Source organism: Sciurus vulgaris, assembly GCF_902686455.1.
Source record: "Sciurus vulgaris genome assembly, chromosome: 9".
NCBI lineage: Eukaryota > Metazoa > Chordata > Mammalia > Rodentia > Sciuridae > Sciurus > Sciurus vulgaris.
In genome coordinates this window covers 27,963,913-28,036,001 of record NC_136469.1, presented here as the reverse complement: position 1 = coordinate 28,036,001, position 72,089 = coordinate 27,963,913, and positions in this window count along the sequence as shown.

The following is a 72,089-nucleotide window of genomic DNA, read 5'->3' as shown; positions in this document are numbered from 1 at the left end:
TAAGTAAAAAGAATTTAAAGAAAAACCAAAGGCTAATAAAATAGAAAAAAAGAGGTCACAATAAACAAACAAGGAGGCAAGATTGAAAACATTGAACACGACTCACTTCTATTCTATACAATCTGTGCCACATTCACCTGTGAATTGCCAGTGAAGAAGCTAAGTCATGGTGCATAAAAATTCTTTCTTTTGAACAAAAATTTCTCTCTTTCTGTTGTACTAGTGGAGCTTGTTTTCTTCCCTGGGTCACTTGGTATGTGTAAGTGGTGGTTGGGGGATATAATTTGGAAGAAATTCTGTTCTGTGCAATTCTGTGCTTCACGATGATCAGTGGCCCCCTGCATTTCATATCTAAAATGGAGGGAGAACCTAATCAAATAAAAGGCCATACGGAGTGGAAAGCGTTCTCATAAAAGTTCTAATGGGGCTGCTTGTTCATCATCCATTACTACGAGTGTTAGAATTGCATGGTGAGCAAACTTCAAATCAATATTAATATTTTTCACTCATGTCTCTTGCAGATCCCTAGCAACCTGTTATAGACTCCTAGGCTTCTGTGGAACCTATATTAAGAAATTGATAAGTGATGAAAAATAAAGCAAGATAAGAGGAATTGATCATGCTGGGGCTTAGTAGGAGTTGCTGCTGCCATCTAGATAAAAAAATAAATCATGAAGCACAGGTAGCAAATAAAGAATAACAAGTACATCTTGCTTCTTTTCATAAAGATGACATTACATTTAGAGGCACAGATACATCTTTCTTTGCACCTGAGGATTGTATTGAACTCCTTGTTTGAATGGTATATTTGAGTATACACATACTTATGCCCATTCTTTCCTGAAATTCCACTAAAATGTCAATAAAAGCATGAAGATTGTCAAAAAGAGTGGAAGGGGATATGACACCAGGTGAGAATTGACAATGAAACTTTGGAAGATGGAATCCCGTAGTTGATTTAGTGGAGCACAGGAAGCTGAAATCCAATGGCGTGCAGAGAGAAGCCCCCAAGAAGAAATGTGACTAACGCTACAAAAGTCCAGAAATGGAGGCATCAGATATTGCTGAAGAAGGGTGAAGATAGGGCTGAAATAAAAGGAGCAGTTAAAAAAATGTACGAAGACTTGTGTTTTATGTGGCTACTGATAAATGACCAACCACCCCAAAATGTACTGTTTTACAACAACAAGCATTTTTTAGTTTAGGGGTGTGCTGGTCATTGGTGGGTTGGCCATGGGACAGTCATCTGCCAGGTTGCGTATATGACTGCATGACTGCTGGTTGAGCCTGGCCTTCCTCACATCTCTGGGGCCCTGGCTGGTGTAAGCCGATTGACTCACCTGGGGTCTATGTGGTCTCTCATTCTCCATCAGATTTAATTATTTGGCAGAAGGAGGGCCCCAAGAGAATTGGTAGAAGTTTGAAAAATTCTTTGATCCCGTGACTCTAACTGGTACACTATCATTTTTGTCCCACATTTTTTAATTGGTGCATTACACCTGTACATTATGGTGGGATTTGTTGTTACATATTCATACATACACACAACAGAACAATATGATTTGGGCAACATCATGCCCAATATTTCCCTTTTTCCTTCCCTCCTCCCACCCCCTGGTCCCATTCCTCTACTCATCTACCTTCAGTTTTCATGAGACTCCCCAATTTTCTTTTCCTTTTTCCTCTCTAGCTACTGCATATGACAAAAAGCATAGAACCATTGACCTTCTGAGACTGGCTTAACATAATGTTAACATAATGTTCTTAACATTAACATAATGTTCTTAAGTTCCATCCATTTTCTTGAAAATGACATAATTTCATTCTTCTTTATTACTCAGTAAAACTCCATTTACACTATCTTTTTTTTTTTAAACAACCTCTATTGGCCAAAGCAAAGAACCAGAGGAGATTCAAGGGCTGGGGAAACAATTGCATATCAATTCAATATCAAACAATTCTGTAAGAATTTACAAAATCATATTGCAAAGGGCATGGATACAGAGACAAGAGAAGTATTGCAGCCATTTTTGCTCTCTCTTGCTGTTACACGATGCATGGTGATGTTTTGGTCAACAGGGGACCTCATGGTTGGTGGTGGTCATAAGATTGAAGCAGCTGAAAAATTCCTCTTGCTTCGTGCTGTCACAGTTGTGAGGTCAAGTCACAGTGCAACGTATTATTCATAGTTTGTGGTGATGTTGGTGTAAATGAACCTACTGTGCTGCTGGTCCTGTAAAGCATAATACATATGATTTTGTATAATATATGACATTTGATGTAACTTATGTGCTTACTATATATATATTTTTTTATCATTTAGAGTATATTCTTTCTTCCAATAAAAAATGGTTTCTGTAAAATGGTGTGCTGAGTTCTGCCAGCTGCAGCCTCATCTACCTTGTGTTTATTGAGTCTCTTGATCGTATCAAGGGCCCACGTTGAGTGATTGACTCAGATCATTCTAGTTTGTGTAAAGTTGTAAAGTACAACCTATGACATTCACACAATGATGAAATTGCCCGACAGTGCATTTCTTAAAAGGTATCCCCATCATTAACCTTGTACGACTGTTCTCAGGTTATCTTCCCTACACTCCTGCCTTCACTAGAACTAGACACCGTTGGCATTTTTTAGAAGTATTCAAAGACGAACAATAACTATTGGAAATTAAGTATATCATAAACAATTCAAACTTTTTTGTTGTTGTTGTACTGATGATGATAGATACTAAGGCCACCCTCATGCTATATTCCCAGCCCCTAACATTCAAACTTTTAATAAAAAAATTGAAAAATAAATTTGAGGACATCATTCATTGTGTGTTTCCTGTTAGTGCTTAGCACACATCAAAGGACCTAAACAACACACATGTGAAAAATATTTCATATTTATTTATTTATTTCTATGTGGGGCTGAGGATCAAACCCAGTGCCTCACATATGTTAGGCAAGTGCTCTAACTCTGAAACACAACCCCAGACCCAACAACACACTTTTTTATGTTAGTTTCTGTGAGGTGCGAGTTCATGCCTACCCTTGTGAGGTTCTTGCTTTAAGGTCACCCAAGGCTGAGTCCAGGTGGGGTTGTGCTCTCATCACAGGCTGGACTTGGGGAAGATCTGACATATAAGGTTACCTTTAAGGTGCTGGCAGAATTCATTTCCTTGTGGTAGTAAGACTGTGGGCTCTTCCATTCATTGCTTGCTGGAAGTTGGAGGCTGCCTTTGTGCCCTTGAGGTCCCTAGAGACCACAAGTTCTTCCTGTGTAACATGGGCTTCTTCATATGGCTGCTCACTTCATCAAGTAGCAAGGATCCTTTTTTATTCCAGAATGCTAGACATACATAGTCTTACCTAACATAATACAGCCCAGGAGCAACATGCCCTCATGCAATGTACCCTAATTAAGGAAGAGAGTTAGATATTTATTTCTCATTGAAGTAGTCAATAGAGAGAACATGTTATTTAAAGAAAAGGAGTTTTTATTAGTCAGAGTTCTCCAAAGAAAAGAAGCAATAGAAGGTGTGTGTGTGTGTGTGTATGCAGTTTACACATGTGTTAATTATTTATCATAAATAATTAGTTCACACAATTATAGAGGTTGAGAATCCCAGGATCTGCATTCAGTAAGTTGGAGAACTGGGAGAGCTCATGAGATGTAAATTCTAGTCCGAGAGCAGACAGGGTGGAAAGCCAAGAAAATCTGAAGTCAATTTGAGCCTGAACGCAGGAAAAACCAATGTCCCAGCTCCAACAGTGAGGCAGGATCGGTTCCCTTGAATTTATTTTTTGTTCTCTTCAGGTCTTCAGTTGTTTTTTTGAGACCCACTCACAGTAGGGCAGGCAATCTGCTTTTATTCAGTATGCCAATTTACATGTTAATTTCATCCAGAAACAGCTACATGGATCATACCCAGAATAATGTTTGACCAAATATCTGGGCACCCTATGGCCCAGTCAAGTTGACACATACAATTAACCATCTTAGGAACTAGAGTTAATATGATTTGAAAGTAGTTGCCTCTGTAGAGCGAGACTCCAGTAAGGAAGAATGGCACAGAATATTGCTATATTTTGTTAAAAAGCTTGGAGCACTACTTGATTTTTTAAAAATAGTTTTATTGAGCTTTATTGAAATAAAAATAGTTTATTCATAACTATATAAATCACCCATTTAAGTGTACAATTGAATGATGTTTAGCAGAATCACAGAGTTGTGCAAATATCACCTCAATCTAATTTCATAACATTTTTTTTGCCTTACAAAGAAAATTTGCAGTCAGTTTTGATTTTTTTTTTTTTTTTTTTTTTTTTTTTTTTTTTGCCATGCTGAAGATTGAACCTAGGGCTTTGAACATGCTAGACAAGTACTCTACCACTGAGCTACGTGTCTTATTTATTTTTTTAAAAATGTACTTTATGGAAAGGAGACCAGTAGAGCAGAGGAAGGACACCAGGGAAAGTGGGGAGGAGTAGAAAAGGAGAAGTCCTGGGAATAAAATGGACCAAATTTCATTGTTATGTTACCGTAAAAATTTACCATTTGATGTGGTTTGACTGTGTCCCTTCTAAAATTTATGTTGAAATTTAATCACCACTGTGATAGTAATTAAGAGGTTTTTAGGAGGGGATTAAGTCATTAGGGTAGAGCCCCCATAGATAGGATTAGGGCCCTTATAAAATGGCTTCAGAGAGTGGGTTTGCTCTCTTCAGCTCCTCTGCCATGTGAGGACACAGCGTTTGTCCTCAGGAGGAAGCAGTGTTCAAGGTGCCGTCTTGGAAGCAGACGAAGCCTTAGCAGACACTGAAACTGATGGTGCTATGATCTTAGATTTTGCAGCCTCCAGAAATGCCTCCAGAAACGAAGGAATACATTTCTGTTCTGAAAAATTACCCAGTCTCAGATATTTTTCTATAGTAGCACTCATGGACTAAGATGTCATCTAAACCACTTTTAAGTGTACAGTTCAGTAGTATTATGTATATTAATGTTGTTATATAATCAATCTCCCCAAATTTTTTATCTTGCAACACTGAAACTTTGATCCATTAAATAATTTTCTATTTCCCCCTTCTTCAGTCCCTGACAATCGGTATTCTACTTTCTGTTTCTATGAATCAATTTATCTGCCTCACAGAAGGGGAATCATACAGTGTTTGTCTAGACTATTTTTCCCAATATAATGTTCTTAAGATTCTTCCATGTTGTAACATGTATCAACATTTCTTTTTAAAGTCTGAATGATATTTCGTGGTATACACACACACACACACACACACACACACACACACACACACACATATATATACCACATTTTGCTTGTGCGTTCTTCTGTTCATGAATATTTGAGTTGCTTCCACTTCTCAGACATGATAAATAATGCTACAAACATGGGTGTACAATTATCTCTTTGAGTGCCAGCTTTCAACTCTTCTGGATATATGCCCAGAGAATGAGTTGCTGTATCATGTGGTAATTCTATGTTTAATTTTTAAAGAACTGCCACACTATTTTTCAAAGTGTTGTACGATTTTATATTCCTGCCAACAGTGCACAGGGTTCTAATTGCTCCACATTTTTGCTAATGCTTGCTATATTCTGTGTGCGAGCTTTTATAGTAGTTATTCTGATGGTGTGAAGTTATCTCTCTTTATGGTTTTGATTTGCATTTCCCTAATACATTGAACATATTTTCCTATGCCTCCTGGGCACTTGTATATCTTCTTAGTAGAATTACCTGTTCTAGTTCTTTAGCTACTTTTTAATCAGGTTATTTGTTGTTGTCGTTGTTGTTATAGAGTTGTAGGATTTTTTTTTTTTTTGTATATTCTGGATATTATTCTATTACCAGATACATAAATTGCAAATATTTTCTCTGTGTAGGATATCTTCTCACTGTATTGATTGTGTCTTTTAATGCACAGAAGTTTTAAATTTTGATATTTTTCCTTTTCTTTTCTCTGCTTTTGGTGTCATATTCAAGAAATCATTGCCAAATCTAATGTCATGAAGTTTCCCCCTATGTTTTCTTCTAGGAGTTCTATGGTTTTAGTTCTTACATTAGGATTTAAGTAGATTTTGAGGTTATTTTGTGTGTGGTGTAAAGTAAGGCTACAACTTCATTCATTTGCATGTACTGTTTGAATTTTTTAAAGTACATATATGTATCATTTTGATAAGGCATTTTTTTTCAGTGCTGGGGATTGAACACAAGTCCTCATGCATGCTTACCTGCCCTCTACCATTGAGCTGTATCCTCAGCCCCTCAACGTGTTCTCTTTAGTGACACAAATGTGCCACACTTTGAAACTGCAGGTTACTTTATATGGCTTCCTGTTGCATAGTCCTTAGCATGCATGTGGAGCTGATGGTGCAAGGTAGCCAATATCTGATGCCTTTATATTAAATAATTTACTTATAAAAAGTTAAGCACCTAAAATGTTCCCATTTTGGAGGAGAAGATTACTAGTGGAACAATGACAAAACTTTCCCTTCACTTTTACTCTAAAATGTTCTAGATTGTTTTATAATTTTATCACTGTAAAAACAAAGGACATATAAATGAAAGTTGTTCATAAAATGTACGTTAAGTTGTATGAAAAAAGAATCATATGCTATTTATAATTAGTAAAATTTAATAAGTTATTTTACAAATTATTAATACTTTCCCCCTTTATAATTACAATTCTCAAATAAGAGGGTAGGGTAAGGAAATGAGGAAGAAGAGGACAAGAAAGAAGGGAGAGGGATGAAGTGTCTGTCACCTAGAAATCACTATTTCCTAAACTTCGAAGTACCAAGTTCTTTTTCCTAAGTGATTTTCCAGAGAGGATATCTTAAATATTATTTAAAATTTGTCTGCAAATGGAACCCTGATTTTTCTGACTGTAATTGCCCCTTAAAAATCAATGAAATGTATGTTTTAGGCCAAAGAAAAAGAAAATTGGTATTGTTTCCACTATGTTGGTGGCAGAACTCAGGAGACTGAAAATAAATCTTTTCTTTTTAATGCAAAATTTTATTGCAAAGGTTTATGCCTGAAATCTAGACAATTATACTCCAAGATTTCCACTAATGAATACCACATGTTAGATTCAATAACTTCAGCTGCAGGGTGGAGAATACTGTGTTAAAGCTATTCAGATAATAAATAGCTATCTAGGTCCATTTCAACTGGAACAAGTCAGCTGTATTGAACGTGAGTGAAACATTAATTCTTTATAAGAACACATGCAACTGGCAGACACTTTGACATGTAATATGCATTAGTGCACTCTTCTGCCCCTATGGAATCGTCCTGTCTTTTGCTTGAGTCTGCGCTTACAAGCATGCCCATCCTGAGCCTTCTGGATCTGTCTTTGGGGTATCGCTTACATGTACTTACAAAACATGCATTTTTAAACACACACATGAGTGAGACTGGTTCTAGTTTTCCAAAAGCGTTAGTCTGTCATTATCTCTGTTTGCTCTGCAGAGATCACATGGCTTCCTTCCTCTCCCGGGGACTACGCCTGGGTTCTCCTCTTTCCGTGGGACTTTGACAACTATCGTCTGCTCTTTCATTTCTAAGATTTTACAAAAAAAGAGAAAGGGGGATATTACATGCTAGTGTTGGATGCAAGGACACCTGGGGCTTGTTTTGGATCTAGAATTAAAAAAAGAAATTCAAGCAAGGAGGAGAGAGGCAGATCTTGCTGAGAGGACTGCCATGCTGTGGAGGTACTTCTCATGGGACAGAGTCTTGCTTTGGAAAGCCGCACTTGGAAAGCAGCAATGGGAAGGGCAGAGTGTAATAAATCAGCCAGACTCATTTTCCTTTCTGGTTGTTTTTGTTTGCTTCCCTTCAGATCTTGAATGGAAGCCAAATTTTCCTATAACTGGTATGAATCCCTTAAGCAGAAACAGCAAGTGGGCTGGACTGGGGCAGAGCGGTCCAACTGTGGTTCTCTTCAAGTTCCGCCTGAGACACTTCACTTCCTCTAACCGTAGTGACAGGGGATTCCAGACTTTCATAATGTAGTGACCCCCGCCCCAATGAGGCATCTCAGTGGTACCTTTTAATAACATTGTTACAAATGAACTTCACTTTCAAATCTTGACACCCCCCCCCCCCGCAAACACACACACACACACACACACACACACACACACACACACACACACACAGAGAAAGGAAGAAAGAAGAGTCTCTGTCACTTCCAAGGAGCTCCTGGGGCTGCCTGCCCTGCCCAGGAGGAGCCAGGGAGGACCTGGAGGGGTCATCTCGCCACCCGCTTCACCCCTTCTCTCCAGAACAACACTGGGGTTGACCTGTTTTATTTGTTTATATTTCTGCATGACATTTTGGGGAACAATAAATCCAAGTCTACCACCTTTCCAACTGTTCTAAAATCTCTGTGCTACACCATGCTTAACAATAATTCAAGTAGTTTCCATGTGAAGCACACAGTTGCCTTTCTCAGAAGGAGTCTCTGCTTTGACATCTCTCATTTGTTAGGGACCCTGGGGTCATGTAAAATTCTGTTTAAGCATACATTCAAATTTCAAGTGCCAACTTATCCACTGAGCCACATCTCCAGCTCTGTTTTGTATTTTACTTTGAGACAAGGTCTCACTGAGTTGCTTAGGGCCTCGCCAAATTGGTGAGGCTGGCTTTGAACTTGTGATCCTCCTGCCTCAGCCTCCCCAGTCACTGGGATGAAGTTTTAATGTACTTGAAGTTTACACAACTTGAGGAGCCCTCTGTCAAAAAACAAACAAAAATAGATTTAAAGTTAATATTTACTTAGTATCAGGAAAGGTGTCATAACAAACAATCACAATAATTGTCTATCACATTTTTTCATCTGTTGAAGTTGATAAATATCTTTTTTAATAAGGACAGGTTTAGAAAATTCCTCTTTCTTATTGCTTCCCAATAAATTATTGGATATGGATATAAAAAATAAATTAATTTCAAGTGCTAAGAACTTGCTTGGGATCTAAGACAACTTAGTTTTTTTTTTATTTATCCGAGGAGACGAGATCTCTCTCTGTTGCTGAGGCTGGCCTTGAACTCCTGAGCTCAAGCCATCCTCCTCCCTCAGCCTCTTGAATACCCAGGAATATGAGACTAGCCACTGAGTCTACTTTATAGATTCTGCATCTAATCTTAGTTCTTTTACAAAAAATTTTATGACAAGTTGAGAAAATCTTTGTTTTAAGTCAGGGTTGGTAGTTTTTTTTTTCTAAAAAAGCCACCTGTGATCTCTGTTAAATATCCTTTTTCATATATATATATATTTTTATATATATATATATAGTAATACTATATATATAGTAATATTTTCTAGTTGTCAGTGGACCTTTATTTAATTTATTTATTTATATGTGGTGCCAAGAATCGAACTCAGTGCCTTACACATGCCAAGCAAGTGCTCTACAATGGAACCACAATCCCAGCCCCTATATTTTTTAACAACCTTTATAATATAAAAACTGTTCTTAACTGAAGGGTGGGTTTTAAGAACAATCTAGGAGGCTGGATTTGGCCCATGGTCATGGCTTGTCAACCTTTGTTTTAGGTAATGTTATTCTAACTTTAAGATCAAGCATCATTGCTCAGAAAGGGGAAGTGATTGATCCAGGTCACACAGCCCACAATGAAGCACACCTTAGTTTGTTCAGTTCCAAGTCCATTTATTTTCCACTATAATGTATATTTCTTAGACAATTTCCTTCCATATTCTTCAGAAGAGTTGAGGCAATCATTTGGTTTTTATTTTTCATTATCATTTTCCTTGAAACTCTTACTCCAGGAAACACATCCCAGAGAATGGCCCTATTTCTCAGAAATGTGTTGAAGACTTAAAGTGAAGCAGAAATAAAACCTATGTGAGGTGCCAAAATTCTTTCAGTTGTCAGCCAACAAAGATGATTTTAACAATCATTTTGCACCTGAGAATATGGTCACTTTTAAGTAAATTGCATCCAATCAAAACATATTTTTGTTTAGCGATTTTAAAAAATTTAACAATGTAGGGGCTGCAGATATAGCTCAGTTGGTAGAGTGCTTGCCTTGCCAGCACAAAGCCCTGGGTTCAATCCCCAGCACCACACAAAAAAAGTTTTGTTTCCCTCACTTGGAAGGAGGGGATGGAATGAGGAATAGAGGATCTTTCCTGAACCTTCTCGTTCTCTTCTCTGCAAGAGGGAGACAGTTTGCTCAAGCCGAGCCCGCCTGATTGTGTGTCACTGGGCAAGTTATGTGGGCTAATTATCTGTCTTCTCCTAAATAAACTGGCACAACTCAGGTGTAGACCCAATACTCTGCAGATTAAATGAGATAATGTACAAATAGCACTTGGCAGTGTGTAGAAACGTCACTTATCACTTTTGTTGACCCCTCCACACTTTCAACAGGTGCACAAGTTCCAGATAAAACTTTTGCTAGCGTTGTCTATTTTACTTCCAAATGTAGCATCATCCCTTTATTATTATTGCTTTTACTGGTTTTGAATTTTCTTTTCTCCCATATTCTAAGGTTTCACCACTAGAATGACCCCCTCTTTGCCAACTCCCAGATTCTTGCAGAGGAGAAGGAAATTCAAACCAGAGTACATCAAATAATTAAATTACCTAAGAACTTGCTAGCCAGCAGAGAATGGCAAAAATGGATAAAGGAAATGGGAAGACTGTTCTAGAAATAATGTATGTGATAGATTGAAGCAAGGTGAAATTATGACTGGAGCTACCGGGCTGTTCTTGTTTTGTTTTGTTTTGTTTTGTTGGTACTGGGGACTGAACCCAGGGGTGTTCAATCACTGAGCCACATCCCAGCCCTTTTTATATATTTTTTAGAGACAGGGTCTCACTGAGTCAATTAGGACCTCACAATTGCTAAGGCTGGCTTTGAACTTGCAATCCTCCTGCCTTGGCCTTCCAAACCACTGGGATTATGGGCATGTGCTTAAGGGACTGTTTTAACAATTTAGATTTGAAAGCAGGGTTTCCCAAATTTGTCAGGCCATAAGCCTCCCCTGGGTGCTTATTGACCCTATGGATTCTGAGGATGTCATGTAGATTTACTGAATAGAACTAGAGGGGAAGAGCCTCAAATCTCTAATTTGAACAAGTCTCCCTGGCAATGCTTATGGCTTTGTTCAAACCAATGGTAATGGACTCAGAGACATAAGAATGAAAACTACTCCCATACATTTTAGAAGTAAAATTTGCCACTACAAGGGCCTTCGGGTGAAGCAAATTCCAGGAGGCCATTCTGAGTGTCTGGAAACTTCCGGATCCCGTAAGAGGATCTTTGTGCCTCTGTGGTCTGGGTGTATGTGATCGCTCTTTCTCTGTCTATTTGTAATGCTGTGACTGTTGGTCTCCACTGTACCTTAGAACCACCTAGGAAACTTAAAAATACTGAGTCCTGGACTCTATTCCAGGTCAATTAAATTAGAACCTTTTCAGTTAGACCCCCCCTCCCCCCTTTTTTCTTTAAGTTCTCCAGTCTTTCAGATGTGTGTCCAGGGTTGAGAATAAGCATTTCAGTCATTTTTATTTTCAAAATGCATTTTATTAAGATATTTTTACATGCCATCTATTCTAATTGCTTTTAGGGGTTAGAAATCTATGCTGCTGGTTCTCATTGGCTTGGAGGATGGGCATAACTGAGAATAACGGGGGTTTATTTATCCCTCTCTCTACTGTGATTAGACATTAAGTCTTAAGATAGTTGTTTTTAAAACTATTTAGTTGTTTTAGAAACTGTTTAGAACCCTTTTTCAGAATCACTGGAAGCCATATATATGCACATCTGTCCCTCTGGATCCTCAGAAGGCCACTGAGGTGCAGTGGGAGGATGCCAGGCATCACAGAAGGAAGCCTTCATACCCCAGCAGAATCCTCTGAAGAGTCACAGACCATAGGAAATGGCACTCTCTATATTTTGCCTTCCAAGACCATCTGGCCAGGCTTCTGGAATAGTTCTGAGTTTAATGAATTATGGGCCATGGCTGTTGCTCTCTGTTCTGTTTTCCACTTTGGGCTCCAAGAATCCCTGTGAGGTATTCAGGGTTTTGTTAAGTGACGATTAAAGATGTCATAACAATTAAACCATGAGGGCTTTTATAAAATCCAAACCCTGAAAAACTAGGCCCCAAAATGGTTATGTCATTTTAAAATGATATAACTTTTGAAATATCCAGTTGGCCAGAGACTGTACTTTTTCCTCCTGATACAGTGATTTTTTTTAAAAACTTTAATCTTATACATTTGGACTGACTTATTGATTTTCTAGGACACTGGGCACTTTGTAGCAAAGAGTATAATTGTTCTCAAGGGTTAGGTGGCACCTGTAATCATGTCTTTCGGAAGGCTGGGAATATTAACACCAAATCCACATTAACTGAAGAAACCAGAGCCCCTGGGTAAGTAAAAACAATGTCAAAGAGGTTAATACCACCTCACCCAGCAGATTCACACACAAGTCTGTCTGCTTAATGGACCAGGGCTAGCAACCGTCACATTGAGAGAAAACAGAAACGACGTGTATGTTTCAGCTTGGATGTTTTGATCATAAAACCTACAGCTGAAGCAACTTTCTATTAACTGTCATTGACAGTGTAGCTTCTCCCTGTCCTTCCCACCAAAATGGGCTCTGTCACCAGGAGGCGATAGTTTTCTGTCAATAATTTTCTTTTACAATAACTGTGTGTTAGCTGCCATTTGTAGCTTCTTTTACATCCTCCATGCCCTGTGTTGTCTTTTATTATCTGGGGTGACAAGGCTATTGAGTTGGTTTATGTCGATTTAGAAAAACTAGAACATGTGTTCCTCTGATATTAAGTACAACCACCCAACCAAAACAGAAATATGTAAACCAGGAAATTAGAGGTTTCACAGGTGTTGGATCAGGCAATTGAATGACCCCTTATAAACCCAATTCAAATTATATCTGACTTCATATTTAACTCTCTCTTACCTTCTATATCTTAAACATTTGAAATGGAAATTCAAAAGGCATGTTATTTCCTAATATTAGTTTTTGTAATAATCAGTCCCAACATGACAACATACTCTGTGTCCCTATCTTTGCTCTTTGCTTTACATTCAGTAATAATACTGATAATGATAATAGTTAAGCTTATGTGCTAAGACCTATTTAAAATACTTTACAGATGGAGTTCATAGCCCCTATAATAGTGATAGTATTTTCCATATCTGAAAATAATTTATATTCATTTTTTCCTTAAAATTGTATTCTTTTTCAACCTGCAACGCCAAGAATAGGCTAAACCATGAGGCTTATTGCTGCAGGGAAATAAAAGGGAATGTCATATACAACAAAGTGGTAGCGATACATTCCTTGACTATTTTAGGGGTGTGTGTGTGTGTGTGTTGAAAGGGAATTTTTTTGGACAGAGAGATATGATTTCTAAATTCCAATGTCCCAACTTTTACATGTTGTTATGGTTTAGATGTGGTATCCCTCCAAAACTAATGTGTAAGATAAATCAAGAAGGTTTGGAGGAGAAATGATTGGGTTATACCTTAACCTAACCAGTGGATTAATCCCTGATGGGGAGGCAGGTGGGGTGTGGCTGGAGGAGGTCATTGAGGGCATGACTGTGGGGTACATATTTTGTATCTGGTGAGTGGAGTCTCTCTCTCTGCTTCTGATCATCATGTGAACTGCTTCCCTCTGAGACACTCTTCTACCATGATGTTCTACCTCACCTCCAGCCCTGAGGAACGGAGCCTGCTGTTTGTGGACTGAGACCTCAGAAACTGTGAACCTCCACATAAACTTCTCTTCCCCTAATATTGTTCTGGTCAGATCTTTTAGTCACAGCAGCAAAAATGCTGACTAAAACACATGTGAAGAAAGTTATACCAAGGTGGAAGAAAGTGATACCAAAGTCATGATTAGCCCTGAGGGCTGAGCAGGGAGGTTTAATGACCCCCAGAAGAACTGGAGAGGATATGATACCAAGAAGTCCAAGGCAGAAAGGAAGAGGAAGAATCAAGCGTGTTCTTTTATATGCAGTGGCTGGACAATAGGAGAGAGGAGGGAGGGAGGAAGGCAGGAGAGGGTGGCAGGGGGAGTCAGGTATCCAAAATGTGTCAGTGCTTCCCTCTTGGAGCCCCAGAATGATCATGGTGTATGTGAATACTACAGAAGCTGAAGCCAAATGCTGAGAGTTTGCTTCCTCCTTCACTACTTGGAATCCCAAGTACAGCCACATCCTTGTCAAATTTGGGAATAACTCGGTTAGGCAGAGGAAGAGCCTGGGTCTCCTTCCTTGGAGACTCCTTAACCTCTTAAGCCCTAAGGCTGCAGGTGGACCACTGGATGGGAATCAAAGCCTGACCTCTAAGGGATATTCAGCTGAGGAAAAAGATGGGGCTAGTGTTGCTGAACCAGGCAACACAGGGCCCTGAGGAATGGAGAGAGAATGACGTCAGCCATGGGTGTCGGCTGAGTTTGACCAGGTGCATAAAGCACATCTAAACCTCCAGGACTGTAAGGACTGGGGATACCACATGATCTCCAGGAAGGGCCACATTTAGTTTTCTCCAGCTCAAGATGCTACCATGGGGAGGAGAAGGGATGGGAAGGAAATTCCAGAAGACTGAGCTTTCACCTGAAAAGAATTGTTGTAAACTAGAAGCAGACTTTGTAACGAGAAGTAACTGGGTATTCTTTCTCAGCAAGTCTGAAGTTTTCCTTTACCCATAAAGGGGCTAGGAGTCCGTTGTCAAGATTACTTAGACAATAGAAAAGTAAGGTGCTTGGTTCCTTTTGCCTATCTCAGGGCTGCGTGACTAAATAGTGACTCACTATGGCTCTATAATGCCATTGAACAAATGGAAAGAAGCAACCCTAGAAATTTGTTCTGAAGACAAATAAAGGTTGCTATAACTCACTGTTGATGACTTAGAAAGTCAAGAGAGCTGGGGACTTCATAAGATTCTTTTTTTTTTTTTTTTTGTCAGTCCTGGGCATTAAACCCAGGGCCTGCATACCAGGCAAGTGAACTACCACTAAGCTGCTTCCAGAAAGAAACTCTATTTTTGCATCACTCAATTTGCATATTCATTTGCGGGGCTGTTGCTGATGTGGAATGTATTACCCAGCTCTTTCCTTTTCCTCCTCTGAATTTCTCTCCAAGTGTTCTTCATCTTTGTCCCTTGCCCAGAGAGCATATGTCATTATGCATGGGAATCAGGTTTTTCAGTGCAGTGACCACATTGTGGGGCCTCAAAGGAAAAAGTTCCTTTTGAACACACTTAATAAATGACTCTCTGAGTCAGGACATCAGGAAAGATCCCACATATGTAGCAGCAGATGATAAATTCTGGTAATTTACATCCATAGGTCACTCTAAGGACATTTCTGATTTATGACTTTGAACTGAGAAAAGTCTAACTCAATTCAAAATCTTTTAAGGGAGAAGCTAAAGAAGTGGCGCTCATGTCTGCCATCTAGTGTAGAGCAGAGGTAAATACAGCCGGGTATTCGGGACTGAAAGCAATTACTTTTTCACCTTGTAAATACTGTCCAGTCTTCCTGTTGCCTTTGGTCAATATTTTTAAATTCACAGAAAAACAATTATCTGTACTTCAGGTTTCACAATATAAGAATTGCCCATATATATTTTATTTGGCATTCGGGCTTTAAAAAACTTCATATGTAGTAACAGGCAATTGAAAACAGGAGGGAATGGAGTTTATAAAACAAGGAACAGGAAAAAATAAGAACGATTCCTCATGCTGATTTTTTTTCATATTTACAATTAAATTCCCTCTTTTGATTGGAACAATGTGGTAGTAAAGGAAGAAGTGAAATAAAAGCAGAAATGTCTTTAAGGATTTGGCGTCAGGTTTGGGTTTACAGTGCAATGAAATTCAGGGTCAAATAGGATGACCTCTTTTCAGGCTCTCTAGGGATGAACAGCTTTCCCAGCATGCAGGATTTTGAGTGGTAAATGGAGAAAATCCTGGGCAAAGCTAGATGGGTTAGCCACCCTGGGTCAGCCTCTCAAATGAGGTACACTTAAAAACTAAAATGTGTACCAAGGAAGCCATGTGAAAGTGACCAATAGGGCAAATGAGCAGAGGGAAGATGCGGACATTTTCTTTTATTTTCACTTTGTGCTCACTCTCAGCAGATCTGTCCTTTTGTAAAAGCATAAGAGAACACTGGGAAATTCAAGTCCAACTTTCTATCCAGGGACCGCTGGCATTGACTCCATATCCTTGTGCTGGGTAAAGCTAAGACCTAGCTGAATCTAGTTCATACACTAGTCAATCCTGATATTTGTTCGACTCCCTTAAGTGGAAATATACTATTATTTACACAAGTTCTTCAAGAATATTAATATTATTGTGTTAGTCAGTTTTCTCTTACTGTAACAGAATACCTGAGGTAATCAAAAAGAGAAAGGTCTATTTGGGCTCACTGGTTTGGAGATTCCAGCCCATGATCTGGTGGACCCAGGTGGGGTCCTTTGGTGGGGGTGTCAGATGACAATGGTGGGGAGCATGTTGCAGAGCAGACTCTTCACCTCAGGCCAGGAAGCAAAAGAGAGGCAGAAGAAGGGGTCAGGGTCCCATAATCTCCTTCAAAGGCACACCCCCATGACCTAAGGATCTACCACTGGGCACCAACTTCCAGTGGTACCACCTGGGGGCCAAGCCGCTAGGAACCTCTGAATACATCCAAACTATAGCAGTAAGTTTGAGAATAAGGCCATTGAGATTTTGGAAGAATTTAGCCATTTTGCAGGCCAAGCAAACCTGTGCTAGGGGAGTGGTTTATCAGCCTGTGATCCACGTTAGGAAAAAGAAGACAAAACAGACGCCTTGGCCCCGTTCTTAGTAACCCATCTTGCTGCTGCTTTTAAGCTCAGTGTCTTCAGTTAGAGCAAAATGATAAGCTCACATGTTCATGAAGTGTGTTTCTTTGTGCATGGTGTCTTTTTCTTCAGCTGATACTCCACCTAATTAAGCAGTGTGATAGAAATAATGAGCTAGGCATGGTGGTGCATGCCTACAATTCCAGTGACTTGGGAGGCTGAGGCAGGAGGCAAGTTCAAAGGCAGACTCAGCAACTTAGGGAGACCCTGTTTCAAAATAAAAACATAAAAATATGGACTGATGGATTTGGGAGGTGGCTCAGTGGCTGAGTGCCTCTGGGTTCAATTCCCCAGTAGCCCCCTTTCCAAATTATAGTAACTCATCTGTTTGTGCTACTGGTTTTGTTTCCATCATGTAATAAAACTAGCTTTGTCCCAAATAGATATAAAATGAAAAGTAAAAGCCCCATTCAGATCAGTTCTATCTCAGTTGAGATAATCCCTGCAACAATTTCTTGCATAAATGATATAAAAACAGACCTTTTAAAAAACCTACTGTGCAAACTATTCTACAACTTGTTTTCCTTTAAAGTCCTGAACATCTTTCTAAATATACTGTCCTCAACACGACAATGGATCCCGCCACCTGAGTGTTCGCTAGCTTTTTCCTTCACTCTTCTACTGACAGACTTTAAGATTGTTCCCAACATTTTATACTTACAAATAAAACCACAATGAATAGCATTGAACACAGGTCATTTAACATACGTGTAAGCGCATTTGTAAGGGAAATCACTGGAAATGAAATTTCTAGGTCAAAACATATATGTTTGTAAATTCAATAACTTTTGCCAAATACTTTTTACAGAGATTGTATAAATTGATTTCACCAGCAATGTCTGAAAAGATCCGTTTTCCTACGCTTCTGTCCACACAGTTTCATTCAACTTTTTGATCTTTGTAAATCTGATAGGTAAAAAATAGTACCCTAGTGTAACTTATCAAATTTATTGCACTTCATACAAATTTTAAAATTCCCTTCTTTAAGCAATGTTTTTAGAAAAATGAAGACAAGCCTCTGTTGAGGAGAAAATATATGCAATCTGTGTATCCGACAAAGGATCCCACAATTCTCCTCCAAGATAAATGAAAACACATGTCTCCCAAAAGACTTGTCCGCAAATGCTCAGAGCAGGGACCCCCTCTCCCCCCCAACCCATCCCGTGTTGGGGATTGAACCCAGGGCTTCATGCAAGCCACCAAGCTACACCCCTGGCTAGCAGCCTTCCTTTTTATGGCCATCTGACAATTTTGAAAGACTGAAGACAATACTGAGTTTTCCAATCTATGAACATGGTGTCCATTTATTTAGGTCTTCTTTAAATGCTCAACAGTGTTTTGTAGTTTCATTGTAGAGGCCTTGCACGTATTCCAGAGATTCAACCCAAAGTATGTCGTAGTTCTGATTTTAGAATTTAATATCCTAAGACTATTTTAAGTGGTATTTTTGGTAATTGTCTAGTATATAGAAATGTAATTTATGTTTATATATTTATTTGTAACCTGTGATATTGCTAAAATCACTTTAAGTCCTGTGTATGCTAGCTGCAAATGGGCAGTTTTACTTCTTCCTTTCCAACCAGTGGACCTTTTATTTATCTATTTTTCTTGATTTATTGGAATAGATAGTACCTCCAGGACAATGCTGAATCCAAGGGATGCAAGTGGATATCCTTACCTTGATCCTGATCTTGCGGAGAAAGACTTGTCTTCACCATTAAGTTTGATGTCAGCTACTGGTTTTCATAGGTCTTCTTTATCAGGTTGTGGAATTTCCCATTTATTGCCAATTTGGGAAGTTGTAAAGAAATAATAAATGGGTGTTTCAAGAAATAATAAATGGGAGTTATATTTGGTCAGATGTTTTTTCTCCATCCAATATGATCATCATGTAGTGATTCTTATTTATTCTATGAATATAGTGAATTCCATTGATACATTTTTGAAGATTAAACCAATCTTCTAGCCCTAAGATAAACTCTTTCTTGGTCATGACCTGCTATCTTTTTATATGCCACTGGATTTGATTTTTAATATTTTGCTAAGGATTTTAACTGTGTTTATGAGGAATATTGGTCCATATATTTCTTACTTACAAAACCTTTGGTTTTGGATCAGAGCAATAATGTCCTTATAAAATGTGTTTGAAAAAGTTTCCTCATTTTTTATTTTCTGGAAAAGTTTGGATAGGAATAGTATTATTTCTTCCTGTAATTATTTGATAGGATTAATCAGTGATATAATCCAGAGCTAGAGATTTCTTTGTAGAAAGATTTTAATTTATGAAATCTATTTTAGTAGATACAGTGTTATTTAGACCCTCCCCCCCTATTTTTTATTATAGGAACTTTGACAATTTGTGTCTTTTAAGGAATATTTATCTCATGTGAGTGGTTGAATTTGTTGGCATAATTTTTTTTTGCCTTCTTCTTTAATTATTTGATTAATGTTTATAGAATACTTCATTTCTGATATTGATTGTGTTTTCTCACTTTTTGATCAGTTTAGCTAGAAGTTTACTAATTTTTATTGATTTGTCCTAAATAACTGGCTTCTTTTTTATTTTATTGATTTTTTCTTTTGTTTTTCTCTTCTATTTCAGTGACCTCTACTTTTATTATGATTGCCTTCATTCTACTTTTGTGGGCTTAATTTATTCTGCTTTTTCTGGAGTCCAAAAGTGGAATCAGATTTCAGGCTTTTCTATTTTATTTCAAATGTATGCTGTAGGTTTCCCTTTAAAAAATTACTTTAGCTGCATACCACAAATTTTAATATGTTGTGTTTTCATTTGTATTCAGTTAAAAACATTTTCTAATTTCCTCTTCTGCCCATTAGTGATTTACAAGAGTGTTGTTTTATTTCCAAATATTTGAGGATTTTTTTCCAAATACCTTTTTGTTTTTGATTTCTAATTTAATTTAGTTGTGGTCAGAGAATGTAGTCTGTATAATTTCCTTTGAAATTTATTGAGTCTTGTTTTATGGTCCAACATGTAGTCTACATTGTGAATGGTCTATGTGCACTTTAAAACAGTCTGTTTTGTGGGTGTTGGATGTAGTTTATAAATATCACTTAGGTAGAGCTGATTGATGGTGTTGTTCAAGTCTACATGTTTACCAATCTTCTGTTGTTCGAGAAATTACAAGGGAGTGTGCTGACATCCTCAATTATAAATGATTCATCTATTTCTCCTTTTAGTTGTCAGTTTTTCTTCCTATATTTCATAGCTCTTCAGTATAATTTTAATTTTAATATCTTCTTAAATTATAACGTGTAAGGCTTTACATTTAAGAAAAATATGTAAGAATTATTGGGCTCCGTGGTGGCATACTTGCCTTCCATGCATGAACACCTGAGTTTGAACCCCAGCACTATAAAAGATTATACTTTGTTTTTCTCTGAATTCTTTCTTTTCTTTGCCCATCTTTTGTGATATTTGTTGCAAACTTTTTACTTTCAACTTGTTCATGGAGGCTTTTACTAAGCAAGAGATTTTTACTTTTTAAAGTAAAATTTATTTTTTAGGTAACAACTTTCTCAACAGAACTTCAAAAGCTCAGGAAATAATGCAAAGAGTTAATAAGTGGAATGACATCAAATTTAAAAACTTCTGCATAGCAAAAGAAACAAGAATGTGCAGAGAGAGCCTAGAGAACGTGAGAAAATCTTTGCTAGCTTCTCTCTGACAGAGGATTAAAACCCTAAATATATAAAGAACTCAAAAAACTTAACATAAAAAATCAAATAAGCCAATTAATAAATGTGCAAACGAACTCAACAGACACTCCTCAATAGAAGAGATATAAATGGCCAACAAAGACATGGAAAAATGTTCAACACCTTTAACAATTAGGGAACTGCTGATCAAAACTGCAGAGATCTTCTCTCACTGCAGTTGGAATGGCAACCATGAAGAAGAGTACAAATGATAATAAATGCTGGTTAGGATGTAGAGAAAAAGGAAGTCATTGCCTGTGCCTGTCTGTTGGAGTGTTGACCCTATGTTTTTTTCTAGGAGTTGCATAGTTTTTGTCTAGGTCTTTAAACCATTTTGAGTTGACATTTGTGCCTGGTGAGAGATAAGGGTCTAGTCTCATTCTTCTGTGAATAATCAGTTTTCCCAGCACCACTTGTTAAAAAGGCTCTCTTTTCTCCAACCTGTTTCTGGCACTTTTGTTAAGGATCAGATGACAGTTTCTATAAGGTTTTGTCTCTGTGTCTTCTGTTCTGTACCAACTTTATGCCTGTACCATGCAGTTTTTGTTAGTATGGTATAATTTGAAGTCAGGTACTGTGATACCTCTAGCATTGCATTTTTGGCTTAGAATTGCTTTGTCTGTTCTGGGTCTTTTATTCTTCCAAATGAATTTTTATGTCTTTTTCCCCTAGCTCTGTGAAGAATGTCATTGGTATTTTGGTGGGAATTACATTGAATCTGTATATTGTTTTTGGTAATGTGATCATTTTAACAACATTCATTCTGTCTATCTATGAAAATAAGGGGTCTTTCCATCTTCTGGGGTCTTCAGTTTCTTTCTTCAGTGTTCTGTTTTTTTCCTTGTAGAGATTTTTCACCTCCTTGGTTTAATTCATTCCTAGGGTGTGTTTTTTTTTTTTTTTTTTTTTTGAGCCTATTGTAAATGGGTTGTTTTCTTGATTTCTTTCTCAGTAGATTCATTGTTGGAGTACAGGAAAGCTATTAATTTTTGTCTGTATCCTGCTACTTTGCTGAGATTGTTTATTAACTCTAGCTGTCTTCTAGTGGGGGTTTTGGATCTTCTAAGTATAGGATCACATCGTCTGTAAACAGCGATAAGTTGATCTCACTCTTTCCTATTTTCATCCCTTTTATTTCCTTCTCCTGCTTAGTTGCTCTGGCTATATTTCTAGCAATATACTGAATAGGAGTGGTGAGAGTGGATATCCTTGTCTTGTTCCAGATTTTAAAGGAAGTGCTTTTAGTTTTTCCCCATTTACTATGGTATCTTGTTGATACTGAGTCTTTCAATTAATAAACAGAGTATTTTTCCATTTGTTTAATTCTTTGATTTCTTTCATCAGAATTTTATGGTTTTCCTCATGCAGAGTGTATATATATATATATATATATGTATATATATACATATATATATATAGAGAGAGAGAGAGAGAGAGAGAGAGTGTGTTAAATTAGTACCTGTTTTTCCTTTGGGTGCTAATATAAATGGTATTGTGTTTTAAATTTCACTTGTTCATTACTGGCATATAGCAAAATGATTGGCTTTTGAATATTAACCTTGTATAATGCAACTTTGCTATAATCATTTATTAGTCCTAGGAATGTTTTCTGTTCTTCACATTTTCTACACAGACAATTATGTCATCTGCCAACAAAGACAGCTTTATTTCTTCCCGTAATTATAACTTTTATTTCCCTTTCTTGTCTTACTGTATTAGGACTTCAAGTGTGATGTTGATTTTGTGTGTGTGTGTGTGTGTGTGTGTGTGTGTGTGTTGCTAGGGATTCAACCCAAGGACTTGTGCAAGCTACTGCAAAATGCTCCACCACTGAACTATACCTTCAACCATTTTTGACTTTTATGTAGCTGAATTTTTTAGTTTCTTTAAAATTACTCTGGGCTATAGAGCATGCCTAAATAGGTTTTTTGGGAGCCATTTCCAAAATAAATTTTATATTTCCTTTTAATAATTTGGTGTTGCAGTTGTTTACATTGAAACTTTTATCCATGTAGGATTTATGATGTAGGATATGGTTCCAAAATTGTGTTTTTCTGCATAGTGCCTAGTTTTTTTTTTTCAATACCATCTTTCCTTTGCCATTTGGAGATAATGCCTTTATTTTTTTAAAAATATTTTTTAGTTGTTGAGGACCTTTATTTTTTATTTATTTATATGCAGTTCTGAGAATCAAATCCAGTGCCTCACACATGCTAGGCAAATGCTCTACCATTGAGCCATAACCCCAGCCCTGGAAATAATGCCTTTATTATATAACAAGTCCTCAAATGTGTTTGGACTTCTTTCTGGCATTTATTTTATATGCTTCATTTCTTTATTATGCTTTAATATCTTACTTTTAATTACTATTACCATAATTATATATGTACATTTAAATATCTTTCAGTTCAGACTCTTTTCATGATGTTTTTCAGAATTATCCTGGGTATTTTAATGTATTATTTTCCCCACATAAAATTTAGAATCAGCTTGTCTAGTTAAAATAATTATTTTGGTACTTTTAGTAATTTTATGTTAAATTCATAGCTGTCATCTTCATGAAACAGAGTATTCCTGTCAAAGAATATGTTATGACTTTTTAATTGCTCAAGTTCTTTTTTAGGCCTTATATCATTTAAAATATTTAATCATATAAGTCTTGTACATATAAAACTGTAATTCTTTTGTAATTTGTTATTTATGAATAAGTGCTACTACTTTCTGGACTGAATTTTATTACTCACTTCACTGAATTTTCTTGTTCATAAAAACTTTTTAGTTGCTTCTCCTTGGTTTTTCAGGTGTATAATACTACCCTATGCAAATTCTTTGGCCTTTTCCTTTCTAATTTATAGATTTGATGAATATTGCCCTTTCTAATTGCCTTGGCTGTCATGTACAGAAAAATGTTGGATAGTGGAGGTATCATGGACATGTGTCTTTTCTCACTCTAATGAGATTCTTATATTTCCTCCGTAAGCATGATGGTAGGTTTGGGATTGGGATGCATATGTTTTACAATGTTAATAGGTATGCATCCTATATATTATTATCTTTTAAAGAGCTTAATTTTAATAAAAGCAGATGTTAAAATTCATAAAACCTTTTCTAGACATTTTGGAGAATAATGCTTAGACTATACTGAAACATTCTCTGCTTCTGTTGGCAGGTGGGCAGGTTTCTGCAGCTGAGAAATGTTTCAACTCTTTTATTTATTTATTTTGGGGGGCAGGTACCAGGGTTTGAACTCAGGGGCACTCAACCACTGAGCCACATCCCCAGTCCTATTTTGTATGTTATTTAGAGACAGGGTCTCACTGAGTTGCTAAGTGCCTCACTAGGTTGCTGAGGCTGGCTTTGAACTCGAGATCCTCCTGCCTCAGTCTCCCGAGTCTCTGGGATTACAGGCATGTGCCACTGCACCCAGCTATCTTTCAGCTCTTAATGGTGGGCTGTGCCCTCCAGTGTAGCAGCAGACCCTGGTTGCTAATTTCTTCTTTCTGGGTTCTTGTCTTCTGGATTCAAAGAATGAAATTCACAGGTGAGGATGAGTGATTTGTTCAAGTGGGAATAGAAATAGAACTCCTGTAAGGTGAGAGGAGACTTGATAGGGGTTGCCACCTGAGGGTGATAGTCTAGGAACTTGATAGCACTTGGGTCAATGCTATTGGGCCATGCTACGCAGGGTTTGGAAAAGTACCAATGCTATTGTTAGTCCTGCCATCTCATTTGGGTCTGCCTCACTTCCATTTTTCCGTTGCTCATGGGGACGTGGGAAGACTGAGGTCACGGGCTCATGGATGCTAAGGGTTCTGGGCTACGGGATGTGTGGAGCAGGCGTCTGCACCAGGCCCAGCTGGGTTGCCGTGGTGTGACAGGTAGGTGCATCCTGGCTTGCCTTGGCCCTGGATCTGTGTGCCACAGGCTTGTGTGTGGTGGGCTCCATGCGGCTGTGGCTGAGCTGGCTGCCTGTGCACAGCTGGTCCACCATTCTACAGCTCTGGGACCAGGGCTTGGCTTCTGTATAATAAGAGACAAAACAAAATCTTAACATATGACTAGATTAAAATTTAAAAGTTTTTGTTCTTGAAAAGATGAATTGTAATTGTGTTTTTTTTCTTTTCTTTTTCTTTTTTTTAACAATCAATTAAAATCCAAAGTCACTGAAAATGTGCCCGCAGAACTTGGAAAACATTGTTTTCTGGAGCTTGTATATCTTCTGTCTGAAAAAAAGAACAGAAAAAAAAAAAAAAAAAAAAAGAACAACAACAACAACAACACTACACAGGCACGATCTTATTCCCAGCTGAAATTATGTTTTGGCTTTTCAGTTTTTAGCTGTATAATTTAGGAAATTGTTCCCATACAAGCTCCATCCAGATGACAGGAAGAGAGGATCCTCGGTAACTCTCAGCATCTTTTGATGTTTTGTTCATTTACTCCCTTCACAGCCATCTCAATTCTTTTATTGCAGCTGCATAAATATGTTTTACAGATCTCATATTCCCCCAAAGTCATATTAGACTCCAAATAAAATCATACCAATACAACAGCAATAAGATCTTGAAACAAAGTAATACATCAGCAGCAGGGCTAAAAATGTTTCCTTTAGACCATTGAGTCCTGTGATCCTGTCCACATCACTGTGATAAAGGAAGCAGGTAAAATAATGGCTTTGAATTCTTTTGGCAGTCCAAAAGAATTCCATTGGCTGGCATTATGAATCTTCCACATGACATTAGATTTTCAGCGGGAGGGGGAGAAAATCCTGCTTTGGTTCTTGAGTATTCCAGAAGGAGTTTTGGTGGACATCAGGGGAGACCCAGATAGGGGCAGATAGAGCGGGAGATTAGAGTAAACCAAGAGCTGACCAGGAGGACAGAAGAGAATCAACAGTGAAGGTGGAAGAAAAAAGACTAGTATCTTTGGAATGGAACACAGCTCCCAGGTAGCAGACCCAATTATGTATCTGCCCAGTTTGTTTTTGTATTGATCTTGGTTTCACACAAGACTCTGAATTCAGCTCTCACTTGGCAGTTTATTAGCTTTCCCCTTGAGATAGTTACTTCCCTTTTCCGAGTCTTGCTTTCCATGTTTTAAAATGGGGGAAATAATGCTCATTTCCTGGGGTATTGGGAAGACTAGAAGAGGTAAAAACATAGCTAATGCATGCAAAACTCAGTCTAGTGCCTGGCACGGAGTAAGCATTTGACAAATGTTAATTTTCTTTCTTTTTTCTGGGTTACTTTCTTATCTTCCCCCAGTGCCCAGGGGTTAACTGAGGCAAATTTAAAATGTGTTTGTTTTACCATTTACGTGTTAAATATGACTTCTTCATGGCCCTCATTCTAGTAGAAACCAAACTGAGTTGATGCAGATCCAAGAAATTATAAGAGTGAATGCTCAGAAGCTTCCTGGTCCTGTTCCCAGAACATAGCTGGGTTCAGTAAATGAAGCTTATTGTGATTTTACAGGTGCTCAGTCTCCTTGACTTGGTGAGAGGCACTTGAGCTGGCTGGAAGCTGTGCTCTCCACAGAGACCGCTTTAGGTAGATGAGTGCTTTCTTTAGATCTCACAATCTCTTGGACTTTCTGGTTGGTGTGTCTTTATTCCCTTGCCAGCACAAGATCAATTATTCCTTTTAGTTCTTGGCACATTGAGTTTCCTTGAATTTCAACCTAATTGTTTTACTCAGCTTTGTTACTGTAATAAATACTTGAGATAAACAATTTATGAAGAAGAAAGGTTTATTTTGGTTCAACAGTTTGGAGGTTCCAGTTCCATGATCAGTTGGCCCCCTTGCTTCAGGACTGTGGGGAAGCAGCATATCATGGCAGGAATGTGTGGCAGTGTAGAGGTCTACCTCACAGCTGGGGTGTAAGAGGAAGAGGAGGGGCTGAGGTCTCACAGTCCCCTTCAGGGGCATTCCCTCAGTGACCTAAAACCTCCCACAAGGCCCCACCTCTTAAAGGTTCTACTATCTCCCAATAATGCCACTCTGGGGATCAGGCCTGTGGGGGATATTTAAGCTCCAAAGTATAGAACCCATTTTCTTCTTTATCATTTGGCCACATCTGACTAATTTTTTATTTGCGTTTTATTTTTTTCAGTGTTGGGGATCAAACACAGGGCCCCACTACCACTGAACTATACCCCCAGCCTCATCCCGTAAATCTCATATTACCTGTCAGCTATTCAGGAATATCTTCCCTGATCTCTTGGAACTATGATCCCATAGTTTTGATGGTACTTCTTATAATCATAATCATACAAATTATTTGCATCTATAGTGAAATCTATATTATCTTCTCTATTGTTAGTATCTGGTACAGTTCTTGGACCATGAGAAAAGACCAATAAATATTCACTGAATGAGAATGTATGTTAATAAACTGAGCAGTCTCAGAAATAATGGGCTAAGGTATTAAATTTAAAATTTGACTTTTAGCCAGGGACAGTGGTATGTACCTGTAGACCCAGTTACTTGGGAGGCTGAGGCAGGAGGACTGCTTGAACCCAGGAGTTTGAGGCCAGTAAGACTCTGTCTCAAAAAAGAAAAAAAAAAAAAAAAAAAAAAAAAAGGCTAATTTTAAAACTTAACTTTAGCTAAAATTTTAAATCTTTCTTGGTATTCCCCTCCATACAATGTTACTTAGAGTAAACCTGTCTCCATGGGAGGTAGTTGTGGGCAAATTGCTTATTTTAGTTATATCTAAGGAAACAGTTAGGTTGAGAGCTTCCCTTTCTTTCCTACCTGTCGGAAGCCATTCATGACCAAGCCATGGGACACAGAGGTCTGACTCCCAGGAACTGTCAGTCAGGACAGACTTTGTCAGATAGCCTGGGGTAGGTGACCTGCGCAGAGTTGGCTCACCGTCTGAGGAAGTGCTAATTCTAGAGCAAATGGCTTCCCTAACTCCACCCCATCCTCTTCCTCACAGAAGCTCCTCCTGGTCCCCCTTTACCTGTACAACCATAAATACAGTTATTGGAGGCCAGATCTTGATAAGACTCGATCTGTCATACCCCCTTCCATTTAGAAAGGTAATTGCCTCCTGTGTTTATTTAATTAAATAAGTTCCCGAGCGATTAATCTGCAGCCAGCACCATCCTCTGACAGAAACCCTTCCCCTCACCCATGCTGGACATGGCAGAACCCCCCTGCACCTACCTTTCTAACTTGAATAAGTTTCCATACTTACTGAAAATAGTGTCAGGTTCATAACAGAACAATTCTTACAATCTATCAGAAAGTGAAGTTGTATTCAATTCAACTAACTTTACTGTGCTACTCTGTTCTGGGCCAGTGGGTCTCAACTTTGATACCCATCAGAATCACTCAGCCGGTGGGGGGTTTTGAAAACTCAGGTTGTATTTGATTGGTGAAGGCCAACTTCTCTCAGCACCTGATAGAACTACAAGAAAGGAGGTTTCAAACTGAACACCATCACCAAACAAGAGCGCCTTACATGTATAGAACACTCCATTCCACAATAACAATACATATATTTTTAAAGTACTTTGGAACATTCACCAAGATAGATTATATCCTGGGTCAAAACACAAACATTAAGCAATTTAAAGAATTGAAATCACACAGAATGAACTTTTTGATCAGAGTGGAATAAAGTTAAAAACACTGACAGAAAGACAACAGGAGAATCTCAAAACACTTACAAATTCAACATAACTTTTTTTTTTTCATATGAAGACAATATGAGTATTGTTTTGCTTCCATCAATTTTTCATTTGTTGATTGACAGATCATAAAGACAGGCAATAGTGAAACAGATCATGACCAAAAAATATAATTGAGAATTCTAAAAGAATTTATGACAAACCCCCAATCTTTTTAACTGGTGTTGAAGAACATTATTCAGTCTCAATAAGAATATTGCCATGAAGACCAATCTCTTACCTTGTCCTTACTGGTGTTATTTTTCTTTTGGTAGGTAGGCCTTATACATTTCCCAGGAATTCTATCATAATAAGACTGAGATTTTAGAGATCTAGTTCAAACACTTTCATTAAACAAAACTTTTAAGTGATCCATGAGTCAAAGAGAAACTAAAGGGACTTTTAAAAATACCTACGATCAAACAAAATTGAAAGCAAGGCATATCAAAATTTATGGGATACAGCTAATGAAAGCACCCAGAAACCACTCCAGATGTGGGAACTCATGCAAGAGATTTTATTAAGTGGACAGGCGAGTGTCTGCCTGCAGGGTGAGAGAGAGAGAGAGAGAGAGAGAGAGAGAGAGAGAGAAAGAGAAGGTGAGAGGGCATGTGCAAGAGCAAAAGTGAGGGAGAGGGAGAAGAGAGGGAAGGACAGGGAGAGGGATGGAGAGAGAAGGAGGGAGAGGGGAGAGGGGGAGAGAGGGAGAGAGAGAATGGTGGTGGAACTATTTATTTTTTAACTCATAAAACTAATTTTATTATCAGTATTATTGATATTACCATCTAGGCACAATTTGAAATAATAGATTTTTATTCATTAGTTTTTTTTCCCATTTTTTAATTGTGAACAAGTGGGGTACAACTTGTTTCTGTTTGTACATGAAGTAGAGGCGTACCATTTGTGTAATCATACATTTACCTAGGGTAATAGTTTTTGACTCATTCCGTTATTTTTTCCTCCCCCCCCACCCCTCCCACCCCTCTTTTCCCTCTATACAGTCCCTCCTTCCTCCATTCTTGCCTCCTTCCCACGCCCCATTAAGTATCATCGTCCGCTTATCAGCGAGATCATTTGTTCTTTGATTTTTTGAGATTGGCTTATCTCACTTAGCATGATATTCTCCAATGTCATCCATTTACCTGCAAATGCCATAATTTTATTATTCTTTATGGCTGAGTAATATTCCATTGTATAAATATACCACAGTTTCTTTATCCATTCATCAATTGTGGGGCATCTAGGTTGGTTCCACAATCTGGCTATTGTGAATTGAGCAGCTATGAACATTGATGTGGCTGCATCACTGTAGTATGCTGATTTTAAGTCCTTTGGGTATAGGCCAAGGAGTGGGATAACTGGGTCAACTGGTGGTTCCATTTCAAGTTTTCTAAGGAATCTGGTGGAGCTATTCTTAAGTAGTCAAATTTCACATGCTAATAATAATGGACCAATGACTGATGAGAATGTTTGCAGGCTCACAATCTGGACCAATGACTGCCGAGAATGTTCACAGTCTGACGAGTGGACCAATAGCTGGCTAGGATGTTCACAGGCTGACAATCTGGGTTGTAAAATGGTGTGTGTGTGTGGGGGGGGCAGAATACTGGAAGTAGCTGATGCCAATAGCTAAGGAAATGATGAGAGCATTCAATACTTACAGGAGAGAAGAGGAAAGATTTCACATCAATAATCTAAGTGTGTTAGTTAGATAATCTCCTATTGGCTCTGATTTTCTGGAGAAACCTATGTATTGAGAAGGATTTATTTTAAATAATTAGTTTCATGAGATCATGGAAACTGAGAAGTTCTACAATCTGCCATCTGCAGAGGTTCTAGAAAAGCCAGTTCCAGTCTGAGTCTGAAGGTCTAAGAACCTGAAAAACCAAGAGAACTGGTGGTGTAAATTCTAATCTGAATTGGGAACTAGGACTGCCAATAGCATGGGTTCTAATTCAGAAGACTGAGTTTTCAGCTCAAGTACTCAGGCAGAAGAGAATGATCTCTTCTCCCACCTTTTTGTTCTATTCAGTCCTCTACAAATCAGTTGATGTTCACCCACATTGAGGAGGGTCATCTCCTTTACTCAACCTACTGATAAAATCTCTCTTGAAATACCCTCACAGAGACAGTTGAGGTGGCTCACACCTGTAATCCCAGCCACTCAGAAGACAAGCAGGAGGATCACAAGTTCAAGACCAGTCTTAGCAACTTAGCAAGGCCCTAAGAAACTTAAAGAGACCCTGTCTTATAATAAAAAAATAAAATGGGGGGGGGGTGCTGGGGATGTAGTTCAGTGGTAGAACGTTTGCCTAGCATGGAAGAGGCCCTTGGTTCAATCTCTAGCACCGCAAAAACTAATCAATTAATAAAATAAAATGGGCTAGGGATGTAGCTCCATGGTAAAACACCTCTGGGTTCAATCCCCAGTACAAATAAAAACAAAACCTTCACAGATCACAGACAGACACTCAGAAATAATGTTTAACCAAATATCTGGGTACTATGACCCAAATTGACAAAATTGATGATCACGGCTAAAGTCCTACCTCAAGAAATTACAAAAGTAAAATAAAAATAAAGCCAAAGAAAACAGAAGGACATATAGCAAGTATCAATAGAGCAGAAATCAATGGAATTCAAAGAAAACATTAGAGAAGCTAATGGAGCAATAAATCTGACTCTGAAAAAAAAAAAAAGTTGGTAAGGCTTTAAAAAAAAAAATTAGGTCCACTGTGTTCACCTGCAGTCTGCCAGCATATTACCTACTTTTTGAGTGCAGATTGCTCACTGCCGTCTATTATCTGCCATTTGCTCCTTTGCCTGCCTCTTGCCTGTCCACCGCCTGCCTTTAACCTACTTATCACCCACTTATCACCCGCTGCCCAAGGTCCACCTGCCAAGTATCCACCAGTAGCCTGCAGACCGCCTGCAGACTGCCAGCATATTGCCTGCTGCCTGCGGTTGCCTGGAAGTTCACTGTCACAGTACCCACAGGTTTGGTTACACGTGGCTGTCACCATTTTGGGACAACAGACAGGACCTCCAGGACCTCTTGCCTGACCGACCCCGCCCCATGTGGACTTGGCGCTGGTATCCCACGCTGCAGCTCCCCATTTGCCAACACACTTGGAAGCCAGTGCAGTCATTTTAGATTATCCTGGAAGCAGAAGCTGTCGTCTTTACATGGGGCAAATCCCATCATGAGATGCCTGCTGGAGACTGGAAGCTCATTGTCAGGTACCTCTCATGCATCAGGCTACTGAAGACTGAGAGGTTTGAATAGTGTATGACTGTTATAGTGTAGATTTTTTTTTCTTTTTTCTCCTTTTTGAAAAATTTTAAATATTTATTTATTTTTCTTGCTCTCCCTATTTTCCTTTTGTTTACCTGTTTCCTCAGAGTCTCTTTCTTCCTTTTCTCATGCTAACAACTAACTTCTTTTGGTTCTCCTTTCACTCTTTCTATGATCTAGTATGTCTATATACTCTTTTATTATCCCATTAACAGTTACACCCTACACCTATCCCCATCCTCTTTGTCTACCTTTAGAAACTGCAGACCTCATTGCAAAGCTATTGGTTATACTATAGATAATAATCTAATTCATCCTCTCTGTTTATTATGACAATACTGTTAACATCTTCATAAGGGCTATTTGGTTTAGGGCTGTATATTGTCTGTACTGGGTGCTGCTAATATTGATCTCCTCCTTAAAAAAGAGGTTTTGGAAACCTGCAGGACACTATAAGTCTACAGGGGGGAAACTGCAATATCCCAGATCCACACTGCTAGAAGGGATGATACATGAACAATATGAAAAAATGAGGGAAGAAAGTGTTCCAAACAAACCAAGATTCTATTTTAATAGAATCCAATGACAGCATGGTAGAAGAAATTTCAGAAAAGGAGTTCAGGATATAAACAATTAAAATGACTTGAGAAGTGAAGGATGAGATAAGAGAGCAAATGCAGGTAATGAATGATCACTTTAATAGGCAGTTGAAAGAGCAACTGCAGGAAGTAAAAGATCATTTCAACAAAGAGATAGATTCTGAAAAAAAAAAAAAAAAACAGAAATTCTTGAAATGAAGGAAAAAATAAACCAAATAAAAAACTCAATGGAAAGTATCACCAACAGACTAGATCTCTTGGAAGACAGAACCTCAAACAATGAAGACAAAATATTTAATCTTGAAAATAAAGCTGACTAAACAGAAATCATGAACAAAGATGGTAAGAAATCATGAACAAAACCGCCAAGAACTATGGGATATTGTGAAAAGGCCAAATTTAAGAATTATCAAGATTGAGAAAGGCACAGAGATACAAACCAAAGGAATGAACAACCTATTCTATGAAATAATATTAGAAAATTCCCCAAACCCGAAGAATGAAATGGAAAATCAAATATAATAGGCTTACAGAACACCAAATGTACAAAATTACAACAGATTCATACCAAGGCACATTATAATGAAAATACCTAACATACAAAATAAAGATAGACTTTTAAAGGCTGCAAGAGAAAAGTCTCAGATTACATATATGGGGAACCCAATATGGATATCAGCATATTTCTCAGTCCAGACCCTAAAAGCTAGAAGGGCCTGGAACAACATATTTCAAGCTCTGAAAGAACATGGTTGCCAACTAAGAATCTTATACCCAGCAAAACTAACTTTCAGATTTGAAGATGAAATAAAATCCTTCATGATAAACAAAAGTTAAAAGAATTTACAAATGGAAAGCCTGCACTACAAAATATTCTCAGCAAAATTAGAAAGAGGAGGAAATGAAAAACAACAATGTAGATCAACAAAGGGAGGAACTACCCTAAAGGAAATGCCAATCAAAGAAGAAACCAAGTCAAGTTAAAAACCAAAAATAAGTCCAAATGACTGGGAATACAAATCATATCTCAATAATAACCCTGAATGTTAATGGCCTAAACTAATCAATCAAAAGACATAGATTGGCAGATTGGATTAAAAAGAAAGATCCAAAAATATGGTGCTTTTAAGAGACTCATCTCATAGAAAAAGACATCCACAGACTAAAGGTGAAAGGATGGGAAAAAACATACCACACACAGAGACTCAGGAAAAAAGTGGGGGTTTCCATTCTTATATCAGATAAAGTGGACTTCAAGTCAAAGTTAGAAGGAATAAGAAAGGACATTTCATACTGCTTAAGGGAACCATAAATCAAGAAGACATAACAATTATAAATATTTATGCCCCCCAAAACAGCACATCTATGTATGTCAAACAAACCTTTTTCAATTCCAGGAACCAAATAAACCACAACACAATAATTCTGGGTGACTTTAACACACCACTGTCACCACTGGATAAATCTTCCAAACAAAAACTAAACAAAGAAACCATAGAACTTGATAACACAATGAGTAACTTAGACTTAACAGACATATATAGAATATTCCATCCATCGATATGCAAATACACATTCTTCTCAGCAGTACATGGGTCCTTTTCTAAAATAGATCATATATTGTGCCACAAAGCAGCCCTTTTTGTAAATACAAAAAAATAGAGATACTGCCTTGTATTCTATCAGATCATAATGGAATGAAATTAGAAATCAATGATGAAATAAAAAAACAGAAACTAACACCTGGAGACTAAATAATATGCTATTGAATGAAGCATAGATAACAGAAAACGTCAGGGAGGAGATAAAAAAATTCTTAGCGGTAAATGTGAATGACCATACAACATGTCAAAATCTCCGGGACACTATGAAAGCAGTACTAAGAGGAAAAGTTATTGCATGGAGCACACTAAAGAATAGAATAAAAAGTCAACAACTAAATGACCTAACATTACACCTCAAAGCCCTAGAAAAAGCAGAACAGAACAACACCAAAAGTAGTAGAAGACAGGAAATAATGGAAATCAGAACTGAAATCAATGAAATTGAAACAAAAGAAACAATTCAAAAAATTGACAAAATAAGAAGTTTATTTTTTGAAAAAGTAAACAAAATAGATCAACCATTAGCCACACAAACAAAGAGGAGAGAGAAAACTCAAATTACTAAAATTTGTGATGAAAAAGGAAATATCACAACAGACACCATTGAAATACATAACATAATTAGAAACTACTTTTAAAATCTATACTCCAATAAAACAGAAAATCTCGAAGACATTGACAAATTTCTACACGCATATGATCCTCCCAAACTGAATCAGGAGGACATACACAATTTAAACAGATCATTTTCAAGTAATGAAACAGAAGAAGACATCAAATCCCACCAACCAAAAAAAAAAAAGAAGAACTTATACCAATACTCCTCAAAGTATTCCATGAAATAGGAAAGGAGGGAACCCTTCCCAACTCATTCTATTAAGCTAGTATCACTCTGATACCAAAACCAGACAAAGACACATCAAGGACAGAAAATTTTAGATGGATATCTCTGATGAATATAGACACAAAAATCCTTAACAAAATTCTGGCAAATGTCATACAAAAAGATATTAAGAAGATAGTGCACCATGATCAAGTGGGGTTCATCCCAGGGATGCAAGGTTGGTTCAACATCCAGAAATCAATAAATGTAATTCATCACATCAACAGACTTAAGGTTAAGAATCACATGATTATTTCAATAGATGCAGAGAAAGAGTTAGACAAAATACATCACCCCTTCCTGCTCAAAATACTAGAAAAAAATAGGGATAGTAGGAACATACCTCAACATTGTAAAGGCTTTTAATGATAAGCCCACAGCCAACATTATTCTTAATGGAGAAAATCTGAAAATATTCCCTCTAAAGACTGGAACAAGACAGGGATGCCATTTTTCACCACTTCTATTCAACATCTTGCTTGAAATACTAACCAGAAAATTAGATAGACCAAAGAAATTAAAGGGATATGAATAGGAAAAGAAGAACTCAAGCTACTATTATTTGCCAATGACATGATTCTGTATTTAGAGGACCCAAAAAACTCCACCAGAAATTTTCTAGAACTAATAAGTAAATTCAGCAAAATAGCAGGATATAAAACCAACACTAATAAATCTAATACATATCTATTTATTTATTTTTATTAAAAATCACAAATTTACATAGGGCAATCTTGTTTGATTCATTGTTATTTTTTTCCCTTCCCCCCACCCCTCCCACCCCTTCCACCCCTCTTTTCCCTCTATACAGTCCTTCCTTCCTCCATTCTTACCACCCTCCTTATCCCTAACCCTAAACCTAACCCTAACCCTAACACTAACCCCTCCTACCCCCCTTATAAGTCCTCATCCGCTTATCAGCAAGATCATTTGTCCTTTAGTTTTTTGAGATTGGCTTATCTCACTTAGCATGATATCCTCCAATTTCATCCATTTGCCTGCAAATGACATAATTTTATGATTCTTCATGGTGGAGTAATATTCCATTGTATATATATGCCACAGTTTCTTTATCCATTCATCAACTGAAGGGCATCTAGGCTGGTTTCACAATCTGGCTCTAGTGAATTAAACAGCTATGAACATTGATGTGGCTGTATCTCTGTAGTATGCTGATTTTAAGTTCTTTGGGTATAGGCCGAGGAGTGGGATAGCTGAGTCAAATGGTGGTTACATTCCAAGCTTTCTGAGGAATCTCCAGACTGCTTTCCAGAGTGGCTGCACTAATTTGCAACCCCACCAGCAATGTATGAGTGTACCTTTTTCCCCACATCCTCGCCAACACCTATTGTTGCTTGTGTTCTTGATAATCGCCATTCTAATTGGGGTGAGATGAAATCTGAGTGTAGTTTTGATTTGCATTTCTCTTATTACTAGAGATGTTGAACATTTTTTCATATATCTGTTGATTGCTTGTACATCTTCTTCTGTGAAGTGTCTGTTCATTTCCTTAGCCCATTTGTTGATTGGATTATTTGTATTCTTGGTGTAGAGTTTTTTGAGTTCAAAGATTCTGGAAAATAGTGCTCTATCTGAAGTATGAGTGGCAAAGATATTCTCCCACTCTGTAGGCTCTCTCTTCACATTACTGATAGTTTCCTTTGCTGAGAGAAAGCTTTTTAGTTTGAATCTATCCCACTTATTGATTCTAGCTTTTATTTCTTGTGCTATGGGAGTCCTGTTAAGGAAGTCTGATCCAAAGCCAACAAGTTGAAGGTTTGGACCTACTTCTTCTTCTATAAGATGCAGGGTCTCTTGTCTGATTCCGAGGTCCTTGATCCATTTTGAGTTGAGTTTTGTGCAGGGTGAGAGATAGGGATTTAGTTTCATTCTGTTGCATATGGATTTCCAGTTTTCCCAGCACCATTTGTTGAAGAGGCTATCTTTTCTCCATTGCATATTTTTGGCACCTTTGTCTAGTATGAGAAAATTGTATTTATTTGGGTTTGTGTCCATGTCCTCTATTCTGTACCATTGATCTACCTGTCTATTTTGGTACCAATACCATGCCATTTTTGTTACTATTGCTTTGTAATAGAGTTGAAAATCTGGTATTGCGATACCCCCTGCTTCACTCTTTCTACTGAGAATTGCTTTGGCTATTCTGGGTTTTTTATTCTTCCAGATGAATTTCATAATTGCTTGCTCTATTTCTGTAAGGTACACCATTGGGATTTTGATTGGAATTGCATTGAATCTGTATAGCACTTTTGGTAGTATGGCCATTTTGACAATATTAATTCTTCCTATCCAAGAACATGGAAGATCTTTCCATCTTCTAAGGTTATCTTTAATTTCTTTCTTTAGGGTTCTGTAGTTCTCATTGTAGAAGTCTTTTACCTCTTTTGTGAGATTGATTCCCAAGTATTTTTTTTTTTTTTTTTGATGCTATGGTGAATGGGGTAGTTTTCCTAATTTCTCTTTCTGAAGACTCATCACTTATGTATAAAAATGCATTGGATTTATGAGCATTGATCTTGTAACCTGCTACTTTACTGAATTCACTTATGAGTTCTAAGAGTTTTCTGATGGAATTTCCAGGTTCCTCTAAATATATAATCATGTCATCAGCAAATAGGGATAGTTTGATTTCCTCTTTTCCAATTCGAATCCCTTTAATTTCTTTAGGCTGTCTAATTGCTCTGGCTAGAGTCTCAAGAATGATATTGAATAGAAGTGGTGAAAGAGGGCATCCCTGTCTTGTTCCAGTTTTTAGGGGGAATGCTTTCAGTTTTTCACCATTTAGAATGATATTGGCAATGGGGTTAGCCTCTACAATGAAAAGGAATGTTCCCAATACCCCAATTTTCTCTAGTGTTTTGAGCATGAAGGGATGCTGTATTTTATCAAATGCTTTTTCTGCATCTATTGAAATAATCATGTGATTCTTAACTTTTAGTCTGTTGATATGGTGAATGACATTTATTGATTTCCAGATGTTGAACCAACCTTGCATCCCTGGGATAAAACCCACTTGATCGTGGTGCACTATCTTTTTAATATATTTTTGTATGTGATTTGCTAAAATTTTGTTGAGAATTTTTGCTTTGATGTTCATTAAGGATATTGGTCTGAAATTTTCTTTCCTCTATGTGTCTCTGTCTCGTTTAGATATCAGGGTGATATTGGCTTCATAGAATGAGTTTGGGAGGGTTCCCTCCTCTTCTATTTTACGAAATACTTTGAGAAGTATTGGAATGAGCTCTTCTTTAAAGGTTTTGTAGAACTCGGCTGAGAACCCATCTGGTCCCGGACTTTTCTTTGTTGGTAGCCTTTTGATGACCTCTTCTATTTCATTGCTTGAAATTGATTTATTTAAGTTGTGTATGTCCTCCTCGTTCAGTTTAGGTAATTCATATATCTCTAGAAACTTGTTGAAGTCTTCAAGGTTTTCTGTTTGTTGGAGTATAGATTTTCAAAATAGCTTCTAATTATGTTTTGTATTTCACTTGTGTCTGTCGTGATATTTCCTTGTTCATTCCGAATTTTAGTAATTTGAGTTTTCTCCCTCTGTCTCTTTGTTAGTGTGGCTAAGGGTTTATCAATTTTGTTTATTTTTTCAAAGAACCAACTATTTATTTTGTTAATTTTTTGTATTGTTTCTTTTGTTTCAATTTCGTTGATTTCGGCTCTGAGTTTAACTGTTTCCTGTTTTCTACTACTTTTGGTGTTGGTCTGCTCTTCTTTTTCTAGGGCTTTGAGCTGTAGTGTTAAGTCGTTCATTTGTTGATTTCTACTTCTTTTGTTGAATGCACCCATGAAATAAATCTTCCTCTAGGTACTGCTTTCATAGTGTCCCAGAGATTTTGATGTTTCTTTGTTCTCGTTTACTTCTAAAATTTTTTTTATTTCCCTCTTGATGTCTTCTGTTATCCATTCATCATATAATAGTGTATTATTTAATCTCCAGGTATTGGAGAAGTTTCTGTTTTTTATTCTGTCATTTATTTCTAATTTCAATCCATTATGGTCTGATAGAGTACAAGGTAGTATCTCTATCTTCTTGTATTTGCTAACAGTAGCTTTGTGGCATCAAATATGGTCTATTTTAGAGAAGGATCCATGTGCTGCTGAGAAGAAAGTGTATTCATTCTTTGTTGGATGGTATATTCTATATAAGTCGGTTAAGTCTAAATTGTTGATTGTGTTATTGAGATCTACGGTTTCTTTATTCAATTTTTGTTTGGACGATCTATCCAGCGGTGAGAGAGGTGTGTTAAAATCGCCTAGTATTATTGTGTTGTGGTCTATTTGATTTCTGGAATTGAGAAGGATTTGTTTGACATACATGGATGAGCCAATGTTCGGGCCATAGATATTTATGATTGTTATGTCTTGCTGATTTATGCTTCCCTTGAGCAGTATGTAATGTCCTTCTTTATCTCTTCTGACTAGTTTTGGCTTGAAGTCTACATTATCTGAAATGAGGATGGATACTCCAGCTTTTTTGCTGTGTCCATGTGCATGGTATGTTTTTTCCCATCCTTTCACCTTTAGTCTATGGGTATCTCTTTCTATGAGATGAGTCTCTTGCACGCAGCAAATTGTTGGATTTTTCTTTTTAATCCATTCTGCCAGTCTATGTCTTTTGATTGATGAGTTCAGGCCATTAACATTCAGGGTTATTATTGTGATATGATTTGTATTCCCAGTCATTTGACTCATTTTTGTTTTTTGACATGATTTGGTTTCCCCTTTATTTGGCTATTCCTTTAGGCTAGTTGCTCCCATTGCTGATTTGCATCATTGTTTTTCATCTCTTCCTCATGGAATATTTTGCTGAGAATGTTCTGCAATGCCAGCTTTCTTTTTGTAATAGCTTTTGTTTATCATGGAAGGATCTTATTTCATCGTCAAATCTGAAAATAAGTTTTGCTGGGTATAAGATTCTTGGCTGGCATCCGTTTTCTTTCAGGGCTTGGTAAATGTTGTTCCAGGCCCTTCTAGCTTTTAGGGTCTGGATTGAAAAATCTGCTGATATTCTTATTGGTTTCCCCCTGAATGTAATTTGATTCTTTTCTCTCGCGGCCTTTAAAATTCTGTCTTAATTTTGTATGTTAGGTATTTTCATAATAATGTGCCTTGGTGTGGGTCTGTTGTAATTTTGTATATTTGGAGTCCTATAAGCCTCTTGTACTTGGTTTTCCATTTCATTCTTCAGATCTGGGAAATTTTCTGATATTATTTCATTGAATAGATTGTTCATTCCTTTGGTTTGTTTCTTTAAGCCTTCCTCAATCCCAATAATTCTTAAATTTGGCCTTTTCATGATATCCCATAATTCTTGTAGATTCTGTTCATGATTTCTTACCATCTTTTCTGTTTGGTCAACTTTGTTTTCAAGATTAAATATTTTGTCTTCAATATATGACGTTCTGTCTTCCAGGTGTTCTGTCCTATTGGTTATGCTTTCTATGGAGTTTTTAACTTGGTTTATTGTTTCCTTCATTTCAAGGATTTCTGTTTGTTTTTTTTTTCAATATCTCTAACTCTTTATTGAAATGATATCTTGCTTCCCTTATTTGCTCCTTTAACTGTTGATTGGTGCGATCATTTAATGCCTGCATTTGCTCTTTCATCTCCTCCTTCAATGCCTGCATTTGCTCTTTCATCTCCTCATTTTCTTCCCTGATTGTTTTAATTATGTTCATTCTGAACTCCCTTTCTGACATTTCTTCTGCTGTGCTGTCATTGGGTTTTATTAATATAGTATCTAGGTTTGTTTGGGACATTTTCTTCCCTTGTTTTCTCAAATTAGTCAGGTGTCAGTGGGACTTTGTGATATTGCAGAATTCTTCTATTGGCTTATAGTGTCCCTGTAGAGACACTACAAGTGTATCACCTTCCTGCCTTCAGTAGCCTGAAGTCTTTGAGTAACTTGATAATGCAGTGCTTCCAAGGAAAGCTGCCCCTAGCCCACTACTGGTTCCAGGACTTGGAGCTGGCTCTGTGTGGAAAGGCTCTCACTGGGGGGTCTGCTCCCAGAAGCTAGCCTGGAAAGGCGCTTCCCGCCAGAGGGGGCCGGGCTGCGGGCTGCTTGGGGAAGTCCCTGGCTGCCCTGTCCTGGTCCTTGAAGCAATCTGTGGGCAGGAACTCGCTGCCCTGGTTCAGGGACTTGAAGCTTGGTTCTGTGCAGAAAGGCTCTCACTGGGGGCCCTGCTCCGAGATGCTGGAGAATCTGGCCCTGTGGGAGGAGCCCACCGCCGGAGTGCGCAGGGCTGCCTGGCGAAGACTCTAGCTGCTCTGCCCTACTCTAATAAGCCACCCGAATCTGGGCCTGCCGCCCAGGCAGTACATCACCGGGTGGGGGAGACTCATCCCGTGGCTCTATTTTAATCCAAGTCTCTCAATGCCTCCCCTTCATGAATCCTGGGTTTTGGAGCGACTGGAGATGCAGTCACCCTCTAGTCCACCATCTTGGATCTTCTGCATATCTATTCATAAGTGATGAATCATGAATCTTCTGAAAGAGAAATTAGGAAAACTACTCCAATCAAAATAGCCTCAAAACAAAACAAAAGAAAACAAAACAAAAAAAACCAAAAACTTGGGAATCAATCTAACCAAAGAGGTGAAAGACCTCTACAATGAAAACTACAGAACACTAAAGAAAGAAATTAAAGAAAACCTTAGAAGATGGAAAGATCTCCCCGTGTTCCTGGACAGACAGAATTAATATTATCAAAATAGTCATTCTTCCAAAGGTGCTATACAGATTTAATGCAATTCCAATTAAAATCCCAATGATATTCCTCATAGAGATAGAGAAAGCAATCATGAAATTCATCTGGAAGAACAAAAGACCCAGAATAGCAATCCTGGGCAGGAAGAGTGATGCAGGAGGTATCACAATACCAGAACTTAAACTCTACTATAGAGCAATAGTAACAAAGATGGTATTGCCACCAAAATAGATAGGTAGACCAATGGTTCAGAATAGAAGACACAGAGACACACCCACAAAAGTACAGTTATCTCATAGTAGACAAAGGAGTCAAAAACTTACAAAGGAGAAAAGATAGCCTCTTCAACAAATGGTGCTGGGAAAACTGGAAATCCATATGCAGTAAAATGAAACTAAATCCCTATCTCTCACCCTGTACAAAACTCAACTCAAAATGGATCAAGGATCTAGGAATTAGACCTGAGACTCTTCATCAAATAGAAGAAAAAGTAGGCACTAATCTTCATCATGTGGCTTAGGACCAGACTTCCTTAACAAGACCCCCATTGCATAAGAAATAAAAGCAAGAATCAATTAGTGGGATGGATTCAAACTAAATAACTTTTTCTAAGCAAAGGAAACAATCAATAATGTGAAAAGAGAGCCTACAGAGTGGGAGAAAATCTTTTCCACACACACTTCAGACAGAGCACTAACCTCCAACCTCCAAAATTCATAAAGATCTTAAAAAAACTTTACATCAAAAATATAAAGAACCCAATCAATAAATGGGCAGACACTTCACAGAAAAAGATATACAGGTGATCAACAAATATATGAAAAAGTGCTCAGCCCCTCTAGTAATTAGAGAAATGTAAATTAAAACCACCCTAAGCTTTTGTCTAACTCCAATTAGAATGGCTATTATCAAGAACACAAGCAATAATAAGGGTTGGCATGGATGTGGGGGAAAAGGCACACTCATACATTGTTGGTGAAGTTGCAAATTGGTGTAGCCACTCTGGAAAGCAGTAGGGAGATTCCTCAGAAAGCTTTGAATGGACCCACCATTTGACCCACCTATCCCACTCCTCGGTTTATATACCCACGGGAATTAAAATCAGCACACTACAGTGATGTAGCCACATCAATGTTCATAGCAGCTCAATTTACAATAGCTAGATTGTGGAACCAGCCTAGATGCCCTTCAATTGATGAATGGATAAATGGAATATTACTCAGCCTTAAAGAAGTATAAAGTTACGGCATTTGTTGGTAAATAGATGGGGTTAGAGAATATCATGCTAAGTGAAATAAGCCAACCCCAAAAATCCAAAGGCTGAATGTTTTCTCTAATAAGTGGCTGATGATACACAATGAGGTGGGGGGTGTAGCAAGGGGCAAGAGAAGAATGGAGGAACTTTGGATTGTGTAGAGGGAAATGGGGCAGGAAAGGGTGGGGGAAGGAAAAATAGTGGACTGAGACATATTACTACCCTATGTACATGTATGATTACATAAATGGTGTGATTCTACATTGTGTACAACCATAGAAATGAAAAGTTGTACCCCATTTGTGTACAATGAATCAAAATGCAGTCTAAAAATAAAAAATTTAAAAAACAATAAAAATTAAAATTAAAAAGAAAAAAACCAACAACATCTATATTGACCAGGATATCATTAGAGATCTTGTAGACATTAAAAATATAGCCAGAAGCTACTTGGGCAAATTTACACTTATAAAAGAGCGTATTAGAAGAAATGGACCAATTTCTCAAAAACCATAATCCACCAAAACTCTGCCAAGATGAATGAATAATATGAATAACCTTTTAATAACTAATGAAATTGAGATTTTAATTAAAAACCCTTAAAAAATAAATAGGCTGGCCTATATGACTTTATTATAGAAGTTTTCCTATCATTCAAAGAATTAACACAATTTCTTCTGGAAATGTTAAGAGGGAACATGCCCATTTCATTTTGGGGGGCTAATATTGCCCTGAAACTGAAACTAGGCAAGTATCCCCATAAGAAAACTATAAATCAGCATTTCTTGTGAACCTAGATGTAAAAATCCTCAAGAAAATTTAGAAATAAAATATAACAATGTAGAAAAATAATCCATATTCTAGTGGAATTTTTTTCCAGGTATACAAGACAGGTTCATCTGAAACTCAATCAAATCAATATGCTACATCAACAAAGTAAAGAAATCACATGATTGTATTGGAAAAGGCATATGACAAAACTCAACACTTATTTATGATAAAATAATTAGTACATCAGGAAATCAAGGGAATTCCTCAAACTCATAAATGTCAACAACAACTACAAAAAATCCCAACAGCTAAAATCATACTTTCACCATTAAGTTAAGGATGTCTGCTCTCTCTCATTGTGCCTGAAGTCCTGGTTTGTGCAATAAAGCAAGAAAAATAAATAAAATGCATATGTATTACAAATGAAGAAATAAAGCTCTATTTGCAAATGGATTAATTGTATTTGTAGGCAACTCTAAGCAAGTTACAAAAACAAACTAAACAGCTACTAAACTAGTAAACGAGTTTAATAAAGTCACAGAAAATAAGAGCAGCACATGAAAAGCAATCATTTTTATGAATACCAACAATGAACAAGTGGAAAATAGAATTTAAAAATTCAATAACTTTTATAGTTGTTCCAAAGAAAGTGAAATACTTAGGTATGACTCCAAGCATGGAGAGGATTGTTCTAATGAAAATTGTAAAATGCTGCTATATCACCTCAAAGAAAACCTAAATACTTGGACGGATGTAATGTGTTCATGGATAGGAAGATTCAACACAGTAAATATGTCAATTCAAGTTGATTGTTGAATTTATTGTAATTTCCATCAAAATATCAATAAGTTTTTTTTATAGAACCTACAAGTTTTTTTCTAAAATTTAGGTGGGAAAAGAAATATTCTTGAATAAACAATAATTTTGAAGGAGAAACATAAAGTGGGAGGAATTACTTTTCCTGATGTTGAGGCTTACGATTATCATACTTTACATTAGTAAAGGCAGTGTAGTTCTATAGAAAGGACAGAAGCACAAATAGGTATATTGATCAATGAAATAGAACAGAGAATCCAGAAATATACCCACACAAATAGTCCCCATTTTTTTCAATATTGGGGATTAAACCCAGGATCTTGCACATGTTAGGTAAATGTTCTACTACTGAGCTACATTCCTAGACCTTAAATTTCTTTCTTTCTTTCTTTCTTTTTTTAATTTTGAGATGGGATCTTTCTAAGTTGCCCAGACTGTCTTTGAACTTGTAATCCTCCTCCTGCCTTGGCCTGAATGCACCACCCTACCTGGTCCTAGTTAATGTTTTACAGAGGAGAGAAGGGAATTCAATGGAAGAATGATAGCCTTTTCAATGAGTGGTGCTGGAGCAACTGGACATCAATAGGCTGAAAATGATCTTTCACCTAAACCTCGTATTTTATTAAAAAATTTACTCAAAATAGAAGTAAAACATAAAACAATAAAACTTCAGGAAGAAAATTAGAGAAAAGTCTTTGGAACCTTGGAGTAGGTAAAGAATGTTTGGTTTTGATATCAAAAGCACAATACATAAAAGGAAAAAATTGATAAACACAACTTCGTCAAAATAATTTTTTTTTGTTCTAAGACCCTATTAAGAGGAGGAAAGATGAATTAAAGATAGGAAGGAAATCTTTGCAAGCCACATATATAACAAAGATTTTGAATCTAGAATATATGAAGAATTCTTTAAAACTCACCAGTGAGAAAAGCAAACAATTCAACAAGGAAATGGGCTAATAATAGGTACAGACATTTCACTGAAGAGGATATGGCTAGAAAGGGGTGTCACAATGGGATATTGTGTTGATGGTACAATTTGGTATCTTGATTGTGGTAGTGTTTATATGAAGCTATACTGTGATAAACTTGCACATGTCCTACATACACAGACACATACAAATGTGAAATCTAAATAAACTGGATTGTACTGTTAATTTCTTGGTTTTGAATGTTTTATAGTTAAGCATAATGTTAACATGGAGTACTATTTGTCAGCTTTCTGCTGCTGTAACAAAATACTTGAGATAATCAACTTACTAAGATAATAGGTTTATTTTGGATCACTGTTTTGGAAGTTTGAGTCAAGAGTCAGTTGCTTTGGGGCCCAAGGCAAGGCAGCACATCGTTGTGGGGATGCATACTGGAGGAAGCCCTCATCTCATGACTGGAAATGAAAAAGAGAAAGGAAGAGACTGGCATTCCATAATTCATTTTGCGAGCACAACCCCAACAACCTAAAACCTATCACTAGTCTCTACCTCTTAACAGTTTCTACTACCTTCTTATAGCCTTTGGGGAACATTTCAGATCCAAATTACAGCAGGAATGCTGGGCGAAGAGTATAGAGGACCTCTCTGTACATTTCTTTTTACCTTCCCATGAATCCATAATTATTTCAAGATAAAAAGTTCAAAAACTAATTGCTGAACCTCTCTCCCATAGTTTTTGATTCAGAAGAACTGGGGCGGGGACCAAATTTGCAGTTCTAATAAGTTATTGGGTGATGTTGCTTCATATGTTAAGACTTCCTGCTTTTGGCTCTGGGGTATGAAGACCAAACAGATAAGAATTTTTATGGTAAATATGTCCATAATTTAGTAAGAATAAGATAAATAGTAACCATAATATAAGTAGGTATAATAAAAATGCTGAAAATGAGAGAGTACTAGTAAAATTTCAGAGTAGTACTGACTGAACTAAGGAATCAAGGAAGACCTGTGGGAAGGGTGGACATTTGAGGTAGGTATAAAAGGATGAAGAAGCTTGCAAGGTGCACAGGGCAGGAGGGCATTTTGCAGAGCCACTGCATGAGTAAAGGCAACAGGGAGAGAAAAATACCATTGGATTATTCAGAGAACAGAGTTTGACAGAGTTTGAATGGAGTATAGGAAAAATGTAGGCGATAATCAGCAACCAGAAGAAAAAGTTAGGCTGTAATCCATATCATACAATGCATGCCTGGCTGAGAACTTTGAACCCAATGTTAATAGCAATGAAGACTCGTTGAAGCTTCTGGAAAATGTAATTAGAATTAGGCTCTAAGATTTGAAGCAGTTTAACTAACAGATACTGAATACACAAAAATGTGAACCTTGCTTTATACGCTGTGTGGAGTTTAGATTAAGTGTAGTATGGTGGACAAGAACCCATAAACAATGGTTCAAATTTATACCCAGTAGCTCTGCAGCTATGAGCACATTGTTTCTCTGACCTCATTAGCCTCATCGTATTCAGTTCCTCATAGAATGGGGGAAACATTCTCTACATTAGGAGGTGTCATTAAGGGCTGGGACTGTAGCTCAGTGGCAGAGCACTTGCCTAGTGTGTGTGAGGCACTGGCTTTGATCCTTAGCACTGCATAAAAATAAACAAAGATATGCTGTTCATATACAAAAAGAATTTTTTTTAAAAAAAGGTGTCATTAAGCTTACATAAGATAATGACTGTAGAGTGCTTATTACCATACCTCCATAACCCAGCTATTATTATTATGATTATTAGGAACCAAACACAGTTATTTAGTCTGAAGAATAAAATACAGATATTTTGCCTAAGTTGATATGGTCATGTGCCTCTTTCCTGAAATAGCTGAGACTTAGATATAGTTTAGGCTTTGAGATTTCCATTTATACTTTTATTAAAATTGCCCAACATGGGCTGAGGGTGGGGCTCAGTGGTAAAGTGCATCCCTAGCATGTGTGAGGCACTGGGTTTGATCCTCAGCACCATGTAGAAAAGTAAATATATAAAATAAAGTCATTATGTTCATCTACAACTGAAGACATTTTTAAAAAATCACCCAAGCTGTTGACACAATGTACTCTATATTTAAATATTTTATTATAATAACAGATACAACACAGATATGTCATCTAATCCAAAAGGTAAACTTCATTGTACTTAATAGCAGGTGATAGTAATGACCTAAAGTTACATAATAATTTTCTCCTAATTCTTCAAGCAAAGAAATTCCTATTGCTATGCTTACTTAATAAAAATTTCCAGTTTAATATGACTAATAATATTTTCATATTGACATTGTGATAAATACCTTTAAAATAGCAAAGACAACTTTCTGAACTTATCTTTTCCTATTATACATTCTCCCATGTCTGCCTCCGCTATTGCTGTCTCTTTTTCTTTTTCTCTTCTTCTTTTTTTTTTTTTTTTTGCTGGTCTAACTTTTTATTTTGTGTTATTTATTATGGAATTAAACTGATATCATTTTCCTGTGTACATATATGAATGCACCATAGTGAATCTCCCCATATGTACATGCACAAGAATAGGGTCTTAATTAGAAGAAGACATATGCCATGCTTGTATAATTATATAAAAATGGATTCTACTGCCACATCTGCTTCTAAAGTGCATTGGAAACATTTCTGTAGCTTTTAGAAATCCCAATGTCTAGGTCATATGTTGATCAACTATCAAAATGTCTAGGGGTGGGAACTGGGTTCCAGGATTTCAGGTGATTCCAATGCAGCTAAGGCTAGAAACTGATGATTTAAAAAGTGCATTAGTGGGGATCCAAGATGGCAGTCTAGAGGGAGGCTGCTTTCCTTGTCGCTCCGCAATGCCGGATTCAAGCAGAGGATATCTGTTTCTCGGTTCACCTCCCGATCGTCCGACAGCTGCCAGCAGACTGACCGCAGACCACCAGTGGAGCACCAGCTGCCTGCTGCTGCCTGGAAGTTCACTGTTACAGTACCTGCAGGTTTGATTACACATGGCTGCCACCATTTTGAGACAACAGCCAGGCCCTGTGGACCCCTGGCCGGACTGACTGAGTCCCGTCTCCAGGATCCCTCAGCCCAACCAATCACTCCCTGCCTCTGGGGCCCTCACATCAACTGACTGCTCCCTGCTGCTAGGACCCCCAGACCAACTGACTGTGCCCTATCACCGGGAACCCAGACCAACTGATTGCACCCGGCCTCCAGGATCCCACAACCACACCAAACACACCCGACCTCCAGGACCACTGCCAGACCAACTGCATCCTGTCTCCAGGACCTCCAGCTGACCACGTCCACCACTGAGCTGCAGCTCCCCATATGCCAACACATTTGGAAGCCAGAGCAGCCATCTTGGATAATCCTGGAAGCCAGAGCTCCGATCTTCAGGTGGGGCAAATCCCATCCTGAGATGCCTGCTGGAGGCTTGAAGCTCATTGTCAGGTACCTCTCATACATCAGGCTACTGAACACTGGGAGGTTTCATTAGTATATGACTATTATACAGTAGATTTTCTTTTTTCTCCTTTTTTAAAAAAAATTTAAGTTTTTATTTCTTTATGTTTCTTGCTTTCTTTTCCTTCTGTTTACCTGTTCCCTCAGAGTCGCTTTCTCCCTTATTTACATGATGTTGTTGTCCCCATAGGGGCTATTTGGTCTAGGATTGCATAGTGTCTGATTTGGGCACTGCTAATATTGACCTCCCCTTAAAGAAAGGGTTTTGGAAACCTATAGGGCCACTATAAGCCTATAGGGGGAAATTGCAATACCCCAGATCTGCACCGCTAGAGGGGAACATACATGAACAACATGAAAAAACAGGGGAAGAAAATGATCCAAACAAATCTAGATTCTATAGTAATAGGATCCAATGACAGTATGTCAGAAGAAATGTCAGAAAAGGACTTCAGATTATACATGATTAAGATGATTCCCAAAGCAAAGGATGAGATAAGAGAGCAAATGCAGGCAATGAATGATAATACCAATAAGCTGAAAGAGCACCTGCAGGAAGCAAAAGATCATTTCAACAAAGAGATAGAGATTCTCAAAAAAAACCAAACGGAAATCCTTGAAATGAAGGAGACAATAAACCAAATAAAAAACTCAATGGAAAGCATCACCAACAGACTAGACCACTTGGAAGACAGAACCTCAGACAATGAAGACAAAATATTTAATCTTGAAAATAAAGTCACCCAAAGAGAGAAGATGGTAAGAAATCATGAACAGAATCTCCAAGAACTATGGGACATCATGAAAAGACCAAATTTAAGAATTATTGGGATTGAGGAAGGCACAGAGATACAAACCAAAGGAATGAACAACCTATTCAGTGAAATAATATCAGAAAATTTCCCAAACCTGAAGAATGAAATGGAAAATCAAATACAAGAGGCTTACAGAACACCAAATGCACAGAATCACAACAGATCCACACCAAGGCACATTATAATGAAAATGCCTAACATTCAAAATAAAGATAGGATTTTGAAGGCCACGAGAGAAAAGCATCAGATTACATATAGGGGGAGACCAATACAGATAGCAGCTGACTTCTCAACCCAGACTCTCAAAGCTAGAAGGGCCTGGACCAACATATTTCAAGCTCTGAAAGAACATGGTTGCCAACCAAGAATTCTATACCCAGCAAAGCTAACCTTCATATTTGAAGATGAAATAAAATCCTTCCATGATAAACATAAGTTAAAAGAATTTACAAATAGAAAGCCTGCACTACAGAATATTCTCAACAAAATATTCCATGAGGAGGAAATGAAGAACAACAATGGAGGTCAGCAAAGGGAGGAACTACCTTAGAGAAAGAAACCACTCAAAGGAGAAACCAAGCCAACTTAAAAATCAAAAATAAGCCAAATGACTGGGAATACAAATCATTTCTCAATAATAACCCTAAACGTTAATGGCCTAAACTCCTCAATCAAAAGACATAGACTGGCAGAATGGATTAAAAAGAAAAGTCCAACAATATGCTGCCTGCAAGAGACTCATCTCATAGAAAAAGACAACCACAGACTAAAGGTGAAAGGATGGGAAAAAACCTACCACGCACATGGACCCAGTAAAAAAGCGGGGGTTTCCATTCTTATATCAGATAAAGTGGACTTCAAGCCAAAGTTAGTCAGAAGGGATAAAGAAGGACATTTCATACTGCTTAAGGGAACCATAAATCAGGAAGACATAACGATAGTAAATATTTATGCCCCAAACAATGGTGCATCCCTGTACATCAAACAAATCCTTCTCAATTTCAAGAATCACATAGACCACAACACGATAATTCTGGGTGACTTTAATGCACCGCTGTCACCACTAGATAGATCTTCCAAACAAAATCCAACCAAAGAAACTATAGAACTCAATAACACAATCAATAACCTAGACTTAATAGACATATATAGAATATTCCATCCATCAACGAGTAGATACACTTTCTTCTCAGCAGCACATGGAACCTTCTCGAAAATAGACCATATGTTATGCCACAAAGCAGCCCTTAGGAAATGCAAAAAAATAGAGATACTGCCTGTGTTCTATCAGATCATAATGGACTGAGAGTAGAAATCAATGACAAAGTAAAAAAAGGAAATTACTCCAACACTTGGAGACTAAATAATATGCTATTGAATGAAACATGGATAACAAAAAATATCAGGGAGGAGATTAAAAAATTCTTAGAGGTCAATGAGAATGATGATACAACATATCAAAATCTCTGGGATACTATGAAAGCGAAACTAAGAGGAAAATTCATTGCATGGAGCGCATTCCAGAAAAGAATGAAAAGTCAACAATTAAATGACCTAACATTACAGCTCAAAGCCCTAGAAAAAGAAGAACAGAATAACAGCAAAAGTAGTAGAAGACAGGAAATAATTAAAATCAGAGCTGAAATCAATGAAATTGAAACAAAAGAAACTATTCAAAAAATTGACACAACAAAAAGTTGGTTCTTTGAGAAAGTAAACAAAATAGATAAACGCTTAGCCACACTAACAAAGAGAAGGAGAGAGAAGACTCAAATTACTAAAATACATGATGCAAAAGGAAATATCACAACAGACACCACTGAGATACAGAACATAATGAGAAGCTACTTTGAAAATCTGTATTCCAACAAAATAGAAAGTACCGAAGACATTGACAAATTTCTAGAGACATATGCTCCTCCCAAACTGAACCAGGAGGACATACACGATTTAAACAGATCAATATCAAGCAATGAAATAGAAGAAGCCATTAAAAATCTACCATCCAAGAAAAGCCCAGGACTAGATGGATTCTCAGCTGAGTTCTACAAGACCTTCAAAGAAGAACTCATTCCAATACTTCTCAAAGTATTCCAGGAAATAGAAAAGGAGGGTACCCTACCGAACTCATTCTACGAAGCTAATATCACCCTCATATACAAACCAGGAAAAGACACATCAAGGAAAGAAAATTTTAGACCAATATCCTTGATGAATATAGATGCTAAGATCCTTAACAAAATATTGGCAAACCGTATCCAAAAACATATTAAGAAAATTGTGCACCATTATCAAGTGGGGTTCATTCCTGGAATGCAAGGATGGTTTAACATCCGTAAATCAATAAACGTAATCCATCATGTCAATAGACTTAAGGATAAGAATCATATGGTTATTTCAATTGACGCAGAAAAAGCATTTGACAAAATACAACACCCCTTCATGCTCAAAACACTAGAAAAAATAGGGATAGTAGGAACATACCTGAACATTGTAAAGGCTATTTATGCTAAGCCCATGGCCAACATCATTCTTAATGGAGAAAAACTGAATCCATTCCCTTTACAACGGGAACAACACAGGGATGTCCTCTTTCACCATTTCTATTCAACATTGTCCTCAAAACTCTAGCTAGAGCAATTAGGCAGACTAAAGAAATTAAAGGGATAAGAATAGGAAAGGAGGAACTGAAGCTGTCACTATTTGCAGATGACATGATTCTATATTTAGAGGATCCAAAAACCTCCTCCAGAAAACTTCTAGACCTCATCAATGAATTCAGCAAAATAGTAGGCTATAAAATCAACACGCATAAATCTACAGCATTTTTATACGCAAGAGATGAAACAGCTGAAAGGGAAATGAGGAAAACAACTCCATTTGCAATAGCCTCAAAAAAAAAAAAAATACTTGGGTATCAATCTAACCAAAGAGGTAAAATATCTCTACAATGAAAACTACAAAACACTGAAGAAAGAAATTAAGGAAGACCTTAGAAGGTGGAAAGATCTCCCATGTTCTTGGATAGGCAGAATTAATATTGTCAAAATGGCCATACTACCAAAAGTGCTATACAGATTCAATGCAATTCCAATTAAAATCCCAATGACGTACCTCACAGAAATAGAGCAAGCAATCATGAAATTCATCTGGAAGAATAAGAAACCCAAAATAGCTAAAACAATCCTTAGCAGGAAGAATGAAACAGGGGGTATCGCAATACCAGAACTTCAACTATACTACAAAGCAATAGTAACAAAAACAGCATGGTATTGGCACCAAAATAGACAGGTAGATCAATGGTACAGAAAAGAGGACACGGACACAAACCCAAATAAATACAATTTTCTCATACTAGACCAAGGTGCCAAAAATATGCAATGGAGAAAAGATAGCCTCTTCAACAAATGGTGCTGGGAAAACTGGAAATCCATATGCAACAGAATGAAACTAAACCCCTATCTCTCACCCTGCACAAAACTCAACTCACATTGGATCAAGGACCTTGAAATCAGACCAGAGACCCTGCAGATTATAGAAGAAAAAGTAGGTCCAAATCTTCACCTTGTTGGCTTAGGATCAGACTTCCTTAACAGGACTCCCATAGCACAAGAAATAAAAGCAAGAATCAATAACTGGGATAGATTCAAACTAAATAGCTTTCTCTCAGCAAAGGAAACAATCAGCAATGCGAAAAGAGAGCCTACAGAGTGGGAGAAAATCTTTGCCTCTCATACTTCAGATAGAGCACTAATTTCCAGAATATATAAAGAACTCAAAAAACTCTACACCAAGAATACAAATAATCCAATCAACAAATGGGCTAAGGAAATGAACAGACACTTCACAGAAGAAGATGTACAAGCAATCAACAGATATATGAAAAAATGTTCAATATCTCTAGTAATAAGAGAAATGCAAATCAAAACTACACTAAGATTCCATCTCACCCCAATTAGAATGGCGATTATCAAGAACACAAGCAACAATAGGTGTTGGAGAGGATGTGGGGAAAAAGGTACACTCATACATTGCTGGTGGCGCTGCAAATTAGTGCAGTCACTCTGGAAAGCAGTGTGGAGATTCCTTAGAAAACTTGGAATGGACCTACCATTTGACCCAGCTATCCCACTCCTCGCCTATACCCAAAGAACTTAAAATCAGCACACTACAGAGATACAGCCACATCAATGTTCATAGCTGCTCAATTCACAATAGCCAGACTATGGAACCAACCTAGATGCCCTTCAATTGATGAATGGATAAAGAAACTGTGATATATATATATACAATGGAATATTACTCAGCTATAAAGAATAATAAAATTATGGTATTTGCAGGCAAATGGATGAAATTGGAGAATATCATGTTAAGTGAGATAAGCCAATCTCAAAAATCCAAAAGAGGAATGATCTCACTGATAAGCAGATGATGACACTTAATGGGGGGTGGGAGGGGGACAAGAATGGAGGAAGGAGGGACTGTATAGAGGGAAAAGAGAGGTGGGAGGGGTGGGGGGAAGGAAAAAAATAATGGAATGAATCAAACATCATTGCTCTATGTAAATTTATGAATATGCAAATGGTATACGTTACTCCATGTACAAACAGAAACAACATGTATCCCATTTGTTTACAATAAAAATAAATTTTAAAAAAGTGCATTAGTATAGCTTTCTGATTAATAGTCAGATGACAACATGGAAAAGATTAATTGAAACCAGAGCAGGGCTAAGCAAGGATGAGCAACTGATGATCTACCGCTCAGTGATTGGGCCTTAATCAATCATCAGTCTAACCACATTAACCTTGTGCCTACAATCTGCCAGCCACTATAGGAGGAGAAATATTTAAGAAAGTATGAGATGAATACTTAAATACCAGTTAATTAGCATAGGCTAGACTGGACCACATGAAAAACGAACTGGCAACAAGATAATAACACCAGAAATAAAAATGTCAAGGTTTTGAGGTGGACTGATAGACCACCTCAAAATTAGTTTCTAGGAATTTTTTTTTTTCTTGGATGTACAACTTCAAAGGCCTGTGCTCATTTCCACCTAAGGGCATTTAATGATCTCGCTCTCCACATCTTAGAAAGCTCTCCCTCCTCTGCTACACTACCAAGATCATCAAGGTCAACAAGACCCTGAGTTTCACTCTGCATGTGTTTTCACACAGACTACGAAGGACATGTTCTCGGAGTCTTTCATGTAGTTCATGTTTGTCTTCAGTTCTCTGTGCACCCTGAGCTTTAGCATCTTTCACGGCCCGTCAATCTCTGGGCTTGGGATAGCGTAGAGTTGACTCTTCTTTTGAAGAGCATCAATAACCCTATCAGTTATTTTCTATTAAAGATATGTTACCTGGAGAACACTTTTGACCTTGAAGAGTATAAAAGAATAATAAGTATTTAAAAAATACAAATAAACACAACCCCAAAACTGTGTTAACGAGAGCTTATTTTCCCTCTCATCAATATGACTGCCTCAATCCAACTGCAAGAGCAGTAAACCCTGTTAATATTACCAGCGGTGTGGGTAGTACATTACTCCTGAACCCTGTTTAGTCTTTCAGAGTGGGGCTTTCAAAGTTGGCTTTTAGTGGAGACAAGATTGAATTCCTGTCACTACAGAGACTGGTGGGGTGAAGACACAGAATAGAGACATGATAGATGCTGGCTGAATTGAATTGAATTCTCTAGTTTTAGAGAAATTCCATCATCCGAAGAGAATATAGTTAATTCTCAGATGACAAGAAGCATTGCTTGCAAGTTCTTACTGACAGATTTGAGTAGAGTGGATTCAAATACCTACTTGCTGATACAGTTAATGATCTGTGCTATTTTATTTCATTTTCTTATCAAGGTTACTAGGGCTGATTCTAGGTAGAATCTAAATTCAGAAAACTGCGTCGTTGTTTTCGGCCCTTCGTGGCCTGATATCTGTCCCTTGGTTGGAGGCCACTGGGCCTTTCCCCTCCCCTCATTTTGCTCTCAGTCCTGGTCTTCCTGCACAATTGCTAAGCTCCAGGCATTTGGTGCCTTTTCCTTACCTTTGTCAAAATTTGTAAGTGTAGAGGTTTGGTCTGAAGCCCCACTCTCCTCAGGCTACTCTTACTACTTCCTTGAAATTGGCTAATAATATAAATAGTAGACACATCATTTGTTTACTAAAACCAAATACAGGGTAATGTGTTCTTGGGAAAGGTTGAAACCCCAACCTCCTTTCCTTCTGGTTATTCAAAGACATTTAACTATTATCTCCTTGAGACTATACCTTGGCATAAACTCAAAAGAATGACTTTTATAATGAAACTTTTGAGCCAGAAATAAGGGAAGATGCTGGTCTTTTGAAAGAAAGGGAAAGCAAATGGAGAAAACTAGTTCTTTGTTGAGTACTTACTCTGGGCTAGACATTTTGCTACAAGCTATTTATACACGATTTTATTAAATCCTCAAACTAGCCCTGGGAAATAGGTCCTGTTATTACCCTGATTTTATACACAAGGAAACTGAGGCCCAGGGGAGGGTAAGGAACCTCAAGGGCAGAGAGAGAGAGAGAGAGAGAGAGAGAGAGAGAGAGAGAGAGAGAGAGAGAGAGGGGGAGAGGGAGAGAGAGGGAGAGAGAGAGAGAGAAACGCTAACATTTGAGCTGGAGTCTGCCTTCCCTCAATGTGTCCTAGGGAGGAAGCATTGTCCAGGTTTCAAGTACAGCCTGACGATTGCAGTAAGAAACACAGTTAGCCCCCCACCATCCAATAATCAGGATCTCCTGGCATACACGGGGCTCCCATTCTTGAATCTTTACCTGCCTTTGTGCAGAGCTGGGCACAGAGTCAGCCTCCTGTGCCCCATGCATAGCTCTGGCTGTGGCAAAGGGTGGTGAGGCGGATCCCACAGAGCACTCTTCTCTGTCTGGTGTGGAAGGACAGGAAAGCTTCCTGTGTATCATTTTGGAGACAATGAAGATCGGTTCCAATAAAGGCACTGACTGGCTGTGCTAGAAAACCACCCGAGGTGAGCGAGAGGTTCCTTTCCATCCAAAAAGGGGAGCTGCATTGCTCAGGAGGGGTGGAGGGCAGGGCTCTTGAGCCCTTGAACTAAGGCACAGTGAGAAGTTCACCAGGGATCACCTGGAGGCAGAAAGTCTCTCTTAAAACCTCCATTTAAGAATGATGTCCCTTCTATCCTAACTGAGGCATGAACTCAGAAGCAGACTTCTCTGTACCCTGCCACCAGCCCCTTATGCCTTCAATGAGTAGTCGAGGTACCTGGGTAGGAAGCAGGGAGGAGACACGAGGGGAGAGAGAACAGGTGACTGTCCAACCCACTATGACTGCCTGGAACTTTGTCCAGGCTCAAAGAAGCTCTGAGGAGAGCGGTTCCCAGGACACTGAAGGTTGTGGAAAGGGGCGGTGTCCTGTTACTTTGTAACTAAGTTTTCTTCTCCCTGTTCCCCCGTCTGGTCTTCCCCAAGCAGGTGGGGGGCATGGATTTGGAAAACAACACTGGTGGCACTATTAGGAAAAAAAAAAAATCAGAATGTTTCTAGTGTTGAATGTCAGCATGATGTCATTCCGGAAGTCAAAGTGTCAGTTTCTAGGTCTTGTTAGGGACTGGTCTCTCCTTTCCCCCTCAGTGTGGTGCCTTTCTTTGTTCCCTGCTGGAGTGGCCTCCCTCTTCCTTGCTCCCTGGATGCTCCCTGGATGATGGTACGCTCTGGCTTCAGGCTGGGATCCCCAGGGTGCATTCCTTCTCCCTCCCCGGATCCCCTAACCTGGGCTCACTCTCATCATGGCTGTTCTGAATCTGCCAAGCAACTGCTGCTCCTGGGTCTCTGGCCTGTCCTCTTTTGGTTTGCTTGTCTCATTATTATCTGTGCTGCAGTTGTTCCAGGATTCATTTTGGAAGTGGGCGAATCTCCAAACCCTGGTGACACCTCAATCCAGGTGAAGGCTGCAGAGCCTTTGGGGCTTCCCACACTCTCTCATCTGGGCTCCTGTACTTATTGCTCTTCCAGCCCCGTTGCTCTCCCCCGTGGAGGCTGCACTAGGATCAGGCCTGACCAATTGGCTGTTACTGAGGAAGGAGAGTTTTTAGCCATAATGCTACTGTCAGCTGCACAGCATTTGCAGTCTTTTGGAGTTTGTGTCAGTCTAAGCAAGCATTCCAGGATCAGTGTGGCAGGACAATTTAAGAGTTGTGTTCAGTCTCTATAATTCCATTCCCTGGACTTCTCCCCAAGCACCCAAGCAGGTAACCAGCTTTCTTTCTTTCTTTCTTTCTTTCTTTCTTTCTTTCTTTCTTTCTTTCTTTCTTTCTTTCTTTCTTTCTTTCTTCCTTCCTTCCTTCCTTCCTTCCTTCCTTCCTTCCTTCCTTCCTTCCTTCCTTCCTTCCTTTCTTTCTTTCTTTCTTTCTTTCTTTCTTTCTTTCTTTCTTTCTTTCTTTCTTTTTTGTAAGCAGCAAACATTGCTGGAAGTTTCTACTAACTTCTGAAGTTCAGTTTTGTCCTTAAGGATAAACTAGCTGAAGTCATTTTGCTGGGTGTTCTGAGAGTCAGGAGAAGCTTTCAAGAGCCTAAGGGGGAAGATACTTGCAAAGAGATTCCTGAAGAGTTGAAATGTTGGTGGGGTCTGTGGCTCATTCCAAGGTGGTGCCCTTGTAGTGTGTACAGCGCCTCAAAAGCTTGGGAGCTTCCAACCAGAAGCAGTAAGGCCTGAGAGATGAGGAAATCCATTGTGTTGGGAGACTGAGCATCTCTGACAGAGAAAACTCCTGAATATTTTTCACATCATATTAAATTGATGGTGATGAGTATGATCAGTATTTACTGAACAATTAAGTGCCAGACATTATTCTAAGAATCTGATATATGTCAACTCATTTAAGTGTTCCCAAACACTGTGAGGTACTTAGTATCATTATTAGTCATCAGAGAAGTTAAGTAAATTACCCAATGTCTCACACTAGTAAGTGGCAGAACCAGGATATAAATGCAGGCAATCGGTTCTGGAACCTTCAGACAATTCATTTGTGACTTCTCCAAAGGACACCTGGAGGCCTTTGCATGATTCTGAGTCGGACATGGCAGCAGGCAGGAAGAACCCAAACCCTATCATGATAAGCAGTGAATTCCCCACCACCTGGTAGGATGGAGATTGCACTTTATTTAGGTTCTTGGGAAATAAAGAAATGTGATTTTTCTTTTGTTTTCCTGGTTTGTGGATTAAGATAGAAATCTTTTCAAAATTACTGATTTTCTAAATATTAGCCTTACCACCCACAAAAACAAAGGGGGAATTGACTTCCGCACTGCATGACTATTTGAATCTGGTATATTTTGTCCTCTCTCCAGGTCAGAATGCCTACTGACTCCCTCTAGCTGTGGCTCTCTAAAGAGACTTCTGCCCACTGGGACCCAGCGGGGCAAACACAGCTAGATGGGAAGGGAGCTGTGTCTGAAAAGATGGCTGCCATGGTAACCTCACGAACCAGGGCCAGCAACTCTGAGTCAGGTGGGTGGGCTTTTGTAGACACACATACAAATGCATATTCATTGATTAAACAACTTCCCAGTGTTTTTTTGTATTTGAAGTATATATGATTATACGAAAACCAAACCAAACCAAAAGAAATGACTTTGGAAGAAAATTTCTTCCTATTCTTCACCAGTTGAGGCCATGGTTTAGACCTTATTTCTCAAAGAGAAATGAAAGAGGGGGAACAATTTAGACACTCCAGGAAGCTGTGAAGGCAAGATTATTGTGAGCTGTGGGCTCAACTGTGGTGGAGAGTTGGTGGCTACAGGAAGGGCAAGGACTGGCAGCCACTGTGCGTTTTCTCGCACTTCTTTGAATAGGCCTGATTTTTTCTTACCTTTGGATCTTTGAACGTGCTGTGTTCTTTGTCTAGAAAGTTCTTCCTCTGCCTTTCTCATGGCACTCTCCTTGCCCTTCATGTGTCAGGCAGCCTTTCCTGCCCACTCTTTCTAAAATAGGGCTGCTGTCCCTGCTCCACCTCTGGGCAGCTGCCTGCCCCCTCCTAGGACTACCGTTGTCCCAAATGACTTATCCGCTCACTTCTTATTCAGCTAACTTGTTTATCTGAGCAGTGCCTGCCCCCCATCCTGCCAAAACATAAGCTCCATGAGGTTAAAGACTGCGTTCTTCACCCCAGTCCTCAGCACCGTGCTGTGTACAGAAAAAAACTGCCATTAAAATTTGTTGAATAACATGCAAATTGAACTCCTAAGAGTCAGGTTTGCATGTGATTCTTCTACTTGGCAGTGTTGACCTTGAAGAAAATACCTCTTCGTTTATATTTGTGTTTTCATATAATTCTTTTCATTTTATCATCTCCATTTGGCTGGGCCGGGGACTTCCTCTGTAGATGACCTTGCTTGCTTCTTGTCAACCTGATTCTCCATTACAGCTTCTGTCCCTGGTTTGTGCTCTTTGACCAGATCTCTCTCAAGTTCTGCTGCTTTCCTCCTTAGCGAGAGCTCCTGTCATTGTCACTGACTTGACTGGGTTAAATTTGCATAGTGAATGAATTCAAATTAAGCAAAAATAATTTAATAAAACAAAAATAAGCTACACTTCCATAAAAGAAAAACAAGAAACAACTTAGCGTATTTTCTATTGGTAGCTCATCATAATTATACAAATTTTAAAAAAATGCATGGATTAGTTTTTCAATCCACACTCAAATTGTAAGCCTTCACAAATCCACCTTATTATGAGCAACTTCTAGACATTTTCATAGAGTGAAACATCTACATTCACATCATACTCTTTAAGGAATTCAGAGTGCCCAAAATCCTTGAGTCAACTTATAGATGAGACATAGACTTAAAATGACCTTATTAAACCTCACCACTAGCACTCCCAGCAGCTTGGGAGGCTGAGGCAGGAGGATCGCGAGTTCAAAGTCAGCTTCAGCCATCCAGCAAGATCCGAAACAACTTAGTGAGACCCTGTCTCAAAATAAAACAAAATAAAAAGGGCTGAGGATGTGGTTCAGTGGTTAAGCACCACTGGATTCAATTCCTGGTACAAAACAAAAAACAAAAATCTCATCTCTAGTCGAAAACCACAACAGTGAAATTAAGTGGAGAATTCTCATTAGGAATCAGTGACTTTCTCAGAAGAGACTTAACTCTTCATCATTAAATGCCTGCCCTTCGTTCTTGACAGGGGATTTGGAATTCTGAACTTTAGCCAAAAGGAAAAAAAAAAAAATCCTTCCCTAAGGATCACAATCCCACTTTCTGACTGAGACCAAAATGTTTGCATTTTTCGGTTTGAACTGAAATCATATTATCCGCCTGTCACCTAGTTTCTGAGCTCTTTCAACACCCTCTGTCTCAAGCAAGAATAGAGCCATCCTCAGAAATCCCCTCTTTTCTTAGCCGGTGTCCCTTCTGTGCATCAGATGGAGGCATTACATTTCGCCTTGGAGGAGCAGGTGGGGGAGCAGCTGGTGTGAGAAGTGAGCAGCCTGCAGCAGTGCAGTCGGGAAGAGCGTGCGTGTGTGCGCGCGTGTGCGCGAAAACAGAGCAAATGCCACAACACGAAACTTCGCCCATGGAGTTGTAGACCTACGGTCTGTTCTCCGCAGCGAACAGTTAAAAGCGCCAGGTAAAAAGTCAGTGAGGCCCTAGGCAGCGGGGAAACCAGACTAGCAGAATTTTGGATTCATATGCAAAGCAATTCACAATGAATCCCAGTGACACATTGTACCATGACTTTTTTCATTGTTTCTTTTGGTTATAATTACATTTACATGTTTAATTTCTTCCAAGAGTAAATTTTGCCCCCCTATCCTTTTCTTTAAGAATCACCTTCCAAGTTCTTTAATCTGTTGAAATTAATTGAAACCAGAAGGTTTTTTTTTTTTTTTTTTTTTTAGTTCTTTAAATTGTCCCCCATTCTAGGTCAGGGTCTGTCACAGGCTCTGGAGATGGCTGGGAGCAAGGGAAAGAATCTTTTCTCCTAGAATTTGCTGATTTTCTTTGAATGAAAGAACTCTATTTTGGAATTGTGGTAACATTAGACTATAAAATAAGCATTGCCTCTGTATTTCAAGTTTCAATTATTAACAAATTATTTAATATTTGATCTGCTGTTGCAGTAACACATTTTATGGAGTTATCTGATTTAAATCTTTCGACTTTTTATCTGAGATATCACCTGAGGCTGAAAGCCTAAATATCTTTTTCCAACATTTATGTTATCTTAGATTTTAAACTATGATGTTTTATTTTTTCCCTGCGTGAGCATTTCCCTTTTCTTCTTTTTTAATTAAACTTAATAAAATAATTTGAGTAGGGATTATAATAAACATTCATTTACAAATTCATAGGATTCATAGTTGTGAATCCTAAGTCTCCTGCCTTAGTTCCTTTTCTGTTGCTATTACAAAATGCCTGAGACTGGATAATTTACAATAAATAGATTTTTTGGCTCAAGGTTCTGGAGGCTGCCATCTGGTGAGGGCCTTTGTGCTACATCACCCATGGCAAAGATGAAGGGCCTGTGAAGGAAGGGTATCAGGGGGCAAAATTCACTTTTATAGCAATACAGTCTCCAGATAACTGACCCACTCCAAGCAGGAAATGCTACCTCTTAGTAGCTTTAATTTGTTATTTCTCATTTTGAGTGAGGCTAACATCTTTTCATATGTTTAAGAGTTATTCAGATTTCCTTTGTATAAAAAAGTATCTTAAAACAACACACATTTATTATGCTGCAGTTTTGGAAGTCAGAAGTCTTTTTTTCACATTTCCCTTTCTATAAACTGTTTATAATCAATATCAGCTTTTCTACATGGTTCTTGATTGGTCAATAACCCACTAGAGCTTGTAGAATTTAACCCTCATCTAATGCAAAATATGTTGCACATGTTTTATGCAGTTTGTTGTTTTCTTTTAACTTTGTTATGATGTTTTAGTTTTCATGCAGAGTTTTTATGTGGATGAATTTATCAACTTTTCTTTTTATGTTGCCTAGGTTTTTTTCATGTTTTGAAAGGCCTTCCTACTTCAGCATTATAAAAAGCATCTTCTTATGTTTTCCTTTTATGCTCTTATTGTTTCGTTTTTAACATTTGAATATTTAAGACTTCTGGAATTCCTTTGGTGTAAGATATGATGCTAGGACACAGAGGACTGTGTTGGTTAGACACACTTCAGCTGGGAATCATAAATAAATGTACTGTAATGATATGGTAGACAAAACCGAAGCTAGTATTATTTTCTCATGCAGGTCCAGAACTTGTGAAATATTCCATGATGAGGGTTCTTACTCTTTCCATCTCATTGCTTCCCTCTGAGAAACTTAAATTCCAAGGTCACTTTATGTTCCGTGATGTTTATTGGATCCTCAGTCAAAACTTGAAGATTCCAGCTGTTAGGAAGGGTTAAGAGATGAAGAAAAGCATATCATTTCCCCATAAGACATTTCTTGGAAGTGCTCATGTTAATTCTTACACGTTCTGCTCACTGGTGCGCAAGTCATATGGCCCCAGTGAACTGCAAGGGAGGCCAGGAAGTGAATCTGTTCATTATAATAGATTTAATTCTGTGTCTATGGTTTAGAAAACTTACCAATAACTTGCTTTTGCATATTTCTTTTGATAATTTGGATGGCTTGCATTTTGTTCAACTGGTTTTTTTTGTTGTTGTTGGAATTTTATTAAATACTCTTAATTATCAAAATGCTTTAGGAGGGGCTGGAGTTGTGGCTCAGTGCCTAGCACGTGTGAGGCACTGGGTCAATTCTCAGCACCACATATAAATAAAAGAATAAAATAAAGGTCTCTCAACAGCTAAAAAAAAATTTAGAAAATGCTTTAGGAAATAACTCTTGAGTTCATTTTATAAGCAATGACCAAACGAGCATACTTCCAGTTCCTCTTACTACCTTTACCCAACCATTTGGCTTTTGTTGTTTATATTCTGTGTTTACCTTCAGGTGTATTACACGTCATTGCAGTGGTTCCTTTTATCCACAATTTCACTATTTGCAGCTTCACTATCTATGGTTTCATTTTCTGCAATGAGTTACCCAGAGTCTACTGTGGTTTGAAAACATTAAATGAAAAATTCCAGAAATAAACAATTTCTGACTTTTTAGTGGTGCAATGTTCTCACACTGTCCTTCATCCCATCCTGGATGTGAATCATGCCTTTGTCCAGCACATCCGACCAAGCTGTCTATGCTGCCTGCACACTAGTCACTTAAGAGCTGTCTTGGTTATCAAATCCACTGTCACTGTGCTTGTGTTCAAGTGACCTAATTTTACCTAATAATGGCCCCAACGAGCAAGAGTAGTGATGCTGATGGTTTGCGTAGACCAAAGAGAAGCCATAAAGAGCTTTCTTTAAGTGAAAAGGGTTACTGTTCTAAAGTTAATAAGGGAAGAAGAAATATCTATGCTAAGTTGCTAAGCCTGATGAATCTGCTATTCGTGAAATTGTGAAGGAAAAAGAAAGGCATGTGTTTTGCTGTAACTCCTTCAACTGCAAAAGTTACCAACACAGCATGATGTGTTTAGTTAAGATGGAAAAGGCTTTGAATTTGTGGATGGAAGATATGAACCAAAAACATGTTCTGATTGGTGACAATGTACAGTACCGTGTGTATCAGGTTCAATGCTAGCCACAGGTTCAGGCAGCCACCGGAGGTTCTGGAATACGTCCTCTCAGATGAGCGGGACTACTGTACTTTAAAGGTACATTTGAACTCACTTTAAATGATCTTTTTGGATGTCTGGCTGTTGGCATAATCATACTAGAATCATTTTCAAATTCCTGGACCTATTTTAATTTTAGTAGTGTGGCTGGAGTTGGTGCTCCCTGTCAGATCATTTTTTATTGGAGCTTCTCCACTCATTTCTCAGCTGATTGCAGAAGAGTTATTTTACCAGCCCTTTCATTTATTTTTAAATTTTCAGACAGTCTTGCTAAGTTACTCAGTCTGGTCTTGAACTTGTTTTCCTTCTTCCTCAGCCTCTCAAGTAGCTGGGCTCAAGGATCTACATCGGAAGTGCTAGGACTTGTGTATTAATTTTGGTTGTGACAGTGTTCTTATTCAGTCTTCAGATTTTTAAAGCTTTGATTTACTCGTTGCTTCTTCATTACAACTTTAATAAAACAACTTAGTTTATCTTATTTAGAGACAATAGATACTTAGATCTACTTTGTGTTTTTTTCCTATTCCTGTTTTCTGGGTCTGTTACCACATTTCCAGTGTTGTCTGACTATCTCAAGTTAGTTGGCATTTCCGTGGCATTTTATTGTTTTCCTTTATGTCTTTATGTCTTTCAGTTCGTTCTGTTATCTTGACAACTTTTCCAAACTCTTGTATCTTTACTTTGGATTCTTTTTTTCTTTTTCTTTTTTTATAAGTGTTCATTGCTTCCTTAATATTTTATTGATGCCATGGAGAGCTTGGATCACAATTTTCATTGACCCTCTGCTACTTTTACCTGGTGAACTGTGTGTGTTCTTTCTTTTCTCTGTTACTCCCTTCCCCATTTTTATCCCAACATAGAAGCTAGTGTAGATCTGGTGGTGGTATGCTTTAAATTCTAAATCATGCTTGAAGGATGTATGTTCTTCTTGCACCAGCTGTTTGGGATTTGGATTTGCACTGTGGAGGAGCTGGACCTGTGTTTAGAATTGCAGGCTTGCAAAGATGATGTATCTTTGAGATCACTCAAAGCTGCCTCCTCTGTTTATTTTCTGTCAGGGAAGCTCCCAAACGCATGATTGTGAATTTCATACTTCAAAGTTGCCCACTTAGTTTGGAGAACTGTGCTCCATTGAATTTGGCTATTTCCTTGCAGGTATTTTCCCCCCGCTTTGGGAATTTTTTTTAAAAATTTATTTGTTCTTTTTATATATACATGACAGTAGAGTATATTTTGACATATCATACATACAAGGAATATGTATGATACTTCCCATTCTTGTGTTGTATATGATGTGGAATTCCACTGGTCATGTATTCAAATATGAACATAGGAAAGTTATTCCCAATTCATTCTACTGTCTTTCCTGTTCCCATCTCCCTCCCTTCCCTTCATTCCTCTTTGTCTAATCCAATGAACTTCTATTCTGCCCTCCCCCCTCTTATTGTGTGTTAGCCTCTTCATATCAGAGAGAACATGCAGTCTTTGTTTTTTTGGGATTGGCTTATTTCACTTAGCATGATAATCTCCAGTTCCATCCATTTACCAGCAAATGCCATAATTTCATTTTTCCTTATGGCTGAGTAATGTGAATATGTATATACCACTGTGTATATGTACCACATTTTCTTTATCCAGTCATCTGTTGAAGGACACCTAAGTTGGTTCCATAGCTTGGCTATTGTGAATTGAGATGCTTTAAGCATTGATTGACCGTGTTACTATAGTATGCTGATTTTCAGTCCTTTGGGTATATGCTGGGGATTGGGATAACTGGGTCAAATGGTGGTTCCATTCCAAGTTTTCTCAGGAATTTCCGTACTGTTTTCCAGAGTGATTGCACCAATTTCCCTGCAAGCATTTTCCTCTGCCCATTCTGCTGTTTGATCAGGGAATTCGACATTTAAAAGAGTCAAAGAAGAATATTTGCTGGAAATTAGGCTCTGGACTCAGACTGCCTGATTCCTGACTCCTCTATTAACTAGCCGCGTGATCTTGGTCAAGTTTCCTAACCATTCAGTGTTTCATTTTTCCATATTGGTGAAAGCACACGTAACAGTACTGATCTTATAGGGTCACTTAAGTGAATGCAAAATGTAGTAAAGTGCTCAGAAGCGGACCAGGCAAAGAGAGAAAAGCCATGTGTAATGTTATTTAAAAACTAGAGCTGCAGAATGAATTTTCTATTTTAGATTTGCTGCTCCCACTCACTCTCTGGGCTTCTTCCTGTTCTGCAATGTTTGGAAAACATTTTGCATTTTGGTTGAGAAGTAATTTGGACATTTTTTTGTAGCTTGTCTGGACTGACAATCTACAGCTGTGTTGCTAAGCAGGGTCTGTGGATGCTCATGGAGTTATCTATAAAAGAGAACAATTCACCCTCAAATGATTTTGAACCTCTTTAGAGTTCAAGTCTCCTTTGCTCATCTGCTTCCTCTCTCTTCACAATCAAGTTCACTTCCTTATTAGCACAGAATACAAACTATGGTTAATAATCTCATTTGATAGGAAAAAGGATTTCATTTGAATGTTAAAAAATTTTAGAAAAATGTTGTCACATAAATCATGGACATAAACTAAAAGGTTAGGAGTTGTAATTTCCTGGTGGCAGGAAGATGGTATTTTAATTTTTATTTTGCTTATCTGTATTTTCTAGCTTTCTATAATGTACACGTGTAGCTTTTGTTAAAAAAACTGGATCAGCTCAAAATTATGGCAGTTGTAATATTACTGTCCTACCCCCCCAACAAAACACTACATAGTTTGAATTTGATCCTGAAAGAGAGAAACCTACAAAGTCTCTCTCTTTTCGTTCCCTGGGGCTGGATTATCAAACCCAAAACATGTTCTTAGCTGCTTTGCCCTGTTTTCCAACTGCCCATGGTGTTTTAAAAGTTCTTTAGTCCAGATATAGAATAACACAAAAAATAATTTTCTAAAAACTCTTTTTTTTTCTTAAGTTTGTTAAGTATATATGGCCAGATTGAAGAAGGACAAGTATTTTTGCTCTTCTGTAAGTATTAGCGAATAAAATTGCTCTTCTGTATTGCCATCAATAATTCAAATGTGTGTGTATTGGAGGTTTGCCTTTATTGGGTAATGTATGACAAATGAGACGTTCCTGGTCAGTAATTTTACCTAAGGAGGAAGAGGGTTCAAAATGAACTTTGTAATGACACATTTCATGGTGGAGCGGGGATAGATAATGACAGGGACTTGAATGCTAGGGTTCAGGTTTTGGATGGAAATATTCCATAAGGGCAATATCAATCATTGGGAATTGTTGCTGAAGGGAGATTATATCATTAAAACAGACTAGATATACTTTTCTTCTCTAATTATTTGATTCTAATGTGCCCAAAGCCAAACTATCTTTGTGACATGGTGTTTTGGTTTAGATTTAAGGTGTCCCCCCAAATCTCACGTATGAGGCAATGCAAGGATTTTTCAGAGGTGAAAGGATTATGAGAGATGTAACCTACTAAGTAGATTAATCCACTGAGATGGATTAACTGAGTGGTAACTGGAGGCAGGGAGGGTATGGTTGGAGGAGATAGGTCACTGGAGTGTGCCTTTGAGGTTTATGTTTTGCCCTGGTGAGCTGAGCTTTCTCTCTCCTTCCTGGCTATTATGCTTTCCTCTGCCAAACCTTTCTGCCATGATGATCTGCTTCAAGTTGGGTCCAGAGTTGTGGAGATGGCTGACCATGGATGGAACTTCTGAAACCATGAGCCCCGTATACACCCTTGCTCCTCCACATTCTTGTCGGGTGTATTGGTCACAGTGATACAAGAGCTGACTAAAACACATGAGTACATATTAAGGAATGGAATGTATGATATTAATTAATAGTGAGAACTCCATTGGGCCCAGGTAAACATAACCTTGAAAAAAATTTAATATTACATACAATTCAAACTTACCACTTATAAAAATAGTAGTGGTTGCTACTCTAATCATGATCTATTGATTGATCTGGAAGTATTATAGTCCTGGGAAAAAAGGAATTTTGGAGACAGATCAATATTTAAATATTAACTTTGTCAGTTAACTAATTCTGTGATATGGGAAAAGTTACCTAGTCTATGTTTCAGTTTCTTTTAAATGTGGAAAGCATTTATTCTTTTTGATGCTATTATAATGGGATTGTTTTATTGATTTCCTTTTGGATAGATTGTTATTAGCATAAAGAGATGCAAACAAATTTTTAATATTGATTTTGCATCCAGCAACTTTACTGAATTCATTTGTTAGTTCTAATAGTCTTTTGGGGTGGGATCTAGGGTTTTCTACATATAAGATCATGACATCTGCCAACAGGTATAATTTTGCTTCTTCCTTTCCTATTTGAATGCTTATTATTTCTTGTCTGATTCTTGAGGCCAGTAGTTTGAGCACTATGTTGAATAGAAGTGGTGAGAGTCGTCCTATTTGCCTTGTACTGGATCTTAGAGAAAAGTTTTTTGGTTTCCCCCCATTGATTATGACATTAGCTGTGGACTTCTCATAAGTTTTTTTATTGTGTCAAGGAAATTTCCTTCTATACCTATTCTGTTGAGAATTTTTGTAATGAAAGATGTTGAATTTTGCTTTTTCTACATCTACAGAGATGATCATGTGGTTTTAAAAAAATATTTTTTAACTGATAGAAAAACAAAAATTACACATAGTAATGAGGTGCCTTGTGATATTTTAATACATGCATGCATTGTGTAATTTTTGAATCAGGTTAAACGTATACATCTCCCCTGACATTTATCATTTCTTTATGGTGAATTTTCAAAACTTTCTTCTAGTTTTTCAAAATATACAGTATATTGTTGTTATTTACAGTTCACCCCACTGGGCAATTGCACACTAGAACTTTTTACTTTTATCTCACTCTCACTTAGCATCCATTGATCAATCTTTTTTCCATCTCTCCCCTCTTCTACTCTCTGTTCTACACTCAGCTTCTATGCAATCAATGTTTTTGGCTTCCACATGTGGGTGAGATCCTGTAGCACTTGTCTTTCTGTGCCTGGCTTACTTTACTTAACACAATGATCTCCAGTTCCATTCATGTTGTCATGAGTAACAAGAATCCATTCTTTTTTATGGCCAAATAATATTCCATTGCGTATATGTACCACATTTACTTTATCCACTCATTAGTTTATGAACAATCAGCTTGTTTCTATTTCTTGGCTATGTGAATAGTGTCTCAATGAATATTGATATGCAGTTGTCTCTACAACATAGAAAACTGATTTCATTTCTTTGGGATATGTGATTGCTGTAGTACTGTATGGTAATTGTATGATTTTTTTTGTTTTTTGAGGAACCTCCATATTGCTTTCCATAATGATTATACTAACTTACATTCCCACCGATGGTTACAGGGATTCCCTTTCTCCACATACTTGCCATCACTTGTTATCTTTAGCCTTCCTGATAGTAGTCATTCTTACTGGGTGATATCTCATAGTTTTGATTTGCATTTTCAAGATGATTAGTAATAGTATTTTTTCATATGCCTGTTAGCCATTCATATATTTTCTTTGAGAAATGTCTATTTAGGTCTATAGTGCATATTTTAATTAAGTTACTTTTTAAAAAACTATTGAGTTTTTTGAGTTCCTTATATATTTCAGATGTCAACTCCTTGTCAGATGTAGAGTTTGAAAATATTTTCTCCCATTCTGTAGGTTGAGTATGTAGTTTTTATTTTTTTTGTTAAAGTGATACAACACATCAATCAATTTGTGTGTTAAACCAGCTTTGCATTCCAGGGATCAATCTCACTTGGTCATGGTATACACCTCCCAATTCATGTCCTCTCATATACAAGTGCAGGGGCGCCTGGCTCTCCTTACAGTGCTTGACAGAGTTCCACTGAAGGATGATTGCAAAGACTCATCCTAAAAGGATTGCATGCCAGATGTATGCTTCCCTAGCTTGGATGTTATTCTGTGGAGTTTTCCTAATAATATATTACTCACTTCAGTCTGGGGATCTTTCTAGAGGTGATGGGAATAATTCTACAAATTTCCAGAAAAACATCATGGAGACAAAACACATGTTGAAACCCTGTGATGATTAACCTCACAACAGCAGAATGTTTTTATTATGTTAAAAACCAAACACTGCATTTACTGGCACAGCCAGAACCTGTTGGGGCACAGAAACTTATAGATAACAATGTTTCCCCAAGTTCTAAGCACAAAGCACCTCCCACAGTAGCTACTAGATATGGACCAGCTTATTTTATCAATGGTAAGCCCTGGTGATTAAGTAAGGATAATCTGTAAGTTTACTGTTTTCTCAAAATCTTTCGGTAAAAACAATTTCTGCCTATGCTTTGGAAACTTCTTTGATTTTATTAGTCACAAGCCTGTCATCAAAGCCTGAAGAAAAAAGTATATAAACCCAGCCTTCCCCAGAATAAAGTGGGAATGATTGCACCAGAACTAGAGTCTGTGTCTTTCATTCTCCATCCATCGCCGACGCTGTCTCCCCACGCCCCCTTACCAGTGTGGAACCCATGGACTCCTGCTGGGGCTGGACCCTGGCATACAAGTACACTCATTCCATTCTAATAGCCCCCAAAGTCTTAATCCATTCAAGCATCAACCTTAAAGTTTGAATTCAAAGTCTCTTTTAAGTTTATAAATCTGATAGGTGAGACTCCAGGTATAGTTCATTCTGAGGCAACTTGCTCTCCAGCCTGTAGAATCAAACAAGTTATATGTTCCAAAATACAATGGTGAGATAAGCATAGGGTAGACATTCCCATTCCAAAAGGGCAAAATTAGTGCAGAAGAAAAGGGTTATAGGTTCCAAGTAAGTCCAACAAGGTAAAACATTTATAAGGCCAGAGAGTAATCTACTTTGACTTCACATCCTGCCTTCCATATACACTGAGGTGGGGGTGGGTCTCCAAGATTCTAGAAGACCCTGCCCTCATGGCCTTGTTGGTGTCCACAGCCTGTGCCACAGTTCTCACTGGTTGGAGTTCAGTGCCTGCAGCTCTCCCAAGCTGGCATTGCATGTGAGCTGGTGGTAAAGTTGGTTGGGGGTCCTGTTCCACTAAGCGTCACCTTTGTGGGACTTCTTGTGGTGGCCCCAAACCACATGTCCATGCTAGGACTTGTCCTAGTAGTTGCTCTTGAACCTTTTTTGAAGTCTAGGTTGAAGTGGGCATGCCTTCCCAGCATTGGTACTTTATACTCCTGCAGAGTTGGTATTACATGGATGTCTGCAAGATTTATGGAAAATGGCCCCTAAGGGGCAGCCTGAGCTGTGCCTGGGCCCGCTTGAGCCACAGCTGGAGCAGCCAAAGAGCACTAAAAAGTTAGGGGGTGATGATGGATACTTGAGGTAGCTTTGGGCAGTGAGTTCCAAGACCCCACAGGAGCACTGGGCCCTTCCCTTGGAACTGATCTGCTCTCAGGGTCCTGGTACTTTGTGGTGGACAGGGTAGCACAGATTGTCTCAGACATGCCTTCAGAGTTGTTTTGTCTCCATGAACAGCCCTTGGCTTCCTGGTCTCCATACTAATACCCTTGTCAAGGGGAAGATTGGCCCTGCCCTTGCTTTTTTTCTCCCTAACACACATTTTTATTCATTACATAACCAGGTTGAGAATTTTCCAAACTTTTGATTATAAATTTCATCTTTGACTCAGTTCCCTCTTTTCACATTTTACTCTAAGCAGTTAAGAGAAGACATGCAGCACCCTTGACACTTTGTTAGGTACTTCTTCAGCCAAATAGCCTCGCTGACCACTCTTGTATTCTGCCTTCCGCAAAGCAATAGGACATGGACACCACTAAGCCAACTTCTTTGCCACTTTGTAACAAAGAAGCCCCTCCTCCAGTTTCCAATAAAATATTCCTCATTTCCATCTAAG